The sequence below is a fragment of the Thamnophis sirtalis genome, unplaced genomic scaffold, assembly GCF_051295495.1.
Source record: "Thamnophis sirtalis isolate CommonGarterSnake01/CBP01778 unplaced genomic scaffold, rThaSir2_p1.2 scaffold_3, whole genome shotgun sequence".
NCBI classification, from domain to species: domain Eukaryota; kingdom Metazoa; phylum Chordata; class Lepidosauria; order Squamata; family Natricidae; genus Thamnophis; species Thamnophis sirtalis.
In genome coordinates this window covers 145312007-145372954 of record NW_028261383.1, presented here as the reverse complement: position 1 = coordinate 145372954, position 60948 = coordinate 145312007, and the positions used below count along the sequence as shown (strand labels likewise).

At 38.2% G+C, this 60948-nt stretch overlaps 1 protein-coding gene across 5 annotated transcripts; it reads right to left on the bottom strand.

Moving 5' to 3' along the window:
- Positions 1–2849: 2849 nt before the first annotated feature.
- MMD (monocyte to macrophage differentiation associated) lies at positions 2850–45784 on the bottom strand. Of its 5 annotated transcripts, none has more exons than XR_015696037.1 (8): positions 45620–45784; positions 14233–14314; positions 12232–12392; positions 9702–9776; positions 8483–8584; positions 6847–6916; positions 6081–6697; positions 5394–5521 (listed from the first exon to the last, which is right to left on the bottom strand). XR_015696037.1 is itself a non-coding variant. In XM_014061498.2 (7 exons), the coding sequence occupies exons 1-7, from the start codon at positions 45697–45699 to the stop codon at positions 5321–5323; spliced, it is 771 nt and encodes a 256-aa protein (XP_013916973.2). In that variant the 5' UTR covers positions 45700–45756; the 3' UTR covers positions 2850–5320. The 5 variants fall into 5 exon arrangements, 3 of the variants coding, with proteins under 3 accessions (XP_013916973.2, XP_013916972.1, XP_087566458.1); XR_015696038.1 differs by having other exon boundaries at positions 5397–5521; positions 6501–6697; XM_014061498.2 differs by lacking the exon at positions 6081–6697 and having other exon boundaries at positions 2850–5521; positions 45620–45756.
- Positions 45785–60948: the final 15164 nt, after the last annotated feature.

Below are 60948 nucleotides of genomic sequence, written 5' to 3'. Positions count from 1 at the left end.
TCTTATTCCATGCTAAAACTGATATTTGGGGTATTGATTGGATTCATCACAAGATAGATTCTCGAAAAGTTATCTTCTCTTTTGAGTAATTGAAAGACGATGATAGTGAACGACTGATTTATAGGAGTTCTCTATTATTAATATGATCCCTCTAATGGGAGTGGGAGATGAACTGGAACCTGTTGAAATACTGGAGTGTGTTATGGTGAAACACTCTTACCCTGAACCAACTCAAGAGCAACTGGAACTCGGAAAGCTATTTTAAGAATATGTGATTGTAACTTCACTGTTTTGTTATGACTTTGCATTTCCTCTGTATTCCGTACTTCCTTCTCTTTCAGACTGCAGAAAACCTTATTTATGTCTTACTGTACATTTTGTTCGGGTTTAAAAGATTTGATGACTAAAATTCCTAAGAGACACCGTGCTACTGTATACATCCACCTCTTTCAAGGGCAACTTCAGAAATCACAGTGGTGTTCAGAGCACAAACACAACAGAGCTTTCAAAATAGAACCAACTTAACAATGAGCTTCATCTAATGTAAAACCTGCTAATAATGACTTTAACAGAGCAAATGGAAGATTTAGCCTGTAGTCACTCTTCCAGGTAGGCTCTCTGTGAAGAACAGTCCTCTGCTTAGGATATAAAAAGGGCTTATCGTAGAAATGGTGAGGTTTGGGCGATGTCACAAATAGGGATTCCTCCTACTTTTACACAAATCAGCCCAATGTGCTTTTATTTATATAAGTTTTGTAAGACCCATTAAAGCAGAATGGAAACATTAAATAAACCATTACTTATAGGGGTAGGCACTATATTGAGAATATGGCTTGTTTCAAGCTCAGAATGAGAGCTCAATTCAAAGCATTTCAGGTTGCTTGTGTAGTGATGAAACAACATTCAAAATGTTTCAGTGTTACAGCTACAGAAAACATTGGGAACTTGGACCAAATTCTTTGCTTTCTTGTTTTCCAATCTATTCAACAATACTGAATTATTATTATTTCCATAAGATATTCCAGTTTTTGTCTGAGAATTCAAGGAAGCGAATTGCGGATGTCTCCTTATTTTCATTCCCAAAAGAATTTTGTAAACTAGGTCAGGCTGAGATTATATGCCCCAAAGACATTTGACCATGATCAAGTGAAGTATTGCACTGCACCGCACTAAACTCCATTGCTAATTGCCTTCCAAACTGCAGTAAAATTGAAAAAAGATTTTGGAAAGATTAAAAAAATCAACTGGTTTAAATTATGTAAGTGAAGAGGCTTGTTAGTCTATGCTGGCAAAAAGTAGGATTCTGCGAGCACCTTTTAGAATATGTAATTGGGGAAATCCGTTGGGGCTCCTCAACAGAGAAATCTTTTTTAAGTTTTAAAAATCCTGAAGCTCCCAGTCAACCCATTTATATAATGAAAATACTACTCAGAAACATTTCTTACAAGGCTCCCTTTTTCTTTTGCAGTCTACCAACTCTGGCATTTTCTGATGCTTTTGAATATATGTAACTGGGGGAGGGAGGGAATTGTTCATGCCAATACATGAGTATTAAAATTACAAAAAGATATAAAAGGGAAAAGCCATGCATCTTGGGGCTAGGAAACGATCTTCTGGGATTAAGCCTCTCCCCCCCCTTTAGCAGCTTTTTAAAACCATAGACTTTCCCAAATGGCATGGGAATAATGAAATAATTATTCGCCCAATACGCTGATATATAAACACTTCTAAATAAGCCAAATTACACTAAAATATAGATTCAGAGTATCGAAGTTTGTAAAGTGGACACATGATCCTCCCGAGGTAAACTGCCAAACTAATTCCAATATAGTAAACCTTCACAAATACTAATTTTTAAGAGGCTTCACAAAAAAGATTTGACTGCAGATATCCAGGCTCCGTTTCTAATTTCTGCTATTATTTTACACTTCTGTTGGAGGTTTCTCAAGACTGTTGGAGATTATAGTTGAGAGTTTCCTTTGAAAAGTCAGCCCTCAAATTAATATCTGCATGTTCCAAGATTCAGAATGTTTTCTACTCTGGTGATGAAATCAATTATCAGGACAATACAATTCTAAGTAATGTTGAGAATGACATTGTTGTCATTGAGAATGACTGTGGCTGCCCACATCCTTCAAAACCTGTCACTCAAGCCGAACAAAGCAGCAAGTCAATGGTCATGTTTTCTTCTCTAGTTTTTCACTCCTTTATGTCTCATTGGGAAGGAAAATATGGATGTAAACTTGGCGAGGGCCTACTCTTAACACTTTTTGAGAAAGAAAAGGTCTTAAAATTAGCTGGTCTAAACTAATCTTCCATTTGGGCTTGCAATATTTCACTTGGGGGTCCAGCACCAATGAGATCTCCCTATGTAGACAAACTACTCAACTAGTAGAGTGATTCTTTGCTTCATTCTAGCCCCTTCCAGTCACCAGACCTGGGGGTTAGAATTGTTGCTTTTTTCAATGATTTCACAGAGTAGCCCTTTCTTCATTACTACAATAAAAACAGGGAGATATTAAAACACTGCACATCCTTTAAAAGGCCACAGCAAAATGTCCTCTTAAAGACAACCCTCACCAATAGAGTCAATCTCTATTCTTCCACAGTAATTTCTCTCAAGTAAAAGAAACATGTGGAAAGAAGCGGAATCTCCTTTCAAACATACACTGGGCCAGATATCGGTATTGTCTTGTGCTGCAGACTATAAAAGATGCATGGTAGTTAGTGTCCACTCTGGTACCTTTGCGTGCTTATGGCCACAATCTGGATTATAGAAAACAATCCATAACAACTTTTATAGTCTTGCATGACCCAGGCCATGATAAATGCAACATCTGCCAACAGAATTCCAAATTGCACAAAATATTTATTTGTATTAATCCAGTACATTTAGCCTTCAGGAACTAAATTAAATTAGGGGTAGGAAATGTTCAGTTGTTTTCAACCTTAAAACTTTTCATCCTTAGAATATGCAATATTATAAAGACCACACAAAGTTACCATAAAGGTAGCAGTATTATTTAGAACTAGTTTTGACAAAAACAGAGCTTTAAACACATTTTAGTGGTTTTAACAGCACTACACTCAATTAAGAGAACTCACGTAAAGTGAAAATATTTAGAGTCAGATACATCAGTTAAGAAAATAAAAAAACAGAGCTGTGTCATTCAGATATTCCGGAATGGACGCAGTATATGTTTTGTACTCTGGTATATTTTTTTCCTGACATTCTAAATCAGAAAGTTAAACAAGTTCTCCAATTCTTAGATTCCAATAGCTAAATGGCAATTTCTTGTAAGGCTCTTCCGTTCTTTTGCAACACTGTCTATAAATGTGGACATGTTAAGAAAGAGTGAAATTACTGCTTAGTCAGAAATTTACAGACATCTTCACACACTGAACAGCTTTGGAAGAGAGTCTGATAAGATACAATTTTATAGTCATTAGCTAATACTGCACTGAAACCAGGTTTATTTCTGAGCAGCCTCTCTGTCTAAAACGAAGGCATCAAACTCTAGAAGCCAGATTACAACCAACTGGCAAATGTTGAAGAGGTTTACATACTCCTGGGCTGTGGAAGGGGGGCACACTCCCCCAACATTTTAATAGTTTCATTCTGTTGTTTCACAGGTAAAATCTCCAGAGTAAAATCTGAAAAAGGCAACATGTTTCATTTTAGGTTTTTTTTAAAACACTTACATGAAAAAGAGCAAGTTACAAAAAGCATAAATTCAATCTTAATATAAGACATTCATAGTACAGTGAGACATATACAGTAACTTGACAATGACCATCACAACGAAGATTCAAACATCTTGTCATTTAATAAGCACATCAGACAACCAAACTGCTACCGTTATTATCCCAACTACTATGGTAAGAACCACATACGCTTGCAGTTTTGTGACTTTAAGTCCCAGATGGAGGAGACATCACAAGTCTTTTAAGTTTCCCTTCCATAAAGGCCATTTGGGTGTTATAGTGAACCACTCACTATTAATATTCAAAAATTTTATCAGCAACTCTTTAGTTTTCAGAAATGGCAAAAGTACCCTAGTGAGGTTACACCCAATGGGAGTAATTGGCCCAACTAGTAATCTTGAATACTGTAAGGACGCAGTCCTAATATCACTAGGGAGTAAACCTCATTAATACCATGAGATTTACTTCTGAGTAAACAGGCATAAAGTTGCACTAGGACCTCTGCTTGAGCACCAAATGTCTTACGAATCTACAAAATTACTGATGCTTCAGTCATTCAAATGTTACAGCTGTTGACTGCTGGTCACAATTTCTAACTAAAATGTTCAGAATGCTTTCACACAGATACCTACAAATTCTTCTAGAAATGGCACTGTATTAGGTAGCATTAGTTGTATTCTGAAATACATTCCACAGGCAATGCAGTTTACCACAGAGGGTGGAAGCTTTTCAGGCTTTTAGTTTGGCAAAGCCAGTTTTAGAAATCATTATCAATCATGTTTTCTTTTAAATGAAAAAACCTGGTAGATATATTATGTACCAATACATGGAATGTAGCCAGGCTTGTTTTTGGTTTTTGCAAAAAAAAAAAAAAAGCCATTTCTTTAATTTATTAAAAAAACATTTTATAAAAGTCACATTGGTTTATCAGGTTTGGGAGGGAAGAGCTAAACCCTATCGGTCCATGATTTGTATTTTATGAAATTATTTGTGAAAAGTGATAGAAGCAATTTTAAAAATGTGGTTTTGCTGTCACATAAACTTCTACAATTCATAAGTTTACATTGTTTAAAGATGAGAAAGTTAAACTTATGACAGACATTAAAAAAGAATTTGTAAACATACCACCACCCATTTTTTCACATCGTTGTAGCTTGTTAACGTGGAATGGATATTTCATAACGCAGCATGTTGGTTTGAACCACAATCCCAACCTGGGCTTAAATGGATTTAAATGCCCCACCTAAAATTCAGTGATTAGATGTAGCCTCCAGATCTTCACGGTGGATGCCACATGAAAAGGATAGGCTTCTGTGCAAGCCGCCCTGAAATGAACAGGAGTGCCATGTTGTTGCCCAAGTCCTATTTATTTCAGCTGGGGCTCTCCTAGGAGAGTGCTTAGAGAACGAGGGGCTCCAGCACTTGCTATGCAAACTGTAATTCTACAAAAGATTTTTGTCACATAAGTTCACAGTAAAAGTGAAAACAATCGAAGTCAGTGCATTTTCCCCTCTACAACCCCCCTCCCCACATTTCCCAAGAACTTCTTTTCCCCAAGTAATACTGAGTCAAAGGCATATTGTTGTTGCAAATGTCTCTGTCTTCATGTTTCATATCATAGCTGAAGGATGATATCTGCAGGACTTTTGTAAAGATACTTCCAAATAGCATAATAATGAACAGCAGCTGCGGTGGCAACAAACAGATGCCAGATGGCATGGGCAAATGGAATTATTCCATCACTCTTGAAGAAGATCACTCCCATGCAATAAATTACACCTCCCCAGGCAAGTTCTTGAAGTCCGTCTGTGTTGTTCTGTAGAGGAACAGAAAAGGGAACAAGTTTCTTTTTAACCTGGGTCCATGTAAAAGAACAGTCATTAACACTGAAGGAATACAATACAATTTCTGTTCAGGCTATACACTGGCAAGGTAAAGGTAAAAAACTATTAACGGGTAAAAGCCTCTTGTCTTAAAACCAAGAGGCTCTGTAGTACAGCATCCTGGTTTCTACAGGGACCAGCTATGTATTTATTGCTTTAGTGAAGGGAGAAGATTATTGTGACCTAGGCAGGTGTTTACATTCCTCTACAGTAGCTATTGGTGTTGCTATCCAAGTATAATAAGGATAAAAGGAAGAAGAGGAGAAGGAGGGGAAACAGATCCATGTGGAGAGGTAAAACTATTTAGACATGATTCTTTTTTGTGCCTCTGCTTGTGGAAGTGACCTGGACAGTCAGGTGGAGCAGCCACAGACCTTAATACTACTTCCAATGAACACCAGGTTGGTTTCTAATAAAAATGTTAATGTACAGGGCATTAGAAAAAAATCAAGGAGTTAACTAAATGGGGAACAGCAATTTGTATGGGTTCACCTTCTGCCAACCAAGTACTTCATGCAGAAGCAGACCCAGTCCTTTGGGCTAGGGATGAGATGTTGTTATACTCAACAAGGATTTCATCTTCCACTTCCACCACTCTTCTCTCTGGGATTTGGCTACTTTTAAGGATATGTGCTGGTGGCTTCACCATCTAATGTAGGGGTGTCAAACTCATGGCGTTACAGTGGCATCACATGACATATCAGGACACCCCCCTTTCGCTAAACCAGGTGGAGCGGGGCCAGTACATGACACATCTGGTAATTAAGGCCAAGTGCTCCCATTCCTTAAGGAAAGCAATGTCAAGTTTCTTGCTTAAGAAAATATCTTTGAACCCAACCAATTCCTACTGTCCTTCTGTGTATCCAAATTAACGACGAAGGCAGTAGCACTGCAACCCCAAACGATTCTTACAAGTAATTATCTACATCCCTTTCATCTGGGTTCAGACACGAACTGGCACAAAAACAGCCCTAGTCCCTCTTGTGGATAATCTGTACTGGGGAAATGCTTGCTGTCTTTCTCTCTCTCCACAGGCTTTTATACTATTGACCACTGTTTCCTTTTAGAGCATTGGGAAGTGCTCTGTTGTCTGTCCATGTTGCTGCTTTCTTAAAGTTGTGTTGTTCCAATAACAAAAAAAGAAAAAGGGAGGAAAAAAATAAAGTCAGCTTGTTAGTGCTCTTTTAAAGTTGAAGTCTATCAGTGATTGCACAAGGGTTTTCTTTTAAATGCAACTATTTAAATATGAGTTCCTTACCATGGAAGTTACAACTAGAGCAGGAGAAAATCCCATTGCTAAATAGAAGAACAGCTCCACAATTTTATACCTATGTACAAAAACAAAAGGTACATTAGCCTGAAATTGTGAAAACTGCACTTTCCTCCTTTAGAAACACAACATATTTTTGCTTCAACCAGATTCCTGTTGTTTGTGGACAGAAGATAGACATAAACTACAGCAAATCTTTAATGATAGATTTGTTAATATAATGTGAAGCAGCCAGAAAATGGGAAGAGTTTCTGGTTGGTTCAATTTCCATTGTTAGCAGAGAAATAAAACAGCATCTGTAAGCATGTGAGTGTGTATCACTCTCTTGCCACCTCTCACAAAGATTCAGAAGGAAGACTTTCCCTTACACGGAGGAATTCATTCCTAAGTAAGGGACAGAAAACGATGCACCCCAAGCACTTGTGGAAACAGTATCGTGTGCAGCCCAGCATAACAAACTTTAGCGAGAGCATAGAGCTAGTGGCTCAAGATCTGCACAAGACTTCATGAAGTATGCTGAAGGTCAAGCAGTGTTGGGCCAGGGCTAAAATAGTTCTGATTTGTGGTGGGTTTACTTTCTAAAAAATGAAATGTGCCTTCAAACTTTGTAAGAATAAAGACATCCCCAATGGAAGATGCTTACTGTATTTTCGGTCTGCCATGCTCAAAAGAAACACTGTAGCCCACAGACTGTAAGTCTGGCACCTATGCTCTACAGCAATCTTTTAAAGCAGGGGTCTCCAAACTTGGCAATTTTAAGGCTTGTGTACTTAAATTCCCAGAATTGCTCATCCAGCCATGCCCGCAAAAAGTTGCCAAATTTGGAAATCCCTGTTTTAAGCCAAATGTCATAGACGACTTGTATTGGGTAACAATTTTCATATCTTCACAAAACATTCAAATGACACATTTGGAGGCCACACATTGCGCTAAGCTCCTGTAAAGTATCAGTCACTCTTACTAGCTAGCATAACAATAGGCATACTTAAAACTTTCAGAGCAATTTACTTCGACTCTTCAAGCCAGAAACAAAATATGTGAATTTAGAATTAAGAGAGCTTCTCTGAGAATATTCAAAATCTTATGAACTCAGTTAGCAATAAATCCTGATCTACCTTCTGTTCCCCTAGAATTTTAATATTAGGAGTACTGTCTGGGTGTATACAGTGGAATAAAAAATGAACTGCAGCCACATACTCTTATTTTTTTCATATAAATCCAAGCTGTTCTCATCAAGCAGAATATTAAGTGCTGCTTTAATTATTTATAAAAAAGAAATCTTAAAAGCAAGACAAGTGATTTTTTTGCAGGCTGATAATGTTCTCATACTAGCACTGTGACAGAGAAAAAAATTAATATAAATGCATTTTTCTTAAGAGAAATTAGAGTGTGATTAAATAAAAATGATTTTTTATTTGAAAAAGCAATTCCAATTTTTTATGTACCACATGCAAACATTTATCAAACGATATATCCCTAAATTTATAGACACACACACACACACACACACAGAGAGAGAGAGAGAGAGAGAGAGAGAGAGAGAGAGAGAGAGAGAGAGAGAGAGAGAGAGAGAGAGAGAGAGAGAGAGAGGTATCACTTCAAGAATAATCGTGATAATCCTTACTTTTCGTGGTAGAGAAATACATAAAAAGCTCCTCCAGCAGCCATTAGCCAGATAAACCAACGCATATGAGATGCCAGAGGCCCAAGTTCACGAAGGTTTAACCTGAAAAAAAATATTTAAATGACTTTCTGAACTAATAAAAGAATGACATATTAAAGACATCTTAAATTCCTTTTCCAAATGTTAAAAAAAAAATCCAGTCAGGAGTTCTCAAAGGCAAGAAGGAGAAAAACAAATCCTTTTTATTATTAATATGATTTTAGTTTTAAAAAATCAAGAAAAAAGTTATTAAAATATAGCAGTATGAATGCATAATATTCAAGCTTATTTAGAACATCCATATCACAGACATTAAACAATGAATTGAAAAAGTTAGTTTTGATAGCAAAGTACAACAGTTCATTTGGTGGCTGTTCAAAGTTAGAACCACATGGAAAAATGGTCAGGACTTTTTTTTCACACTTACGACTGCTGCAGCATCCCCTTGGTCATGTGATCAAAATTTGGATGCTTGGCAACTGGTTCATATTTATGATAATTGCAGTGTCCTGGGGTGATAAGGTCAGCTTTTGCAATCTTCTGATGAGCAAAGTCAATGCGAAAGCCAGATTTACTTCACAACCATATTACTAATTTAACAATCGCAATGATTCCTTTAACAACTGTGGCAAGAAAGGTTGTAAAATGGGGCAAAACTCACTTAACAAATGTCTCACTTAGCAACATAAATTTTCAGCTGAAGTGTGGTCATAAATTGAGGACTACCTGTACATTTTAATTTATTAATCCCTATTACACTGGAAACTAAAATTTAAAAATGTGTACCTTAGCTTCTTATAACAATAAAATTCTATTAAAATTATTACAGTTCCCTGAGAAGAGTAGTGTAAGTGCAGCATCACAGAATATTATTGCCTCACATTCAGAGCTACAGCTGTGGAACATGATTTGGGGTATGGTCCACCAAAAAGCAGAAATATGATTCTGTATTATTCTTGTGGGATCAGGTCAACTTGAAAAGGCAAAGGCAAAAACAAACCAGCAATTCCCCCTTCCCCCCAAACCACCAGACTTAATCTATCAGATGGAAAACAAATTTTACTTTTATTTTTTTCTCAGATTAGGAGCAATTATTTAACTAATCCTTCAGATGGAGGCTACAATGGTAATATGGGATTACATTTGTTTTCTACCGAAGAGCATGCATTTTCCTCCTTACCAAGGTGCATATGATGCTGCAATGAAGATATAGATCATCATTCGGTCACACATATGGAAACAGTGCTCCATTGTCCTAAAATACAAAGAGGGAAACAATTCAGAAAAAAAAATGCCATTAAAATAATTATTCTGGAATTCCACTCAAGAAGTACTAAGAAGACAGAGAAGACTAAATTAGACAAATAGAAAGATCATTACAAGACGCTTGTTTTCTGCAGCCTCTCAGGAAAAAAAAGACCTAGCAAAGCATCTAAATCAAACAACTGGTATCCAAATGTGCTTTTCTGCGCTTTCTTCCCAAAATTGTATTTTTATTGTATTTTTGAAATGTAACATTGAGCAATATTAGAATCTTCAGTTCAAATATTTTATTCAACTGTCCTATGGGGCTTTTTTTGTTTGTTTTGTTTTTTAAAAAAATATTTTAGCAAAAAATATTATACAATAGGAAGTATGCCAAGTCATTTTGTTGCCTAAATTCTGGAGAAAAGAATTCTTGAATTTACTTTGCAATACAGCTTAGGAATTTGGTACTTGGAGGAGGAAAAAAGCTTTGTTTTTCATATATATACTTGGGGCAGTATATATCACTGAAGTATACTTATATGATCATGTATTAACATTGTTTAAACGGATTCTATTAAGAGACTTTATCCATCATACTTGTTTGACAATTAAAGCTCAGTGCCAAAATTGTTCTTGTGTGTAATGAAATCTCCAGTCACTTGCAAATTGGCTTATAGTGGCAGCAAGAATGCCTTTAATTTTAGGAGTTTTTCTTCCCCTCTACTCCCTCTCCCACCCCACTTACTAAAATTGCTGGAAGGAAGCAACAAGGCTTCCTCCTTCCTCGCTGTGACCTTTCAGCAATGTTTGGCACCAGGAAGCCATTTATATTTTCTCTATGCTTCCTGACAGCTTGCTGATCTGCTGACGAGGAGGCTGCTGGACAGAGAGTGTAATATCCCATTTGGGGAGCTTCCATTACACATCAAGGCTTCCCAGGAGTTGACGGATAAGCACGCTCCCCAGAGTACATGCAGCTGATTCTCATTCTAGTATATTTTAGGCTAAACATTCACATTTTATTTGTTCCATGACGTTCCCATCTTTCTATTGCATGTATACACTAGAGGATCATTTGATTAAAAATAGATGCCTGTTCATCAAAGCATTTTTTAAAATATAACCTGAAATTTGAAATGGACACCTAACATTAGAACCATTATTACAAAGGCACAACAAAGAATGTTCTTCCTGCATCAACTCAGAAAGTGCAGACTCCCCAGAGGAATTAAGTCAGCAACCAAACAGGGCAGGTATAGACTCCAATGATAGAACTGCAGAAAGAACAACTGCAACCAGCCTACCTTCCATAGAGGACCTGTATATTGGATAGATCAGAAGGAGAACTGAACAAAATAACTACTGACCTCTCAAATCCTGGATATAAACTATTTCAACTCCTCCCCTTGGGACACCACTTACAGGGCACTGTATGCCAAAACAACTAGATACAGAGACAGTTTTTTCCCTTGTGCCATCACTCTGCTGAACACCTAATTCCCACAATACTTTCTTATATTTAAGTATATTTACCCATGTGTTATGGCTGTAGTATTATTATCTTTCTCATCTACTCTACTACTCCCTCTTATTGGTATCATTATCATTATTTTGTTGCTTTGAGGGATTCTGCACCAGAGACAAATTCCTAGTGTATCTAATCACACTTGGCCAATAAAATATTCTATTCTGAATGTTTGGGTGTTTCAAAAATAAATTAATTGAAGTGAGTTTTTTGACCAGGGTGATGATTTGTTATTTTACTCCCCTAACTATATTATGCTGGCATATTTATGCTTTAAGGTGCCTTTAGATTTTCTGTCTTTTTTTTAAGTGTTTGATCGTACCCCCATATGTGTCCAAATGAACAAATCCTAGAATTATTATGTAGAAAAAGCTAGAAGTAGCTAAAGATAGGACAACACTTTAGTATTTTAGAGATCAGTAAACATTCAATAAAAAGAGAGGAAGATGACTTGTATAGGACTCGAGAAAGTTTTCTTCCCAAAATTAGAAGAGGGGATGCAAATGTTGAGGGTTAAGATATGGTTTTCTTACATAAGCAACTGTTGCAAGAGAGTATAATTCTAGGGAAGTTAAGTTAGTTTCTTCATCCTGAAGTTCCATGTTTGCTAATGAGTAACTAAAAATATCTCTGGGTATTTGATTGCAGAAATGTAACAAGTGAATATTTTAAAGAGTGAATATTCCTTGCAAAGAGTGGGAATAAGGCCCTATGATCAGTGGTAATGAAGTCAACATTTGTTCCTGGTAGCTTAATTTTCAGGATATTTTGTAGTCTAGATATCAGGGAATACTTAAAATTACAAAGGATAAATTGTACTAAGAAGAACCATTGCAACAAATCTATTTTACGCTGAAACGTAACAACATAAAAGACTTAACTTAAAAAAACATTCTTAGATCACAGTGTGTCAGAAGAAAGTGCAAGAAATCTCTACCTTAGATGACTCTTCTTCCAAGAAATGATATGAAACACTGTTGAAATGATGAAAAGTGCACACAGACCAACTCCATATATCCATGCTGTTATCTTTTCCCACTGATCCTCAGAGAGTCGATGAAGGAGGGCACTACCAACAATGGCTGGGAAAATAAGAAACTAGACCAAAAAACAAAACAAAACAATAGCAATGCATTACTTCCTGTTCCTCCTCTGAATTTTATGCCATTTATAAATTCGCCCTGCATATTACTGTGCAAATACTTCAATAAGGCATTTGGTTCATGAATGAAGTACCCCTACTTAAAATAATGAATGGTCTGAAACCTTCTCAAGGTTTCCTGGGCACATAGGAGGTTGGCCCAGAAGGCATTTTATCTCAGATAAATTTTATATCTCAGATAAATTTTATCTCAGATAAAACACTTTTTTTCCTCTGCCCTTTGATTCAAATGAAGTGAAAATAAGTGAAGTTTTAAAACAAAATTCAATTATCCTAGTATAACAAACATATTTTTAATTTCCATTTTTATCATGGAAAGAAGGAACAATGTTTCTAATTTCCTCAAGCATTTAATCTCAAGATCTCTCAATTATCTTTAATAGTAAATTCTGTTGGTACAGAATTGCTGTATCACAAAGACACACCACATGCCAAGGCACAAAGCAGCACCCAACTGTCAGGCAACATTGTGTTTGAGATCACAATAAGCTGAAATTAAATTCACTGTGCAAGTGAGAAAAAAATAACAAGATATTTAACATGTATGCTTTAGATACAGTGATTCGTAATTACTGTCTTTAAAATTGCTGGATGCTGGTTTACTACAACCTGTAAAATACCCATTATAAACCATAGTTTTGAACCAAGCTACTATACCTGGCTCAAAAACACAGGGCTAAACCAACCAAATTTTGCGTTGAAATATTTATGTGTTATAACTACCTCATTGCCTTTAAAATATAAAGTAAGAGGTCTAAAATATTTTCATATTCAAGCCTGCTAAAAATGCACTTGTTTCTAAATAACATGACAAGCTTAGACATTTCATTCACATGTGCATTATATATAAAAATTATATGACATTTTTTGTGTAGTCCAAGATGCATGACATAACTAAATACGTTCTATACAGTATTGTGGTACTAGTCATTCGTACAGTATATAGTCATCAATTTATTTTCAGATGCCTGCTTAGTTCCAGTTAACAAGCACAATTGCTATATGAAACCACTGTCCTTGTAGCCAAAAATTAAAAATCTTACCAGACAATTCTCTTAACATTTAAAATCCCCATATACCTATCATGTTATTTGAGAGATTTCTCAACTACATCATTGCAACTACATTAAATATCACACTAACTATATAATTTATGACTTCTGGTCAATGTAATACAAAAGGAAAACTTGAAATAAAAGGAAGATATATAGAAATAACAGAAGAATGATTTAGCTGACAGAGACCAAATAAGAAGCAGGCTACTTGTTGATCAGCATTTTAATAATTGTGACACATTTTGCAAAAGGGGAAGGGAGAAAAATATTATTTCAAGTTAGGTTCCTCAAAATCTTAGGATTCAGTTTACTGTCATGATAATTTGGGGAGAAAAGGTGAGGGACTCAAAACCTGATATAATACTGAATTAGTTTACTATATTTAATAAATATATTTAATGAATTGCATGTCCTATAAAAGGAAAACAATGGAAAAGAATCTACAAGGTTTTGGTTGAGCCCTCCCTTTAGCATAAAGTGCCAAAACTGTACACAAACCAAAGTAACATAAGTAGCCTGTACTGTACCAGAAAAATGAATTAAAGCACTGCATAACAATAAAAAATCTTATCTGCAGATGGTGTTTTTTTCACTGTATCTTGGTTAAAAATTTGAGGGCCTACTTAATCCATGGACGGAATTATGCACTAATATATATGGCAGACAGTAATCAGAATTATCTGGACTATCATAAGAACTGATTTCCAGGAAATCTACTTACTGCATGAGTGTAACAGTTAGCAGCATGCTCATAGCAAGTAGGTTTATAACGACTGTTTGCTGGAGCTGGATGATTCATGAACCTGTTGAGATAATCAAGATATTAGGCTAATGCAGATTAATATTTTAAGAATGTAAAAGAATGCATTTATTTATTGAGTTAAACTAATTCATATTTTAATGTTTTTGATACTGAACATTAAATAAATACATTTACAATGAAAAATTAGAATTTCATTAAAAGTTCTTTTTCCCACACTTGGCACAATAAAACATTTAGAATTTAAAAGTAACATTTAGCAACTATAAATGCATCAATGCATAGTACAACCATTTTACTGCAACATTATTTGGGGGGAAAGAAACTCATGGCAATAGGCATCTACACCCTGAAACAAAGATATTAAAAGGTTGGGTAATAGAGGCATGATTTGGAAATTTTATTCCACCCTATTTCTCTTCCATAGTAGAAAAGGCAGCAATTTTTTTTGAAATTATGACAAATAAACCTAAGCAATTTTTTTGATAATTCCATTTCCTAGATTTCCTAACCCTAACCCTAAATACCATATTTTTCAGAGTATAAGATGCACCAGAGTATAAGACGCACCAAGGTTTTGAAGAGGCCAATTAAAAAAAAATGTTTTTGCACTCTGCAAACCTCCCCAAAACAACCCATTTTTTGCGAATACGGGCCCATTAAAAAAAAAGGCCTGTTTTTTGCTCATTTCTGCCTTTCCCTACCCCCAAGAGCTCTCTGGAAGCCTTGTAAAAGCTATGCACGGCCATTTTGGTGAAGGGTGTGGGTTTTCAGGAGGCAAAAAATGCTGTATTCAGTGTATAAGATGCACCCAGATTTTCAACCTCTTTTTTGAGGGAAAAGGGTGCGTCTTATATTCTGAAAAATACGGTACATGCTTTTTTTAAAAAAATCAACAAATCTCCATAATTTAAAAACTCATCTCTAAATCTTATAATTAAGAAATCTACATCAGGGTTTTATATGTTTCGGAGCTTTAATTATTATTGGAATGAAAGTCAGTGTGCACATTAAGGGTTAGTGATAACAAGAACTTCATCAAAATGCTCTATTTTTATTCATATATTAATCAGTTAATTATAAGAAAGCACTGGTTAGCAGTTTATTCCAATTGATAACACTATAAAATGTTTCCTGACTCCTTTTCAAAATGGCATGGGATTATGCTTTGCTTTGTATTTAGAGAAACAAATCACAACTTTCATTTCTATCTCAATCTTCATAAAATTTCAATAATACAGTAGTCAAATCTGTTTGGAACTTGAAATAAAAAAATACAGATTCAGAATATATAGATCAGTCTTTCAAATTTCAGCTGAATTATTATCTGAGTATCAAGTGGACTAGTTCACTTGCAAAACACTCATTTTATTTCCAGCGGTTCTCCTTACCTATATAAAGTTGCTATCTTCCCCAAACATATCACTGAAATGTGGCCATTTAGTACCAAATCAGCAATACACTTTCAGGGTGCTAGTTGATAGTGATACTTTGGGTCTGTCTGTGTTCTGCAGACTCTCCGATACAGAGATATTTGTAAACCCATTCAACTCTTAAATTACTAAACATTTAATTTTAATAAGTTAGACAATTCACAAATCTGTTTTAAGTACTGCATAATAGTTCTGCCTTCAATTTGGAAATAGTTTCTCTTTTCAAAATGTAAAAAAAATAGTAGATACATATTTTCTTTTTATTCCATACATACATACATTCTATACCCATAAACTTTTAATCTAGGAGCACAGCCACCCTTTAAAATTTATACTGATTTGATATTTAGTCTTTATTGATTAGCCCTTGGGCCATATCAAAGTGCAAATTCCAGAAACAAATTACTAAAATTTGATAAAAGCAATATAAAATGGAATTTGATAAAATACAATTTAAAATGGAATTGAAATAGACTACAATAATTTAAGATATAAATTTACGATAAAATTATATTTCGGTGTCACCCCTGCAATCTACCCCAATCACTCCCACATATGCAGATCTCAACCGAACCATTTTGTTTAAGTACTGTGCTATCTTCACTGTTATATTCCGGTTCTGGCCACCCATAAGGTAAGTTGTTTTGATATGGGGATCCCAATGGATCATTCGTTTGGTATATAGACCAAGGTACCTGTGCCCTCACCTCCTTATAGAAGTGACAATCAAATAGGATGTGAGCCAAGTCTTCTACCTCTGCCACTCCGCAAATGCAGAGACGCTCATTGTAGGGTATAAAATGGAATCTCCCATATCTGACCCTCGTGTCAAACTGTACGAATCTCGCTCGCGTAAATATCTCCCTAAGATGTTTTGGCAGTTGTAACTTCAAATAGCTGACTACTTGAAAAATAGTTTGTATTTACTCAGCCATTTCAAGTTACCCAACTTACTAAGGGTAGCTATATCATTTTGTGCTTCTATATCTTTATTCTTTGGGCATCTCTCTCTTTTTTTTTGAGTTGTTCTCCTGTTACGCAAGAGACAGGAAGGCCACAACTTCTTACAAAATTTGTTAGTTTGGTGATCCAGGAGATTTGTGATTGTAATTTTATTTGCTCTAATAGACATAACTTGGGGACTCTATCAATCTCCATTTCATTGACTTTGCACCATTAGTTATATATTCCAATTTGGATAGTGGATGAATTGTATGAATTCCCAATTCAGCTCTTGACGCTGCAGATGTTCTTGGATCTATACCCAAAATACATCTCAAGTGCTGGAACTGTGTTTGTTCTAGGACTGTGGTTGAGTATAGACCCCAAACCTCTGCTTCATACAAGAAATTTAAATTTTATATTGATTGCTTTTAAAGTAATAACAGAAAAAGGAACAAAAATACAAAGATAATCATGACAGAAATATATATATATATATATATATATATATATATATATATATATATATATATATATATATATATATATAATCAACATAAAAAGCACAATTTGTTTAAAAAGGTGATAAAAAGAAAAAATATAGTTATGACAGCAAAGTTTCAATTCTGTATATACTTACTTTGCAAGTATATACAGTGGATACAAAAAGTCTACACTCAAAATACCAAATTTTTGAGATGTAAAAAAATCAGACCAAGATATTTCACTTCTATCAGATGGGGGGGGGGGAGGCCCTCTTCAAGTCATCCCAATTAGATTCATTCCAAAATTTTGACCTTCTTTTGGTGAAGCCATTTTATTGTTGATTTGAAGGTATGCTTTAGGTTGTTTCATGTTGAAAGGTGAAATTTCTTTTCATCTTCAGCATTTTAGCAGAGGCCTGAAGGTTTTGTGCCAAAATAGACTGATATTTGGAACTGTTCATAATTCCTTCCATCTTGACCAAGCTCAGCTGCAGCTGAAGAAAAGCAGCCTCAAAGCATAATGCTGCACCACGTTTCACTGTGGATATGGTGTATTTTTGGTGATGCAGTGTTGTTTTGGCGCCAGACGTACTTTTTGGAATTATGGCCAAAATGTTCAGCCTTTGGTCTCATCAGACCAGGTTAACATATGCTTTTGTAATACTTGATGTAGGTTTTTGCGAAATGTATATGGGCTTGAATGTTTTTCTTTGTAATAAAAGTTTCCCATTTTGCCACCCTATTCCACAGTCCAGATATATGAAGAATATGAGACACTGTTGTCACATGTAGTACACAACTAGTACTTGCCAGAAATTCCTGCAGGTCCTTTAATGTCGCTGTAAGCCTCTTGGCTCAGACGAGTTTTCTTCTTGTTTTTTCATCAATTTTGGAGGGATATCCAGGTCTTGCCAATGTCACTATTGTACTATATTTTCTCCACTTGTGGATGACTGTCTTCATTGTGTTCCATGGCATATTTAATGCTTTGGAAATTGTTATGCACCCTTCTCCTGATTGACACCTTCCAACAATGAGATCCCTTTGATGCTTTGTAAGTTCTTTGCAGACCATGGCTTTTGCTGTAAGAGGCAACTGAGTAAATGTCAAAAAAATCCCACTAAACAGCTGACCATTACATGAGCTCAATCAGAGTCACTTTAATTAAGGGCAGATGTGTACTAATTACTTTTTAATATTCGTTTGGATGATAGAAACGTAAGAATAAAAATGTACAATAACATGGTTGCATAAATGTGCACAACCCCTTATAAGTAGGGATGTGGCTTTGTTCAGAATTTAACCAAAGTCTGAACAAAGCCACATCCCTATTTGTAAGAGGTTGTGCACACTTACGCAACCACATTATTGTACTTTTTTATTCTTACTTTTGTTTCAAAATATTTCATTTTATTTTTTAATTAAATTGTACAGCTTCTATGTCATATTAAAAGTGGGGGAAAAAATTCTGCTATGATTTTATGTTGGTCTAATTTTTTTAAATCTCAAAAACCTGGCATTTTAACTGGAGTCTATAGATTTTAACATCAACTGTATATGTTTATTTCTAATACATTTAGGTAACCATGATGTTTTTTTAAATTTACTGTATTTTGTATAAATTAGTATATTTCATTATAGTTATCCACACAAAGTCTACGTTCATAGGCAATCTATGCATAACAAGCACAGCCGCCTTAAAATACAGTCATCTTAAGCCATCATAGAAGTTTGGTGACCAAAAATCTGTGGCACCAATTGTCAATCTACAGTATATACTGTCATAGTACAGGTCTCTTAATAACTGGCCGCTTAGCAACTATTTGATGGTATGGTGGACCTGAAGTTACAGCCACTGCAGTATTTCCCCGGTCTCTTGACTGACCACAGGGATGTTACAGTGCTCCCCTATCTATCCTCCCACCATCCCCCAGTTCCTCCAGGCAGCAACAAGGGACGCACTATGCCACAGTAATCCTAAATGGTGAACTAGATAGATCCCACCCATGACTGTACCAGCAACCACATTGTTAATGACATTGTAACCATGGCACAAATTGTGTTGGAAAAAGAGGGAAAACACTGTTTAAAAGTAAAGCAGCTAAAAATGAATTGTGTCTCATTGTGGGCTCAGCATCAGGAGGACATGGCACAAAAAGCAGTTATTTTAGTGGGACATTTGTTCTGCAGTCAGGGAGACGTGTGGATGAATCATAAAAAAGGTTAAGAACAATGAGGAACATACAGAAGAACAGCGGAAATGGTGTTCACAGAAAATCTATTATATTGAATTGATAAAGCTATTTAAGAGCATACACAATTTATTGTTCATGTGTGCTAAGCTTTTGAAAACAAGTGCAAGATTTAGCTTTGCTGAATAGTTTCTGTTCTGTTTTATATCTTTAATTTTCCTTATACATGTGGATTCTTGATCTCAATTTGCAATTTTCATACTCACTTTGCACAGCTTACAGCTTTGATATATAACAGGCTGAAATTCAGACTGTTCCTTGCAAGAATGAATTTCTTCTGCACATAGAAAATACATTAAATTCCAAAGATGGTTTCTTATTAGAGGCAGAGAACCAGAGGCTGATCATTCCTAGTTCTTTGTTTCCTATGTATCTTTTAAAATGCCTTACATATTATTTTGAAAGAGTTGTCATTCCTGCAGAGCATAAGACTGTAACCCATAATAAGAATCTCCTCCTTCCTTCCTCCACTGTAAAATTGAAGCAATAGTTCCCAACTAGTATGCTGCTCTCCTTCCTGGCAATTTCCCAGGGTAAAGTCAGAAAGAGATATGTAAATAAATCTTGGGCACTGTTGTGTGGAGGGATTTAGCACTCTTAGGGAAAAAGTGCACCCAGAGCTTGCCAATAAAATTTGGCTGTATAGATTCCTACACACACTCCAGTGATTTTATAATTATCCCAAGGTTTTTTTAGCAATACGTTTCAGCACCAAGCTATATCAACTTCCTTAAGCCAAGTGTTTTACTGCTATTTTCGGTTGTGAATCTTCTCCATATGGTATCTTTAGGCTTGTTTTTTAAAAGAATACCTAGCTTGATGTCATAAATCCTGCTGTATCAGGACTCAGCGAGTTACATTGAATTAAGCTTTTTCTATATCATTTACTTTATGACCTTTTCCATAAAATGGTTTTATTTTTTTCTCCTAAAAGACAAAAAATATAGGTAATCCTCATTTAGCAACTACTTCAGACAGCAACTGTTCATAATTACAATGGTGATGAAAAAGTTTATTTACAGCCAATTCTCACATTTACAATCTTTGCATGTCTGTAAAGCAAAGCAAAGTCGAAATTAGCAGTTATGGTTTCACTTAGCAATCAACTTTGCTTAACAACCAAGCCGCTGATCCCAACTGAGGTCACTAAATGAGGGTTACCTGTAATATCACATACACTTTGTATATATTCTAATAAATAAACAATAAAACATATTAATTAAAAGATTAAGTTAAAAATAACCAAAACCAAACAAAAGACTCAAAGGGCAGTCTGGATGAACTATTGGGTCTTTTGCTGCTGTTAGTTTTCTATGTTTCCATGTTTCTATCAAGCAAAGGTTTACAGCATTATGGGTGAAATAAACTGAATCCTGCTATTAAAAATATTTTTTATGCTGTTATCAACTTTAAGGTGTATCTGTAATTCTTCTCCTTTAATTCTACATTCTCTCCTAGAATACAGATGATAAATGTTGGAATAGCTCATTTCTAGCTTAAAATACTTCAAAAATGTTTTGCAGAGCCCTATTTCTAGCCTTTAAGGGTTATATTATATATTATTAAATAAATGTATTTGACCAATATAGTGTATTATATGATGCAGAGGGGCAAGATTCTGCTTCGTTATACAGGCAGTACAAGTGCAATTACTATTTCCTTGTATACTTGCAATTAAAAATTCCTTGTAAGGGATACATATCTCTACCAATTTTATGTAAAATTTAGAAATAATTTTAAATGCAAATTGCTAGTATTCTAACAGATTAAATTCTGAGAGTGCCTCAATTTTATTGTACTTTTCCAAATTAGTTTTAAAGTTTAGTAATATAGTAATCCTCTATTTTTTGTATTTCAAGAATTCAAATACACAGATATTAATATAGTGTTTTCCAAATATTGTATTGAAACTTGTTTTCCCTCATGAGCTGCCTCTAGTTTCTGTAGGCAGAAAATCTTGTTTGCCTTTCTTTTTTTCTTTTTCTTTTGGAATGAGGGTGCTTTCAGACTTTTGGCTCCTGGCAAATGCCCAGACAATACCTCACAGTTTAAGGCATAATGCTAGAAATGAGGCACAAAACCATCTGAACAACCTTCAGCCCATTCTTTTTTCACAGCCCTAGGCAGAAGGCAATGGCAAACGACTTCTAAAAACATGGGAGTAATTTGCATTAGAGTCATTATATAGTATTAAACAGTAATTTACAGTATTAAACAACATTCATGTTGTTTAAAAATAGAAATCCTGTAAGGAGACAAGCTGTCAGCTTACAGGTATAATAGGAATGTGGAACTTTTTCCTATTTTAGATAAGGTATTCACACCCTCCCTTTTTTCTGTCTCACCAAACATGTCTTGAATACTTCCTTTATAAGCCACAAAAGTTTAGCTATGCTGAGTTATTACAAAACAGAAACAAAGTGTTCCATCACTTCTCCTCATTAATTTACATGCATGAAAATACAAGAATGGAACCCCATGTATTTGCTTGCAAGTAACTCTTGGTTATTTATACCATGTTTCCTCCAAAATAAGACCTAACTGGAAAATGAGCCCTAATGCCTCTTTTGGAGCAAAAGTTAATTTAAGACCTGGTCTTATTCTCGGGAAACACAGTAGTAAACACTTAATATAAAACAGCTTTTACATTATAATAGCCTCTAAAGGGCAATCTTATACAAACTTAGATTGAAACAATGTTTTTAATACAGGCTGCTTGATCCATAGCTATCAGTAGTCATAGTGCAGTTTTATTCCCCAAAATTAGTTTATTAGCCTTCCGTTTGTTAATCTAAGATTGTTTTGCATCTATCTACAGTTGTGAACAATTGCATACCCCAATAATTATTACGCTGGGGAGGGAGAGGAAGAGAGGGGGGGAGGGAGGAAAAGAGAGACACTACTAAAAGTGAGTTTAATAAAAGCTTTTTAAAAAAATAAGGTTATCTTTAGACCAGGGGTAGTCAACCTTTTTATACCTACCGCCCACTTTTGTATCTCTGTTAGTAGTACAATTTTCTAACCGCCCACTGGTCCCATAGTAATGGTGATTTATAAGTAGGGAAGTCAATTAAATTAAAAAAAGGAAAGTGCTTCAGTATCGGATAAAACAATGCAAATCCTCAAAAGAATTCAAAACAAGAGAGATTGCTTATCATTTGTTTTGGTTTCACAATAGAAGAATTTTACTCCCTTAGTAACCTTGCTTATTTGGAAGTTAAATGGTGATGAATCTGCTGAATGGTCTTGTTACAATGTTTACTCACTGAAAGTTTTGCCAAGCCTTAAACTTCAAAATAAAAGCCTCCTTTTTTAAAGCTGCATATTTAGGCAATAGAGTTTTATTAACTGCAGGCAGATAAATTTTGAAATGGCCTCAAAACCAAATATTAACTTGAAGTCGTCACCCTCTACTTCCAGGGGCACATCCTCAGTGCCTGGCACAAAGCTGCAGCCTCCGCTTCCTACGCCCCCTGCTGGGGATGTGTTAACGAAAGAATTTTTTCTGAGTAATCTAAGCGAGGCTCTTAATGCACAGACAATTAAAATGGAAGATAAATTTAGAGATAATAGAGAGGAGAGAAAAGAGGAAATAAAAGAAATGAAAGAAGAAATTAAAAGTGAAATTAAAAGTGAAATAAAAGGACTCAAACAGGAGCTGTATGAGAAATTTGAGGCTAAGGTTGATAAAATTAGAGACGACATGCTGAGTCTTGTAACTGTATTAACAGAACATATTTCTGGAGTGGAAGATACTCTAGAGGCTCTTAATGATGTCAATGCTAACTTGACATTGAAAACAGAGGTGGTGGAACAAAAAGTGGAAAATGCTGAAAAAGAAATTATTATGATACAGTACCGACAAATGGAGTTCGCATTAAGAGTAAGGGGGCTGCGTGAGGAGAAACAGGAGAACCTGAAACAGATCCTATCGGAAGCTTTTGACCGCCTGATGGGAAGACCAGGGACCAATCAAGGCTGGCAAATTGACAAAGCTTACCGCGTCAACTCCTGGCTGGCAAAGCAGAAGCAGCTTCCTCGAGACATCGTTATATATTTTACTACAAGAGAGTTTAGAAATATGGTACTGCAAGCATCTTACAACACTAAGCTTCAAATTGGCGGTCAAGACCTGGTTGTTTTGAAAGAGATACCACCTCCAATGTTAAGAGCCAGGAGAGACTACGCTTTTTTGGTCGAAGAACTCAGAAATCGTCAGATACAGTATAGATGGGATGCACCATTTGGCATCATATTTACATTTGATAAGCAAAGGTACCGCCTCAACTCTGTATGGAAAGCCCGAGATTTTTATTATAATATATTGAAGGCCGGACACCCTGCACCATCTGGACCCAGAGAAAGACCACAAGAAAGACAGGATAGACAGCAAACTACACAACCATCAGACAAGATGGAGCATCTTTCTTCTCTAGAAGTGCAAGGTGCTATGGAACCAAGACCTAGCCGCATGACTACTAGACGTATGGAGAAACAAGCTAAAAAGCAACAGCATCAACAATCATCGGCCATCGATCAAGGATCTACAACAACAAATCTGGAAGCAATGGGAGGAGCTAGACCTAAGGTTAAACAGGCCGTGCAGGAAGCTCTAAAAATGCTTCAACCAACCAAAAATGACAACTAAGATCTTAACATGGAATGTCAATGGACTGAATTCTCCACAGAAGAGGAAGAAAATATTTCATTATCTCAAACAGTTTAAGAACGATGTAATTTGTTTGCAAGAAACTCATATCAAGTCAACTGATCAAAAATATTTGATCAACTCAAAACTTGGTCAACATTTTGCAGCTTCTGCTATGGAAAAGAAGAATGGTATAGTTGTATACTTAAGAAAAGATATGAAAGCTGAATTAATAGAAGCAGATCCCTTCGGAAGATATATTGCTTTAGACTTAATCTTAGAAGGGAAAAAGACATTACTTTTGGGAATTTATGCTCCCAATCAACAGCAAGATAGATTCTATAGAAATCTTCATGCTAAATTAGTACAGTGGGACTATAGTTCCTGTATACTATTGGGTGACTGGAATGGAGTGATAGACACTAAGAGAGATAAGAAGATTTCCCGCCTAAATACCAAGATGCGAGCAAAGTTACCCAAATCTTTCTTTGACATTATGGATGATTTTGAATTGAGAGATATTTGGCGAGAAAGAAATGCAGAGGAATATGACTTCACTTTCTTCTCGGACAGGCATCAATCCCTTTCAAGGATTGATTTTATCCTAACCACTAACGATTTGCTTTCTAGGGTCAAGAAAACAAAGATTGCAGTTAGGGTCCTTTCTGACCATAATCCAGTTTGGATGGAGTTGGGAAGGGTAGTGCAGGCAAGAAGGTCTTGGAGATTGAATGAAAACTTATTTAGATATGAAAAGTATATTAATGATTGTAAAAAATTACTATCTGAATATTTTGTTTTGAATATGAATAAGGGTACATCTATGGAATTTGTATGGGACGCAAGCAAAGCGTATATGAGAGGAGTTTTGATGAATATAAATAAAACACATAGAAATAAGCAAGGGTTAAAACGAACAGAACTGGAAGAGGAAATTAAGAGAAAAGAGCTGGAGTTAACAAGGAACCCAGACGATACAAAGGTTAAGGAAGCTATTAACATATTAAAATCTCAATTTGACATGTTGATCTCTGACCAGGTGGCTACTAATCTATTATATGCAAAACACAATACTTTTTGTAATGCAAACAAACCTGGCAGATGGTTAGCTTATCAGATTAGGAAAAAAAGGAAAACTCGAAATATATCTAAACTGTTTTACAGAGGGAAGGAGGTGTTTCAACAGGAAGAGATTCAAAAGGCTTTCTGGGAATTTTTTACAGAACTGTATAAAGGGGATAAAATTAATGGTTTAGACATAGACAAATATTTAGACAAAGAGAAAATACCTTCAGTTAGAGAAGAACACAGGCAAAAATTGAATCAACCAATAACCTCGGGGGAAATCCTGCAGGTAATTAAGCAATAAAGTTAGGGAAAGCACCAGGTACAGATGGCTTGACAGCGGTTTACTATAAAAACTTACAGTTAGAAATGGTAGAACCTCTTAGAGAATTATTTAATATGATTCAAACGGAAGGTAAAGTCCCTCCATCTTGGAAGACAGCGTTTATATCTTTGATACCCAAAGAAGAACAAGATACTACTCAACCCAAAAATTATAGACCTATTTCATTACTGAATGTAGATTATAAAATTTTTACTAAAATATTAGCAAATAGGTTAATGTTGGTCACTCAACAATTGATACATACGGACCAAACAGGTTTTATACAAGGGAGACAGATGAAAAGTAATGTTAGATTAATTATTAATGCATTAGAATATTTGGGAAAGAACAACCAGATCCCTGCTGCGTTTATATTTTTGGATGCTGAGAAGGCCTTTGATCGAGTTAACTGGCAATTTCTGTTGAAGATACTGCAAAAAATGCAGATAGGAGATAATTTTCTACAGTCAATTAAAGCAATATACCAACAGCAAACAGCACAAATTATAGTCAATGGAAGTCTAACAGACTCTTTTCAAATTGGAAAAGGTACAAGACAGGGCTGTCCTTTGTCCCCATTATTGTTTATTATAACTTTGGAAGTATTGTTGAATAAAATACGGGGCTTGGATGGTTTAAAAGGGATCAAGATTAGGCAGCAAGAATATAGAGTCCGCGCTTTTGCGGATGATTTGGTCATAATATTGGAACAACCGCAGGAATCTAGTATGGTTTTAATGAATATGATTAATCAATATGGTCAAGTGTCGGGCTTTAAAATAAACTTAGGAAAAACCAAAATATTAGCTATAAATATGAATATTAAAAGGAAGAATTAGGAGTGATGCTAGGATGTGAGGTAGTTAAAAAAGTTAAATATCTTGGAGTTAACATTTTAACTTCAAATGGGAAATTATATAAGCATAATTATGAACCACTTTGGCATAGCATACAGACAGAGATGAAAAAATGGGAGAAACTGCACTTATCTTTGCTGGGTAGGATAGCGGCAGTGAAAATGAACATTTTACCAAAATTTTTATTTCTCTTCCAAATGTTACCTATACTTAAAAAAGATGCGAACCTTTTAGAATGGCAGAAGGGTATCAACAAATTTGTGTGGGCAGGAAAGAAGCCGAGGGTAAAGATGAAAATAATGCAAGATGTACGTGAGAGAGGAGGATTGAAACTACCTAATTTAAAAATATATTATGATGCAGTGGTATTATCTGTAATTAGTGACTGGATTCACTTAACCAATGATAGAATATTGAACATTGAGGGACACGATCTGGTATTTGGTTGGCATGCTTACCTGTTATTCAACAAAAAATTGGATAAGAACTTTAAAAGTCATATTTTAAGAAATGCTTTATTGCGGGTCTGGAAGAAATATCAATATAAATTAAATGACAAGATACCCATGTGGGCAATTCCTAGACACGCAATTGAAAATATGAATACAGCACAAAAACAGGACAGAATTACCTACAGACAGCTTCTTACCTCGGAAAGGGGGGTATTACAATTAAAATCTTTAAGGTATTAAAAGAGGAGAAGGTAGTTCAAACATGGTTCCAGTATGGGCAATTACAGGCTAGGTGGAAAATAGATCAAAAAATTGGTTTTATTCAAGTTGAGGATAACTTGTTTAAACAAATAAGAGATCAAAGCTTAATGCATATAAAGAGGATATATAATGTATTAATACAGATGGATTCGGAAACAGAATTAGTTAAAGATTGTATGATAAAATGGGCTCAAAATATTGAGGAACCAATAATGTTGGATACATGGGAAAGAATCTGGGTAAGAAATGTGAAATTTACACAAGCTCAAAATCTGAGAGAAAATTTTTACAAGATGTTCTATAGATGGCATTTAGATCCTAAAAAGTTGGCTTCTATGTATCCGAATGTACAGCCTAAATGTTGGAGATGTGGTTCTCTCAATGCTACATATTATCATATATGGTGGACCTGCCAAAAGGTTAAAGCATTTTGGATAAAAATATGGTGGGTCATGCAAAATGTTTTTAAAAGAAGGATAAAGTTTAGTCCTCAGCTATTTTTACTAGGTATATGTACTGACTTTACAGTGGTAGAGACCAACTTGACTCTTCACCTGATAACTGCAGCAAGACTGTTGGTGGCGCAATATTGGAAGAAGGAAGACTTGCCTACAATTCAAGAATGGACATTGAAAGTAACAAACTTAGCTGAAATGGCTAAAATATCGGCATATCTCAAAGATCATTCAAATGAGAGATATAAACGAGACTGGAAAAAATGGATTGACTATATACAAAATAAATACGGGACTAAGAAATTCCAGTTAGCCTATGCTTAAGATCAGGAATGATTTAAATTGTTTAAAGTTAGTTCAGTAAGAAGAAGCTAAGGTCAATCTAGAATGTCATTAATTTCTTTATTTCTCAATAGATTTTAGACTGTGTTAGTTAAAATTCTATACCGTGTACGGGTTCTGGGAAGTCGGGGGGGGGAAGGAGGAGGGGGGGTGGGGGGGTGGAGGGAGGGAGGGGTACACACACACACAAAAAAAATTGTACTTCAATGTTTTAATGATTGACAAATGATGACATATTTGTGTTTTTTTTAAAGAAAAAAAATAATAAAAAAGTTCTGTTAAAGTATCGGATAAAACCCCTACCGCCCACCATGAAAGCTGGAACGCCCACAAGTGGGCGGTAGGAACCAGGTTGACTACCACTGCTTTAGACTATGTCTAAAAGGCAATCTTATTAGCATGTGGTTATCTTCAATTTATTAGATTTCTGTATTTTAATTAATCCTTTTATGGGCACTTCTACAATGTTGTGCTAAAGATGTCCAATTGGGTCAAACTTGTGTATGATTATTTAAATGACTAAAAACTCATTCTACAGTCTTGAATTATCTTATCAGAAGAAATGAGATTTTTTTAAAAAAATGATTCAAATGAATCTTAAACTGATAAACATGTAGATTAATGCTGCCAAGATTTTAAAGGATAAATCTGAGAGGAATAAAAAATAATATACATCATATTCTAGTCTTGTTTTCTTAATATTTTAATTTGAGAGACAATCCACACAATTTTCTTGGCCTAACAATGTTGGAAGTGGTTTGCCATTGTCTTCTTCCTAGAGTTGAGTTACAGTGACTGATTACTGCTGAAGTCATTCAGCTGGCTTCGGTGCCTAAACCCAAACTAAAACTCAAAGCTTTTTGGCTTCTAGCCCACAACTTTTAATGTGGCCCCCAAGAGGCAAGTTTGATTCGAAAGCAAAACAAATGCACACCTTGGGATAATTAAGATACCAGTTTTTGCAATACAAGTTATAATTCACCTCACTGTCTTGCTGGTATGAAACAATCCAGACAATTAACTGAGCTGCAAGTCTCTTCAGTGCTAAGAGACAGGGACTGGAAAACTGGTAATTGCTCTTTGATATTCAAGCCATATATCTAAAAAAAGGACTTTGGTAATCAGGCCTGTTCATATTTATTTTCAAAAATAAGATTTAAAAAAATCAATGGTTACAATCACGGTTGGTGTGTATTAAATTATAAGTTTGATGAAACTTCATATCACGATTAAAAACATTGTTCCAACATTTTTATTTTGGTTTGAAAATATGGAGCTGAATTACCTGGAAATGTATTGGTCATTTTGATGTAAAAAAGCTAAAGGTAAAAACCTTCAAGACTTGACTCTCACAGATTTCATAACACTCCTATATTGTTTTCTTGGTAATACTGTAATAAAAAAGCTGTTTGTCACTACTTTTTTTGGGGGGGGGATTTTTGGGGGTCTTATTCAAATATTAAATTAGACTATATCTGCTGAGCTTTCTAGATCAGTCAAGATTGGCAAGTACTGCTACCTACTACAATTTGACCTAAGGTGTTTCCCTTAATTAAAGGATGGATGTAAAATTTACAACAGTTCTACTCTCATTATCTGTCTCCCTTAGCTGTCTATTTTTAAGTGTATAAAATCTTGCTCCCAAATAACTGTTCTTGACTTATATGTGGGGAAAAATGATTTAGATCTTTTTCAAAGTAAAATGATTATAAAAGAGGAAGAAGAAAGTCAATGCTTCAACATATCCAATGTGAATAAAACAAGGCATGTGTTGCCATGTAGAGTTCGACCATATGTAAAGGCAGGTCTAGTCATGCTTCAAATTAAACCATTCTGGTCTCTCTCACATCATGGTCCAATTATTCTTTAGATTTTTAAAGAGGAAATATGATACATTTTCCAAGCATCTAGACAATAACTGTAGCAAAGAATACAACAGATGTCACTTTGAGCCCTGTATCACATATTGTTTAAAATAAGACCAAACATTTGTATTTTTTTAGCACTATTGTTTCTGACTTAACACATACTTGACTCATTTTTGCAGATTCTATTAACGCACAATATTTTCCATATAATTTTAGTGCACAGGTGTCAAATTTGCGGCATTATATTGCCATCACATTTTTTCCCTTTGCAGAGCTGGGGTGGGTGTGGCCTGCAAGTGACGCATCCGGCATGCGGATTTGACACCGCAACTTTAGTATATTATTCCCAAACTGATTTTAATCCTTTCTTTGCCCCCCAAACTGATGAATCTGCCCCATAACTAGATGGATGATTCTGAAAAATAAAAAAAGGGGAAATGGAAAAACTTTCTAATATGCTACACACGAAAGAGAAATATAGTTCAACTAAGCTGAACAAGACAAACACCGGATATATGAACTTTCACCTACTACTAGAAAACGAAAAACTTCATCTCACTATGATCTATTTGCTTTCTGAAAGAAAAGTACTATAATCATGTCTATTGCTCATCCATAAGCAGATGCCTATCCAATTTTTCTCAAGCAGCATAGATAAGAGCCACTTTTTCATATATGTATAAATTTAAGAAACTGTTAACAGAAAGTATTTGCAATACTGAATGCTCACATTCCCTGTAACCTCAGCTGCCTCAATTGCCAGTTTCAAAGAATGTACAGATTCAGTTTTTTATTTACTAAGGAAATGTATATGCCTGCTCACAGTAACTCTAGTTCTTATAGAACATTCCCCCTTCTCTCACTTGGAATTATAGTGGAAGAAAGGAAATCATAAAATGCATTGATGCATCAAAAGAAAACACTAAGGAAGGGAAGGGAATCCAAGAATTTGAATTTCAGATGCCCTTCTGAGAAAACTCAGGCAGGAAATATTTACATGCCTCAGATAAATAGCTGTATTTACAGGAAGAATATCAGAGAATATAAATAGGTAATTCAAGATGGTGCAGGGAACAGAAATGAGGTAAATTAAATATGATGTAGAAAAAAAGTGATGGGAGATGTGCCTATAAACTACCAGCTTGGATTAAATTAATGTCTTGTTAAGTGTATTAAAACAAAAGTAATTTGCATATACACTTTCAATTTTTTCTCTTTATTTCACAAAATCACTTCCAAAATGAGATGCACAGACGACCATTCACATTTGTGCATTTATTTCTGACAGCAGTAATTTCTTTATGAACTTACCTTCAAAAACAACATTAATTTTATCATACACAAACTGTCATGATGCCCCTTTTTGTAAACTCTAAGCAAAAAGCCTGTATCCAACCCACTGAAATAAAATAAAGGACTAGTATTAGAAGCAAAAATTAGCTTACTGATAAAAACCCATGCTTGTAAGCCAAAATAAATCTCACCTGGGAGGGGAAAAAAAATCAGTTGAAAAAGTTCATGATCCCCAAATGTGGCTTTAAAATTAATACACATGCATTTTTCTACATCACTTGGTGGAACTCATCCTCCAGTAATATATCTCTCTTCCCAGCTTCCTGCTATACATCCGTCAGTATCTCCCAAATTCCACTTGTACTGATATTATATGTATATATTATCAAAAATTTTATATATGTTTGTGTGTGTGTGTGTGTGTGTGTATGTGTGTGTCTATTTCAAGCTATTTAGCTCTCATCAGCTAGCCATACCCTTACTGGGATTTGAACCTGGGCTATATTACATACTAGGCAGACATCTTAGCCATTAGGCCACAGGCTCTTATCCGTTATCAGCGAAGCCAGGGTGAAAGGTATCTATTAGATTTTTACAACCCCTGGTAAGCCCCAATTATGGGAGGAAGCTAACTGCTTCCAACATCTGTCAATCGGCTCGTCACAAGAGTCCATCACAACAGAAACCCAATATTTTTACTGTTGCCTTTGTTATATTTGTGTTTTTTTTATTTGTGACGAGCCGATTCTTGTGACGAGCCGATTGACAGATGATGGAAGCAGTTAGCTTCCTCCCATAATTGGGGCTTACCAGGGGTTGTAAAAATCTAATATATATATATATATATATATATATATATATATATATATATATATATATATATATATATATATATATATATATATATATATATATATATATATATATATTAGATTTTTACTATATATATATATAGCAAATCAAGACTACAGCCCTTTTATAGGCTTCCAGTCTTTAGAAAAGAGGCAACGGTTTACACCTTTGCCTGAATGAGATACACAGCACCACATCTACATCATCTGTGTTCTGCTTTAATTAATCTCGATTAATGACTCTCGCCCCGAATCTATTTTCACTTGACCCCTCGACTACGACTACCTCGCAAGCAGGTTATTGTGCCAACTCAAATTAAGATATCTGGATATGCTCTCTCACCTCCCCTACCACCACCCCCGGCAACCTCTCTAACCCAAAAATAGCAAATTAAAACCCCTCAAAGCCATGCCAGGAAACGGGAGCAGGGAAAAGGAGAGCGAAGCCCACGTTTCGGTCCTTAACTCCACGGAATGCGGCCAACTGGAGAAGGGAGGACGAAAGACACGTGTGTGGTTTTTGGTGTTTTTTAAAAAAGGACCGTTTTATTTTAAGAGATCTCCATTCACGGGGTGAACGGTACAAAATGAGGTCCGGCCAGGAGAACGATGCAGAATCTTTCCCCGATTAAAAAGCATCCGAAGGCGAACACGCCCATTAAGGTGGGGAATCTGCCTTCCCCCTCCGGTAGAAGACAGAGGAGGGAATCGCCACCAACCCTTCAGCCTTGTTACAACAGAGTCCCCCTCCGACCCCGCGAGAAGCCTCCGCTGCGCCTCACCTCCTGAACTTCTCCTGGAGCCGCCGCATGGGGGGGGCAATCGACCCGCCCTTATTCGGGCCGGAGGTCGGCACGGGGGGCTCCCGGCAGCTCCTGAGGCAGCGAGGGCCGGAGTCCGGGCCCTCATTGGCTTGCCAGCCCGCGCCGAGGCAGCCCAAGCGCCGCACAGCAGGCCCCAAAGCTGCCTCCAACAACAGCAGCGATGCCGCCGCCGATGATTCTGAGCCGCCGGGCAAGCCGGCTCCAGTCTCTCGTTTTCTAGCGGCTCCGGCCCGCCCCCGAAGTGTCAGTCGGACGCAGCCGGGGGAAAAACCCCGCCCACTTCCGAGGGGGGTGGGGGAGAAAAACGAGAGGGGAAAGAAAGGAAGCGCCGGCGGCGGAACAATAGGCTGGAGCGCGCGAGGGGCGGCCGGGCGGGGAGGGGGCGCGCGAGGTAAAGAGCCGCCAGGCAGGCGCTTGCGCGCAGCCTCCCCCCCCCTCCCCGCTCCCGATGGCGCGCGCGGCTCACTTTTCCCTCGGCGTCGAGGGGGAAGGAGGCGAGGCGCGGGTTGCGGGAGCGACTCATCTTTCCCGCTCCGCCGCCTCTTGGAAAGGAGAGTCGCTTCCAGAAATGGGGAGGGCGCCGTGGCCTAGCGAATGGCTGCGTGGCGTTGCTCGGGTCCAGAGACCATATGGCAGCTGGGATAACGAGCCGCCTCCGCCTGATCGTCGAAAAAAGGCGCACGATTTAAAGCGTGCTCGCTGGAGGCGCGTCTGCGGTGGGCCGTCCTTTCTTTTCATAGAAAAACGATTTGCTAGGGCTTCAAAATGCCCCCCAGCACCCTTCGCCGGTGCAGGCATTCCGCTGGTCATTCCCAGAGGGGAAACTGCTTGCTTAAAAAAAACCAAAAAACTAAGGGATGTTTCGCTGATAGTTAAATGATCCACCCGTGAAGGAGAGGGCCTGCTGCATCTCTGCACCATCTGTTGCTCTGGTCTTGTCTGATTAGGGAAATTTTGCTTTTGTTTCATTTATGACTGGCCTGTCCTCCAAACATTGTGCTTAGTAATTCCTCTTCCAAAATTCCCCTCCTCAACTCTAATCCCCTGAAGTAAATTGGGCTGAGAGACTGACTAGCCCAACATCATCCAGTGGATATTAAGGAGGGCTCTAGGCTATATGCATGGCTTATGAGCTTTCCACACCTATTAGCTTGTTCCTGTAGGGAAATTGGTCTTAAGAGGCAAGTCTGATCCAGCAAGGTTGTTGCTTTTGGAAAGCTTGCTTCCAGAAGTAGTAGGAGCTTCATCACTGGAAGCTTTCGAAAGAGACTGGATTGCCATCTGTCAAAAATGGTGTAGGGTGTGCTTGGGGGTGGGTGGGTGGGTATTGGACTAGATGACCAACAAGATCCTTTCAAACTCTGTTAATCTGTAAAAATAGCCTTGCATCTGTATTTTCACAGTTCCAGTTCAACTCTTCAATATACTGTGTTTCCCCGAAAATAAGACAGGGTCTTATTTTCTTTTGACCACCAAAATAAGTGCTTAGCCTTATTTTCGGGGAGGTCTTATTATTTTTGAGGTACAGGAGGTGGCAAGTGTGGTCACCTCGTGGCTGGGTTGCAGTATTTTCGGGGAGGGCTTATTTTAGCGCATGTGCTCAAAAGCCTGATGGGGCTTATTATCTGGGGAGGTTTTATTTTCAGGGAAACATGGTAACACTTTTGAGTCTTTAAGAGTTTGGCTCAGTGTTTCTATTTGAAATTGACCAAGTCAGAAATGGGTAGAACCATTCACTCATATCTGTCCTAGGTCCTTGGTGTCCTGTATATGAGCATTTTGTCCGAACCTGCTTCTTGCTATTAAAAGAAAGGGCTACTGCTTTAACTGCTGCAGAACTATGTTCTGCGATATTCTGATTTTTGAAATGTGTGTGTTGTAAATTTAATTTACCATACCTGTTGGTTTTAAAATAGGAATAACGATCTTTTAAAATATAAATCACAAAAGAACAGCAGTGGATGAAAAACAGTGGACTCATCCTCCCATGCTTTTATGAATACTAAAAATTTAAAAAATTCACAAGCCCGACAATTTCTTCATCCACTCCACGTCCCATTACCAGGAACCTCAACATACCACATAGCTAGAGAACCCACAAAAAATAAGGAAAAAAAGTGTGGACATCTCACAATAGGGAGCAAATATTCTACCAGGGTCTATTGAAGAGCCGAGGTGGCACAGCAGTTAGGGTGCAGTACTGCAGGCCACTTCAGCTGATTTATCTGCAGTTCAGAGGTTCTAATCTCACCGGCTCAAGGTTGACTCAGCCTTCCATCCTTCCGAGGTGGGTGAAATGAGGACCCAGACTGTGGGGGCGATATGCTGACTCTGTAAACCGCTTAGAGAGGGCTGAAAGCCCTATGAAGCGGTATATAAGTCTAACTGCTATTGCTACCAACTGCTCACTACAGTGCCTCCAGAAAATTAAAATTAAACTGCTTATATCCTTACGATTTATACTGATATTGTTTCCTGATTGCTTATTTGTACCCTATGACTATCATTAAATGTTGTACCTTATGATTCTTGATGAATGTATCTTGTCTTTTTATGTACACTGAGAGCATATGCACCAAAGACAAATTCCTTGTGTGTCCAATCACACTTGGCCAATAAAGAATTCTATTCTAAAGACCTAAAAGTAGAAGATAAAATTATGGTTTCATTCAATGTCACAGCACTCTTTACATCCATAGATCTAGAACTAGCAAAAAAAAAATGATGGTAGCCATATTCACAACATGCCCAACTTAGCCAAATACACTAATGTCAAAATACTTAGAATCAACCTCTGTCTCCTTAAATATTTTCAGTTTGAAGAGCAAATATACCAACAAATCAGAGGAATGCCCAAGGGATCAGCACTCTTGGGACTCATTGCAGCGTCTAGAAATTGGCATTTCTCCACATAGAAAAATATGGATCTGTTATGTAGACACCATCGTAATAAAAAAGGAATAACTAGAGAAGATACATGAAACTACAATATCTTCAAATGAATGAAATTCATGAGGCAAGAAAAAAATGTACATTACTCTTCCTAGATAGCCTCATCTGAACAGAAAATTTTGGCATATTACAAACTCGATTCTATTGAAAATCCATACTAACCGAGTGCTCCATTACCAAAGTAACAACTCAGCCTTCCACCAGAGGAGCTATGTAGCAACATTATTCAGATGAATAGATGAATAGATGAATACAAACAGTGCAGCAACTAGGAACACCAGAAAAAAGAGACAGCCAACATTTTACATACCAGAATGCTAATATATAACATCTTCCAACACAATGATATGCCTGCAACTTTATAAGTACCTGATCTTAATACTATAACACACCAAAACAAGCTATGAAAAGGATAACAGTACTATATACCAAAAATATCTCAGAAACAACCAACAGATTATTACATTTTGCCCAGTGGTGGGTTTCAGATCCCGTTGCAAGCAGCACACTGCAACGGGGCCGGGCATCCACCACGTGCACACATGCAGTGCACACACACGTACCCACCGCCCGCAATGCTGCAGCTACTTAGCAGAGCGTCACAACGGCACTGTACGCTCCGTGCGCATGTGTAAATGCCCCGGTCGGCTCAAATAGTGGTAATGAGAGTGGGCAGGCAGGTGGGCCCTCCAGAGCACTGTACTGGAACGGTACCTTGTGCTCCCAGCAGGCACCAGTACGCCTGTACCGGGGTGTACTGGTCGTATCCCACCACTGATTTTACTCCACAACATCACTATAGTACAAAAACCAACTAAAGCCTCCAAAGCTTCTTAAGTAAACCAAAAGACTCTGTAGCCCAGGAGTGTCAAACTCAATTTCATTGAGGGCTGCATCAGGGTTGTGTTTGACCTTGGAGAGGGTGGGAGTGGCTGTGGTGTGTGTGGCCAGCTTGACATCACTCCTGTCAGTGGCACCTTTGGTGGCCTGGTGCAGCACTGGGGGGATCCATTGTCTCCAGCAGAGGAAGGTGAGACCAGGGAAAGCGCTAAACCCTTGTCCTCCAGCGGAGTCTTGCCGTCTGCTGATGGCAAAGTGTTAAGGCAGGACTTCCTCCCTCCTTGCTTTCTTCCCATCTTTCCTTTTTCTTTGTCTTTCCTCTTTCCTTTTCTCCTTTCCTGTATCTTCTTGGAGGCTCAATGCAAAAGGGGAAACATTTCTCCTTTTGTTTTGCTTTTAGTTTGTTTTGCTAGCCTCTGCCAGTGAAAACGGAGCCTGAGAGGGGTGCTCCATTTTTGCTGGCAGAGCCACCCCTGGCCAATCCTTCATTATTTCTAGGGCGGCCCTACAGGCCAGATCTAAGCACCCCATGGGCCGAATCCAGCCTGTGGGCCTTCAGTTTGACACCCCTTCTGTAGCCCAAGAAGAAGAAGAAAAGTGACATCTATAACACACAATATGAGGACTGTAAAAGCCACTATGTAGGACAAACAGGCAGAAGACTAGCAAAGTGCATCCATAAACACCTAGCTAACACTAGCAATCAAATACACAATGAAAATTCCTTACTCTCACAACTTGTGGACAGACTCAATCATAGTTTCAGTTGGGAAACTGTGCATTTTAGACCAAGCTAAATGCAAAAATGCTAGAGCTGTGATGGCGAACCTATAGCACATGTGCTGGAAGTGGCATGCAGAGCCATCTCTCCAGGCACGCCAGCCATTGCCTGTTGCTCTTCCGGGTTCCGGCACACACATGCACGCCGGCCAGCTGGTCTTAGTGCACATATACACGCCATCAACCGGAAAACCAAGTGACCAGTGCACATGTACACATCAAAAACCAGAAACTCAGGGTCCCAGCGCATGCATGAGCACCAGGGATCTGCTCTTCTGATTTCTGAGCCCCCCCGCCCCGGCGTTTCCATTTCAGTACTCAGTGCCAAAAAAGTTGACCAACACTGTGCTGGATTATTTCTGGAAGTTTGGCATTTAGATAAATCAAGCATCAATAGAGACAGAGTAATGAACCAAATTTATACATCATTCAAAAGGGACAAAAGCTAAGAAGGAAACAAAAATACCAGAACACATCCTCTCCAGCAGCCTACATCCATATAAGCAGGATGTAGGGCAGTGATACAATCAAGCAGAAAACAATATCTACTAAGGAACTACCAAGGAGGAAACTACACTCCCAATCAACACTGGCAGGGCAAGCAACTAACTATATATAAACAGGGAGCAAACCCCACACTTGCTAGCACTGCTGATGTTATCTAGTCAGGTAGTGAAACATCTGCAGGCAAACAGCCAACTTACACAGCAGCAAGGACTCCACAATTCAGCCCTGAGCTACATACAGTATTTCTCATCTATTGAAAATATGAATATAATTAAAAATAGGTTTGAACAGAATTTTGCAAACATACAGTCAAAAGATTGTCTTCTAAAAAAAGAAGAAAAGTAGGAAAAGCATCTAGGAGGAGCTAGAAAATAAAATTTAAAAATCTGCAGTACCTGTTTGCAGGATGCCTGGCCTCCTGAGTTGAAAATAATCATTTGATTTCACTTTTTAACCTTCCTTCTCAACAGAATGAAGATGTCTTACTTTTTTTTGTTGAAGGTGAACCATTTTGGGAAATGATTTAGAAAGTGCAATAAATTATAGTGCTTAAAATAAATGTTGACTTAGATCCAAAGGTTTTTTTCCCTTAAATGGAAGGAATTTTTGTAAGTGTTCTATATATTTTTTCTATCCATTGGTTCTATCAGCCTATCTGCTGTTGTATGATTCTGATAAGCCTAGAATGCTCTTATACATTTAGCAATCTTCCTTTTTTTGTGTATGTCATTCTTACAGAAGGACTGAAATATACTTGATTTGCTGCTATGTCAATTTCAGACACTGTTTTTTTTTGGAACAAGTTCTCCAACTTTTCTTTCTCCAGATATTTTCGAATATTTCATCAAGAGTAAAAACTAATACTAACATCATTTCAGATAACCATAACCGCAAGATTATCAGTTCTCACATAGATTATCAGCACTAGGAATACATCTACCTCGAAGCTATTTATCAGTTGATAGGTTTATTGTATTTTTAAATTTGCTGTGTACCTTTCATACTAAGTTTAAAATTTGATGCCCAGTAGAATAAAATGAATAACCCTAAATGCAAACAACCAACATTGGTCTTTATAGTGATCTTTATACAGGTAACTATGACAGTACAGGTAGTTCTCGACTTACATCATTTCATTTATGACCATTAGAAATTACAACAGCACTGAAAAAAGTGATCTATGGCTGTTTTTCACACTTATGATCGTTGCAGCATCCCCATGGTCATGTGATCAAAATTCAGACATTCAGCAAATGACTCATATTTAGGACCTTTGCAGGGTCTTGGGGTCATGTGATAATCTTTTATCTGACAAGCAGTCAACGGGGAAATCCGATTTGCTTAACAGCCATGTTACTATCTTATAGTAACTGTATAATAACTGTAGTAACTTATGTGGCAAGAAACCCCATAAAATGGAACACAACACATCAACTGTCTCACTTAGCAACAGTAATTTTGAGCGCAATTGTAGTTGTAAGTCAAGGATTACCTGTATCTACCTAAAAATTGGACCTTATGTTAAGGTCAAGTAGATTTTAGAAAATCAGTTTTCCTCAAGATTTCCTGGAGTCTGGGTGACAGCCATTTGCTTAATAATTAAGAAAATATTAACATCTGGCAGATTGTTTTCTTTCACTTTGGGATCCAGATTGGGCTTTATCAGCACATTGAATAGTATGATTTCTGCTTCTTTTTAAAAGGCTGGAATACAGTACCTCTCTCTTTCAAGGAGGAATTTAGAATCCAGATTAAACTATTCCATCCTCTACTTTTTAACATAACAAATCACAATGGGCAAGGTTGAAATATACAGGTGACCAATTGCATATACTTGGTCATAATGCAATGCACCTAGATGAATGCATTTCCCAGAACTATATTTAAGATATGTGGATGCATGCCTAGAAAACTTGAAGGGGGCTTTTGAGCAGCATATTAAACTTTCAATGCTTGATTTGGGACTTTGAGGAACAGATTCAGAAGCTTATTTAATTTACAAGGGAACGTATGACTGAGAAATCATACTATTCAATATCCTGATGAAACCCAACCTGGATCTCAAAGTGAAAGAAAACAATCTGCCAGATGTTCTGTTAAATTATTTAATCTACAGGGGAATGGATGCCTGAGAACAATTATGCAAAGTGCCTATCTATGAGTAATAAGAGTTTCAACAGGAATGTTAGTCATACTTACCTGATAATTCCATACAACTTTCTGGGAACCATTAGAATTCCTCTTGATGAAAGAGGAATTGGGATATTCTTGAAAGTCTACATTTCAAGAAGAAACACAGATCCAGAATATCATTGCTATATTTATTGGACTGATGAAATATTGGGACAACCCCATCATTGGGCATATTTTCATATTTTCTTAGTCCCCTAAATTCAGTTCTGTAGTCTTCACAAATGGTTCTACTGATAAATTTCAAATTGTCCTGAGGGTTATATGTAGTAATACACAATTGTTGTTTCCCATTACTGCCATAATATGGAGTCTACAAACCCAAGTCTACAAATGGTTAGTCCATCAAATCATATGAAACTCACTAAACTCATACCAACCCTTGGAAAGCTGGGATTTTTTTTCAATCACTCAGTAATGTGAGCAAAACATGGTAGTATGATTTCCCCTCCATCAAACCTATAGGGTATCCGTTGTGTTTGGAATCGAATCTTATGAACATGACATTCAAGTCATTTTTAGCTTTAAGAGAATAATTTAGGAGTATACTGCTTTCAATAAATTACCATCTAAAAGGCATTTTAAAAAATGTAATGTTATTTCAGTTTTTTAAATTTTTGAAAACAATTGACAGAGTATGGGAAAGTAGCAGGTTTAAAGATAAATATGACAAAGACTAAAATGCTGGTTAAAAATATGACACCAAAATCAAAAGAGGAGTTAACGAAGAAATTGGGTATCCAAACTGTCAAAAAAGTCAAATATCTAGGTATACATTTATCTGTGAGGTGTTTGTCCATCAAAGAAGATAACTGTACTAATTTGATCAATAAAACTAAGAAAGACTTAGAAAGGTGGAAAAACCTATAATTGTCCCTGATGGGTAGGATCACAGTCATAAAAATGAATGTATTACCAAAGGAGGATTTGGCATACCAGATTGGGAACTTTATTATACTGCGGCCATTCTATCATGGTTAAAAGAATGGATAATGTTGAGAAATAAAAGATTACTCAAATTGGAAGGACATGATCTCCAAGTAGGATGGCATGCCTTCGTTTGGTATGAAAAAGGATCTGCACACAAATATTTCAATAGACACTACATCAGACAGTCCCTGTTATTAATATGGAACAAAATTAAACATGATCACTATACCAAAACACCCATTTGGCTATCTACGATGGAAGCATACATACACCCAAATTGAATTAATATGGAAAATATAGTTACATATAAAGAGTTATTGAACAGACAGGGGGAGTTCAAAATTAAATTAGAATTGGCATCACAAGGGGTACAAGTAGAATGGTAGTCCTACTTACAGATACAATCAAGGTTTGCACAGGATAGGAAGAAGGAAGGTATTGCCAAAGATTACACAATATTAGATAAACTTTTGATACAGACAGAAAACAGGCTGATCAAAGTGTTGTATAGATTTTTGTTGGAATATAAGCTAGAGGAGGAACATGTCAAAGAAACTATGGTCGCCTGGGCGAAAAATTTCGGGTATAATGTGGAATTGGCTAAGTGGGAAAAACTTTGGATACTTAATCAGAAACTAACAATAGCTATGGCGTATGACGAGAATCTTTATAAGATTAAAAAGATTAATCTTTTAATAAGATTAAAAATCTGGCCCCAAATTGTTGGAAGTGTAAAAAAACACCAGGCACTTTTTATCATATGTGGTGGACGTGCAATGAGGCAAAAAATATTGGAAAATGATTAAATCATGGTTAGAACAAATGGTGGGAGACCAAATCTTGTTTAAACCAGAAATTTTCCTCCTACGTATAATACCAGAGGGGTTTAAGAAAGATACACTTTATCTAATTATATATGTACTAACTTATGCACAATATTGGAAAAAAGAAAATACACCACCAGAGCTAGATATAATCAGAAAAGTGTTGGTCTGTGCGGAAGCAGATAGGCTCACTCTTGAAGTTAAAAATAAAGGGGAATCAGAATATTTTGAAGTCTGGAACAGATTTTATGATTGGTATAAGACAAGGTGACAAGACTGGAACAAACTGTATATATTGTGATTGGACAGAAGGATAGACAATGTATTAAGTAGGCTAATAGTTAATAGTTGAGACCAGCTGTATATAATGTGAAAGTATGGTCACTTCGACTTCGCGGTACTGCATTGTTTTAAATGTAAAAATAATAAAAATATATTTTTAAAAAAGACAATACTGTAAGGAATGTACTTTGTGTATGTCAGACAAAGTCCTTTGGATTGGTTCCAAGTTGGACTCCAGACTTGGGGAGAACCAGAGGTGGGTTGCTCCCGATTTGGCTCAGATCGGGCAAACCAGTAGTAGTAGCGGCGGAAGGTTCCGCCCAGCTGCCCGGATGCTTCTGAACATGCACGTTCCAGTAGTAAAAAATTTGGAAACCCACCACTGGGGAGAACCTCTGGAGGTGACTCTTAGAGGCAGTGATTCACCCCCTTCTTAAGAAGTCATTGTTGCTAGACAATTATTATCCAGTTTCCAACCTTAATTTTTTTAGGACAGGTTGTAGAGAAGGTGGTCATACAATAGCCACAGAGAATTCTGGAAGAAGCAGGCTATCCAGATACATTACAGTCAGGTTTCAGGCTTGGATATGGGACCCAAACAGCATTGCTTGTGCTTGTGGATAACATTTGGTTAGTGGAGGAGGGGTGGTGCATTCCTCCTACCTCTTCTTCACCTTTCTGTGGCCTTCAATAACTTCAGACATGATATTTTTCTGTAATGGCTCTGAAGAGTGTATGGCACTGTGTTGGGTAGTTGTCTTTATTTTTCCTGGGCTGGTTGTAGTTGGTATTGATGGTGGGGAAGCCCAGCCCTCTGCCCCTCCTTTGCAGGGTTCCTTGGAGCTTGGTTCTCTGTCTTTCCCTGTTTAAGGTCTACATGGAGCCCACGTGTGCGTGTGGTCACCTGATGGCACCATACCATCAGCATGCCAATGATTCCCAGTTTTTATATCTCTATCCCTGACCATCCAAATGAAGATGTGGAGGTTCTGTCTCAGTGACTGGAGGCTGTATGAGGAACAACAGGCTTCAGCTCAATCTTAGCAAGACTCAGTGGCTTTAATTATTAGGGCCCCCTGATTTTGGAAAGTTTCCACCACTAATTTTGAATGGAACGGAATTATCCCAAACAGAACCTGTGTACAATTTGGGAGTCATTCTGGACTCACAGCTCCTGTTTAAGGAATGTGTGCACCAGTAGTGCCTATTATTGAACCACAAGCGCCTGTTCTTGGACCATGATCTGGCTCATGGTCATTCATTCCTAGTCATCTCCTGAATGGACTACTGGAATGTGATTTACATAAGATTGCCCTTGAAGACCATCTGGAGGCTACAGCTGGTACAGACTGCAATAGCACAAGCCCGTATGTGTGCATTCCTTGATCACTGTATGTTATACCTCTGCTCCACCTGGACCCACAGCTGACTTTCGACCATCATTTGACGGCTGTGACCAGGGGGGCATTTGCCCAGGTTCGCCTGGTGCGCCAGTTGCGACCCTACCTGAATCGGGAGGCTCTCACAACAGTCACTCGGGCCCTTGTGACCTCTAGGCTGGAATACTGCAATGTGCTCTACATGGGGCTGCCCTTGAAGAGCATCCGGCGACTTCAGCTAGTCAAGAACGTAGCCGCGCGAGTGATCGTGGGTGCACCTCGGTTCACCCACATAACACCTATCCTCCGCGAGCTGCGCTGGCTACCTGTCGATCTCCGGGTGCGCTTCAAGGTGCTACTTGTCACCCATAAAGCCCTCCATGGTAGTGGGTCTGCGTACTTGAGAGACCGCCTCCTGCCAATTACCTCCCTGCGACCAATTAGATCTCATAGACTAGGCCTCCTCCGAGTTCTAACTGCCAGCCAGTGCCGGCTGGCAACTACAAGGAGGAGAGCCTTCTCAGTAGTAGCTCCGACCCTTTGGAACGATCTCCCCGTGGAGATTCGTACCCTCACCACCGTCCAGGCCTTCCGCATAGCCCTTAAGACCTGGCTAGCCCGTCAGGCCTGGGGACAAAGATAATTGCCCCCACCCGAATGATGAATGAATGTTGCTCATTATTTTATTCTATGTTTTGTCTGTGCTATTGTTTGTATATCCCTCCCTTGATTTTATGTAAGCCGCCCTGAGTCCCCTCAGGGAAAAGGGCGGCCTATAAATGTTAATAAAACCAAAACCTAAAACCAATCCATGAGCTGCACTAGTTATCTGTATGCTTCCAGGTTCAATGGGTGCAATTATTTGAGGGACCGTCTTCCCTGATAATGTCCACCTGTCTCATTAGGTCTGGCAAGACAAGCATGCTCTGGATCCTGTCATGATGTAACCTTGGAACACAGCCTTTTCTGTGGTGGCTCCTGGCCCTTGGAACATTATCCCTCAAGAGAATAGATTGGTTCTGACCCTGATGGCTTTATGTAAGGTCCTAAAGTCACTGGGTTTTATCACTGGGTTTGGGGATCCAGATATGGCAGAGCCCATGCAGGGGTTGAGCTAACTTAGGTAGGGTTTTTAATATTGGCTGCTTGTTGTATTTATGCACTTTTTAAAATGTGGCTTTGTGTTTTTATATAGTTTTTAATTGTGGTTAGTTCCCCAGAGTCATGAATTAGAGATAAGCAGACATATAAATTAAATAAATAGAATTATCTCATTTCCCCCTCGCAACAACTCTTAAATTTTGTGCCCAAGGACAGGAAAGCAACCAGTGAAATCCCAACTTTAAAAAGGGATGGGGGGGGGAGGGAAGTGAATAGAGAAGATTAAAAATCAGCTTCATAAAGAATTACATCATGCTGATTTCCCCTCATGATTTCCCCTGAAATATCTAATCATGTGGGAAATCCTGACATAGAAAAAATGCAAATATATCTCTATCTATCTATCTATCTATCTATCTATCTATCTATCTATCTATCTATCTATCTATCTATCTATCTATCTATATGTTGCATTTGTGCTGATAAATAAATATTTGGGCATACCAGGGGTTGTGACACGCGCACACACACACACACACACAGACACACAGAGACATTCAATTATTCAGCAGTATAACACATCAAAGGTTTACCTGCCAGGATTTTTTATTTTCAAACATACATATCTCAGACACTCTGAATTATGTATGTATTGTATTCTTTAAAAAATATGGATATCTATGGAGGGACAGGTTTATATAAAAATAGGATCAGAGGCAAGGATGTAGAAGTTCCTTCAATAGCTAACTTTTCAGCCTTCACTTTGTGTAGTCAGTGCAAAGTCTTCCCAATGTATCACTCGAGTCCGAGGAAAGGAAGATCAAGGAGGAAAGACAAGAAGAAAAGAGATATTCCTACATGATAAGTCAATGCTGAATAGCAATTCTAAATGAGTTTGTACCAACAGTAACCATAGGAAGCCTGGTGACAGCAGTAGACATTTACACATTTCACACAGAAACTTCAGTGAGGTGGTACATTCACAGCTCCCACAATCATTTCATCAGGGCAGGTCTGTGTGCCATCACCCACACGCAGGCATTCCTCAAATGAAAACAAAAACTGGGCAAAACATTTTCAAGTCTGGCACTGAACAAGAAGAGAGGAGAACAGATAACAACTTTTCTTAACAGCAATCAGCTTGAGTGCTTATTTAAATGCTGGTCCAGATGTTACATACAAAGGCTACCGTGCTCCCAAGAATACTCACTTTTCCACTTTTTCTGTGTTTTCACATAGATCCTTGGTAGCCCAGATTTTCCTTCTTCTGTGAAAGGAGCAGTCAGCCATCTCACGGGAGAAAAGAGCAAAGTAGGGCAGGGTCCTTCCCAAGCAATAGCAACACAATCAAGTAGGAATCCTTGCCTCCTCCTGCCTGTAGGACGTCGATTGACCTTGTTTAGTCCTCTTGAAAAAGAAGAGTGAAAAAGAAAACATGAACACTGGCAGGCTTAAGAACTAGTTCACCCACCGTAAGAGTGTGAAGCAAGAGATGAGTAACACCCACGTGACTCTTCTGGTTGGTAATTATCTGGGAAAAGAAAGCTTGGAGCATTTAAGAAAGAACCTTTCTTTACCAAGTTGTGTTAGAAGTGTCCTGGGGAGCAAAGGTGATTACTGATTGACCCTTTCTTCCCTCTATATAACAGTAAGCCTTTAAAATCAACAACAAATTCATGAGTTCATTAGCTTAGTGTCTTTTTAATAATTGCTCCATCTCTGTATTGGTTCAGTGTTTCTTAGGGTGTGGGTCCCAGCTAAAAAACTCCTGGGTGTTCTCAAGACCCCCTCAAAAGTCCTTGAAATGAAGATGATTTGCCAGCCTATATTGAAAAAATAAATATATTAAAATTCTATCAAACAATTGAGGGAAGCGGTAGCAGCAACAAAGCATTAATTTATTTTTGAATATGATAAATTTCAATAAACATAACCCACAGGAACAAAAGCTCTTTCTGTGATCCTTCATAATTTTTAAAAGTAGGAAGGGCTCCTGAGAAGAAAAAGAAATGTTTAAATCATATATATATATATTCATATATATATATACTTAAAGTCACAACCCCTGGTATGCCCAAGTATGGGAGGAAGGTCACACTTCCACTCTCTGTCATTAGGCTCGTCACAAGAGACCATCCAGACAGAAACCCAATATTTTTTACTGTTGCCTTTTTGTTACATTTGTTATGTTTATGCTGATAAATAAATAAAGGGAGACTAGTATAGATCTATTTCAAGCTATTTAGCTCTCATCAGCTAGCCATACCCATGTTTGGGAATCGAACCTGTGCTCCATTGCCTCCCAGGCAGGGAGTTAACCATTTGAGCTACAGAGAACGATTCCTTATCAGCCAGCCAGGGTGGGAGGTATATACTTAAAGTCACAACCCCTGGTATGCCCAAGTATGGGAGGAAGGTCACACTTCCACTCTCTCTATATATTCATATATATATATATATATATATATATATATATATATATATATATATATATATATATATATATATATATATATATATATATATATATATATATATATATATATATATATATATATATATATATATATATATATATATATATATATTTAAAGTGATGGAACTTGGAACTGAACCCAAAAGGACATTTCTTCCAACAAGATCAAATACGTATGACCTCCTTGGGCCTTTATCATTGAGACAAACATAATTACATGTGCTTGTCATAGATTTGCAACACGTTTGACCTGAGGTAAAACCTTAGGTGACTTTCCAGAGTAGCAAAAGTGATAAAGATCCCCATTGGGCACAGAAGTTGTTTTTCCTACATGTTTTACTTTCTGTTCTCTTATTCGTAAATAGTCTTGAATTTCAAATAGCATTGTGATGCCCCAGGGGGAGGGAGAGGGGACTGTAAGTTTATATATAAAGATTTGTTGCTGGGAAAGGCAATTCTTTGGAAATGTTGAGTCAAATAATAAAGCTTTAAATTATGCTCATTTAAAAAACAACTGCTATTTGAAGGCATATTTTCAGTATCCCGATTAAGTCATCAGTTTTGTAACAACACAGGACAACTTTCCTAGGGCTTGACGCCAAAATAAGTCATTTGTATTTTCATTTCTCTTCAGAATGCCTTCAAGTTTTTACCCAATAGATCCTGGTCTCTTTCCGCTTCCTCTTATGTTTAGCCCTGAGAAGTGCAGGAAATTCTCTGGAACCCGCCCCCACCCACTTTTACATGCTTCTTTGCAATGCAAATTTTCCCAACCCAGATGTTGATATGCAAATACCTGCAAAGCTATTGCCTTGCAGCTCTCCCTCCTGCCACCTCTGCTGTCTCTTCTTGTAAGACAGATACTAGCCATTTATTTCATAAGTTATAGTCTCAGAAGATAACAACCCTTAGAACAGGATTCTCCAACCCGCTGCTCTAGACAGCTAGTAATGCGCCACACAAGATCGTAAACGTTTAACATTATGTGATTTATATACAATAATACAATAGCAGAGTTGGAAGGGATTTTGGAGGTCTTCTAGTCCAACCCCCTAGGGCAGGATACCCTATACCATTTCAGACAAATGGCTATCCAACATCTTCTTAAAGACTTCCAGTGTTGGGGCATTCACAACTTCTGGAGTCAAGCCTTTCCACTGATTAATTGTTCTAACTGTCAGGAAATGTCTCCTCCATTCTAAGTTGCTTCTCTCCTTGATTAGTTTCTACCCATTGCTTCTTGTTCATTGCATCCTCAGGTGCCTTGGAAAATAGTTTGACTCCCTCTTCTTTGTGGCAACCCCTGAGATATTGGAACACTGCTATCATGTCTCCCATAGTCCTTCTTTCTATTAAACTAGACATACCCAATTCCTGCAACCGTTCTTCATATGTATTAGTCTCCAGTCCCCTAATCATCTTTGTTGCTCTTCTCTGCACTCTTTCCAGAGTCTCCACATCTTTTCTACATCGTGGTGACCAAAACAATGCAATATTCCAAGTGTGGCCTTACCAAGGCATTATAAAGTGGTATTAACACTTCACGTGATCTTGATTCTATCCCTCTTTTTATGCAGCCTAGAACTGTGTTGGCTTTTTTGGCAGCTGCTGCACACTGCTGGCTCATATTTAAATGGTTGTCCACTAGGACTCCAAGATCCCTTTTACAGTTACTACTGCTGAGCAAGGTATCACTTATACTCTACCTGTGCATTTCGTTTTTGTTGCCTAAATGTAGAACCTTACTCTTTTCACCATTGAATTTCATTTTATTAGATAGTGCCCAATGTTCAAGTTTGTTAAGATCCTTCTGTATCTTTAGCCTATCTTCTGGAGTATTGGGTATTCCTGCCAGCTTGGTGTCATCTGCAAATTTGATGAGTTCCCCATTTATTCCCTCATCCAAATCATTGATGAAGATGTTGAAGAGTATTGGGCCCAAAACAGAGCCTTGCGGTACTCCAGTGCATACTTCCCTCCATGAAGATGCAGTTCCATTGAGGACTACATGTTGAGTGCAGTTAGTCAGCCAGTTACACCTTAACTCAGGGGTGAAATCCAGCAGGTTCTGACGGAGAACCAGTAGTGGAAACTTTGAGTATTTCAGAGAAATGGCAAATACCATCTCTGGCAGTCGGGTGGGAATGGAGATTTTGCAGTATCCTTCTCCTGCCACGCCCATCAAGCCACACCCACCAAGCCACACCAAGCCACACCCATAGAACCGATAGTAAAAAAAATGGAATTTCACCACTGCCTTAACCACATTATGTATTTTATATGCGGCCCAAGACATTCCTCTTTGCTCATGGTGGGCCAGGTAAGCCTGACACACCTCACACAGACAGTCTTATGGAGGCCTGGTAACCCAACCTGGGAAAACCCCAAAAAATTACCAGGTTGCAGCTTACTCCATAAAGTTGAAAATACAGTACAAATAGTCTTTGCTTAGCACTTATTCAAAATTATGACAGACCCCCCTAAAGCTCCTTACGACCCCATTTGAAAGTTACAGCCATTGCAGCAACCCCCATGGCCATTCACCCTTCTCACTGTTTGCAGAGGTGCTGCAGCACCCTTCCCACCTCTCTCCCCCAATCCACACTGCTATCACTGTCTCAGTGGGTGGACCAAGGATGTGGGAGGTCTTTGAGAGACCTGGAGCAGGCAGGCCTGTGCCTGTGCTAGGCCTTAATAGGCCTCTGCAGAGGTGGGTTCCTACCGGTTTGGACCGGTTCACCCGAACCGGTAGTGGTTTTCTGGCCTGAGTTGCCAGAACCGTCAGTGACGCAGGCCTGCCACGCCTCTGAACCGGTTCTATGGTTGGGGGGGGTGTTTTTTCCCCTTTTTAAGGTTCTGTGCATGCGCAGATCTATTTTTGTTCAACTCCACATGCACGTGCACTAAGCAGGCAGTAATATCGGCAGCAACCCACTCCTTGGCCTCTCCCACCCTTGAGGCACCCCATGCTCCACCTAGCAACCTGCAATGAGCTGTGGTGGCATAGTGGTTAGAATGCAGTATTGCAGGCTAACTCTGCTTACTGCCAGCAGTTCGATCTTGACCAAGGTCGATTCAGCCTTCCATCTTTCTGAGATCGGTAAAATGAGGACCCAGATTGTTGGGGGCAATACGCTGACTATGTAAACCGCTTAGAGAGGGCTGTAAAGCACTGTGAAGTGGGATATAAGTATGTCTAAGTGCTAGTGCTAATGACTGCATCAGGGAGAGCAAAAAGTGGGAGTCATTAAGCAAGGCTATCTTGCTAAAGGGCCATAACCACTTGTGGCTGTAATGGGCAGACTCCATTTGAGGATTGCCTGTATATGTCCTGGAAGAAGGCATTACCAAGACATGTCTGTACTGTTATGAAGAAAAACTAAGAGAAGAACATGTGTAGTCACGATGACCCGAGGGCTTTTTAAAACAGTAGTAAATATACATAGCATGACTTTCTTAATACTCACAGCTATTACTTTAATTTTATTATTTGAAACCAACATGTTTTACTTTAAGGAATGACCGGTTTAAAGAGATCTGAAAGCAATTACTCAGTAACAGAGTCAGGCCTATCCATGTGGGCAACAACAACAATACCTATGAAACCTAGGAAAGGAGGAGCAGGTTTTCCAAAACCAAGAGAATTTGGATTGGATTGTTACAATTGCAGAACTGAGGAGGAGGAGGCAGCAGCCATGCGCAAGCAGGAAGCAGCAGAAGTGAGGATCTAGCAATGGAAGAGGAGATCAAGTGTTAAAAATTGGTAGGTGCTGAGGGAGGAGGAGCCAACGTAGTGACGATATGGATGTGCGGTCTCGATGCTCTGAGATCGCAGCCAATACTTTTGCCGCCGGCTGGTCCAATCGGACCTAACCCGTCCCGCAGAGACGGTGAACAGGAAGAATACATCTTGCTGACCTCAGGGACATCGCAAAGTCCCTGATAGAAGCAAGAGAGGTTCTTCAAGCCAGTGACAAAAAATCCAGCCAAGGCTGACGAAGTCGGGATGGCTCCAAACATAAGGATACGGAAAGAGAAAGTGTTTCCAGCTGGTGAGGAACTTTTACTGTTTTAAAAAGAGACTGCCTATAAAAAACTTAAAATTAATTCAAATTGGAGAACAGAAGAATTAAGTGGCGGAATTAAATTTGGAATGGTTTTGGGCAGTGGTTATCTTACTTTTTAAATGCTATCTTCATGGATGGAATTTATGCAAGCCTTTTGAAACAGATGGATTAAACCTTCTTCTATTTTTTCTTTTATTGTTCTCTGTAACATATGGACTAAAGTTTTTTTATTTCATTGCTGTGAATGTTTTTCTAACTCATTTAAAGATTTCTAAAGCAAACAGAAACTTTGAGCTTGCAAAAGATATTTTCAGAAATACAGAAATTATCAAATACATATGAGAGGATAGATAAGAAGTTGGAAGACTTAGAGCACATAACAGCAAAATATGATGAAGAAGTTGAAGATGTTTATCAAATGCAAAATGTGGTTAAAACTCAAAAAAATCAAAGTGGAAAATGAATATAAAGAGATTAAATTTGCTGATATTTATGGTAATTGGCCGGTCTCTGAAAATGGAAAGAGTGGAATACTGAAAGAGGAATTAAAGGGAGGGGAAATTTATCCCATTGGGCAAGACACAGAAAAAGAAGAAAACAAAGAATCTATGGATTTAAAGAGATAAATCTCATTAGCAATAGCATGGATAGCACTACTGACAATCAAAGAAAAGCTGATTAAGGAAACAGAAGAAGGGCATTACACGAGAGATCTTATAAGCAAGGAGTTGCTAAGAGAAGTCCATACAAAGTTGATCAAGGAGATGATTAGAAGACTGGCATCACAAATGACAAAAAATATGAGACTGTTTTGCTATTGGAAAGATACAGGTTGATAGATGGAAGAATATAATTTAAAACTAGTTAAACTTAGTGAAATTTATTGACAATAGATATAGTTTAAATAAATAATTGATAATGTTATTAAGGTAGTCAATGTGTAGTGTTATGATGAGTATAATTGGATATGAATATGGAATGATACCCATGTAAGGAAGATTAGAAATCCCTCTGGATTATACATAAAGGTTAATAAAAAAAGGGAACCAATTTAGATGCAGCTAAAGTTTCAATTATTAGGGGGGAAATGTTATGATACAGGATATAGTCAAATAAAGGAGGGATAAGAATAACAACGTATATATATAGAAATGGGTATAATATAGAAACTGGATGTAAATTTTAAATAGTGATTTGGAAAGGAGGATTAGAAAACTTAGTTATTAAATATTATGTATGTTTAGAATAGGACATAAGGATTTAGTGGAGGATCTTAGAAATATAATTTAAAGGCCAATATATGGTTATGTATTAAACTTTGGTATATTTTATGATGAAGGACACTTAAACAATTATAGTCAAATGAAAATGGAGATATGATGATGGTGACATGTTTAAATATTTGAGTTAAAATTCTTGAGTTAATATGAAGTACGTTTGTCGACTGTGGAAGAGATGCACGAAAGTTTTTTTGTAACCAACTGATACACTTTCTACAGCATGTAAAGAAGGATTGTGTTTGTTTTAAATTAAAAATAATTTTTTTAAAAAAATGGTAGGTGCTGGGACTGACAGTAATCCATCTATTCAGCTAGTTGTCATATTTCCAGACCTTGTCTGCAACCCTCATGAGTCTATTATGAATAAGACATATTAACATTCAAGTCACTGCTAGAGGCAAATAAAAACCAATGCAAATGGTGAGTCATTTCCTAAATGTTTATACGCCTCTTTTTTGGCATATATTTTGTTCTTTGGTGTACGTAGATGGCCATCTTAAATCACACCGCAGGCCTCTTCAGTTCCTTTTTATATCCTTGATGCACTTTCATGAATTACAGCCTTGCTCAAAGATAGAGATAATGAAAGGTTTAGAGGACACAGCAAATAAGAAGCTACCTCATTTGTACCTAGCCATGGAATAAACATTCCTTCTTTTTGCCTTGTTCCCATGGTATCACCTTCATTCTGATCCCATAAGTCCATATTAAGCTATCCTAAGTTCTAATGGTACTGAAGTCCAACAATATCTACAATCACTTTTAAGTTATACAAAAGATTTTATGCTTTGGATGCATCTGTCTACATCGAGGTGACCACCAGGGTAAAAAGATATTTATTGGCTATTTCAAGATGATATGGACAGCCCCCCGTCCAGTTCGTAGGCAGCTTCTCCTTCTATCTTTCTGCTATTGTCTAATGCAGGGGTTAAGGCTCATGGCCCAGATCCGGCCCGCTGAGTACTTAGATCTGACCCATGAGGTCAGCCTGGAAATAGCAAAGGACCTGCGATGCCTTTGCTAGCAGAAATGGAGGTTGTGGAGAGGGTGCACGCCAGGCTTCATCTTTGCTGGCAGGGGGCTGCAGGAGGCTGTCCATGCTGAAAATCCAGAAGGAAGGGTGGGAAGGAAGGAAGAAGGAAATATAGGAAGAGAGCAAGGAAGGAAAAATAAGAAAAGAGGAGAAGGAAGAAGAAGGGAGAAAGAAGAGGGAAGGAAAACTAAGAAAAGGAAGGAAGGAAGGTTATAATGCGAGTGAGAGAGGGGCCTTGGGAAGTTCTACCTTAGCACTTAGCAACCACAGGTGCCCCCGACATATGTCCTGTGTCAAAGCCACCATGGTCATGCCCCTGGAAATGCCCCAGCCCCCCACTCCCTCCTGGCCTTCTGAGGTCAAACACAACCCTGATGCGGCCCTCAATGAAATCAGGTTTGACATATCTGGTCTAATGAAAAAACTTTTCCAGCTCAGGTATCATGTGTAAGGAACCAGAACAATTCTGGGAACAAGCTAAAGCAGTTTTTTTTTTTAAAAAAAAAAATGATGATCATCTATTTAGAAGAATCTCATCAGACTGGCTGCATTACCTTGATAACCAGTAGATAAGAGCTTTACTAGTCTGGTCTATGTCGCTTCCTCCCATAGAGCAACTCTATGCTGGCTCAACTCTATTACTGCTCCCTTTCCCTTAGCCAGTAATTCCACCACATCAGGCTCTGCTGGCTTCATCAAACTTGCGTAAGGTCACTCAAGCTGGCAGTGGCTGAAGATTGAAATATGTTTACAGGGAAGTGATGGGGCTAATCCTGGTGTTTTAAGCCCAAACAGAGAAATGTACAAGTCAGGATTGGCAGACTGTCTATGAAAAAGAAGTCAACTGGGGAGCAATCTTAAATAAAAAATGTTTTTCTTTAAGATCTGCTGCTGGAGACTGCATTCCCTCCTCAATCCCTTCCTCCCCTTACTTTGTCCAACTTGTCTGGAGGCAGAATGGGATGGAGGAGGAAGAGCACACAATGCAAGTTAGAAGGACCCAACAGAGTCCTGGTGTTCATCATGGCATCCTATTCCTGCTGAAATGACATGGTCATTTAATGTTTTCCCTACTGGTCAACGTCTATCAAAAAAGGGAGGGTGATAAGACCAGATAATTAAAGCAATACGTTGCCCGTTGTATAATCAGCATAATGGGGACGTACCATTCAGCAGCAGATGCAACAAGGATAACTGGGTGTGGATGGCAATGGAGTAGCAAATTTCTGCCTCCTTGTTCTTAGAGCCTCCTGCATCTGCTGAGGCTCCCCTTTGTTGCTACTTCCTATTCACCTGCTTCTTCTTATGAGAGCACCAGTAGCAAAATCCACACAAGTTATTTTGGTGCCCTATTTAAGCCTGAGTTGATTTGAAATTAAACCTGAAGAGAGTCCAGAGTGTATCTAACACAGAATGTATCTAGCAAAGGAGATCTCAGCATATCATGTAGCAGCCTGTTCCACTGGTTGACATCTGACACAGTTAGGAAGTTCCTCCTGATGTCTAGCCTGAATCTACTTCCTTGTAGTTTTAAACCAGCATCCCTGTATTCTCTGAGGCAATAGAAAATAAGATGACTCGTCCTTCTGAGTGACAAGCCTTCATCTCTTCCAACAGCACTGAGATCTTCAAGGCCAGGTTTAAACAACCCAGAGTATCAGCTCTGTCAATATTTTGAAGCTGTAGGAGGCACCATCAAGTCTTTTGATGTGTCTGATGAAGGCCTATACATGTTTTGAGCCAGCTCTGTATTGACAAAATACTTCACTTGAAAAGATTTTCATGGCAAGGGTCATTAATAATAATATTAAAGTAGCAAGGAAACTGACCTCTGAACTAAGACAATTCCATTTGGATCTCATTGTTGCTATTATGCAGAATCTACTAGGAAAACCACTGTCTCTGAATCCCGGTCTCTCCATTAGGAATATACAGTTTATAAAGCAGTCCTATTACAGTAGTATAATGAAATGCTGGTTCAGTCAAGTGGTACTTCACAATTGGCAGGCCCCATTTCAAAACTAACAGATTATGGAAGCCCCATTGTTGTTTTGGTATTCTTTGATTTTTTCAATCAATAACAATAATCTAGGGAAGCCCTATAAACTCATCTGCTATTTACATTTCCCAAACTGTCCCTTCAAAATAACGCAACACACAGCCATTAATGTCTAAACTGCTGGAAACAAAATGTGAGGGGGTGTACTCACTTCTATGATATACTGTATGACCAATTTACTTTTACCTCACTTCATTAATCCTGTGGCAGACCCAATTGTAAAAAAATTGGGTGGTATATTTACATCTGCAAATCTATCATTTAATCTAAACCTGTTTTGGAGCCCTCATTTTTCAGTCATGAATTCCTCTCCATGATTGTCTTCTGCCACATTGTTCTCTTAGGGCCACAATATCATAACAGCTTTTTAAAAAATGACAAATAAGACATTTTCATGCATTGACTGTTTTAATTCTTTTTACTATTGTATTACTTTAAAATAATTATTAAAATTTAATTGTAATATATGTTTTGAATTGTTAGCCACCCAGAGTCATTTGTTGAAGCGGGTAGCTATAGAAATCAAATAATTAAGTAGTATCTTCAAAGCATTGGTACCACAACTGTTGATCATCCCAGAGTTTCCCATAGCATCAGAGGTCAAAAATGTAGATTCTCCCCACCTCTTTCTTTGTTGAAGAGTTTTAAAAGACAAAATGAGTGCCTTCAGCTACATGAGTGGAGGATAAGGCACCTACTATATTCTCTTCTTAAAACTCTAAATTCTTTGCTCAAATGCCAGTCAGAATCTGGTCTTGTCCTTAAGCAGCCCTGTTTCCAATTGTATGCCTCCATGTTCAACAATTAATGCATATTTCCTCAAGGATGAAAACCTGGCAGGCAAAAAAAAAAAGGAAAGACTGCTGCGACATTTTTGGATGTTATTCTTTTGAGTTCCAAGCTCTACAGATCCTACCCTTGCCAATTATCCACTGTTCTGCAGGAAAGGAAAAGGAGTCAAACAATGGAAGCCAGGTATTTCCAGTATATACAGAAACTCCACTTATGACTGTCAGGCAATGATATAGTATACCCTGAGATAGCAGTGGTAGTTATATTAGAGCACTGATCAGTGGTAGGTTCTGGATCCCGTTGCAACAGGTATGGTGCAATGGGACCAGGTGCCCACCACGTGCATGTGCTCAGCATGCGCGCAGCGTGCACATGTGTACTTACCACCCACGACACTCTAGCTGCTCGGTGGAGCATTGAGCAGGTGCCGTACGCTCCATGCCCATGCGCAAATGCCCCAATTGGCTCAAATAGTGGTAAGGACAGCAGGTGGACGGGTGAGCCCTCTGGAGCACTGTACCGGTACGCCCGTACATGGGTGTACCGGTTGTATCCCACCACTGGCACCGATCCTCAAACTATGGCCCCCAGGTCAAATATGGCCCGCCAATGCAAAGTATCCTACCTGTGCAGTGGTGTGATTCGCCCCACCTCTCACCATCTGCCTTATCTTCCAGAGAGCATCCACTCCTGCTGCACTTCTGGTTAGTTATTTCACTGGTTGAGCTGCACTTCTGATCACACTGCTGCTGCCGAAGGTAAGGCCGAAGGGTGCTGGGGAGGACCAGCTGATTGAGGGGTGATCTCGCCAGTGCAGCGACGTGATTCAGCGCCGGTGGGTGAGTAGAGGAGGGGCTGCTGCTGGCTTGAAAAGCAGCTCTGCTATCAGCTTGTAAAGTAGTGCTTTAAAAACGCTTTAAAAACAGCCTTTCGGGATGTTATTCACAGACATATGATCCAGGGCCGGTGGATGAATAGGGGAGGGGCAAGTATAGCAAGGACAAAGCCAAAATGACCATGCCCACCCAGTCACATGACCACCTAGCCATGCTCACCCAGTCACATGACCACCTAGCCACGACCACCCAGCCAGTCTGCCCCCCCCCCCAACAGTCTGAGGGACCGTGAATCAGCCTCCTATTTAAAAAGTTTGAAGATCCCTGTATTAGAGGAACACAGGACCCCAAGGCATATTATATCTATTTCAAGGCATATTACTGTCCCTTGTAGGTAGTTTAAGAAAATCATCCAGGCAGCGGCTTCCCTGAGGTTAGATAGATGTTTTCCTCAGCCTTTGTCTGAAAATTTGTGGAAGTGACTTGGGACCAATTGCACAAATAGGCAATCATTTCCATGGAGGAATTTATCCTGGCAACCAAGATATCAAATAGACAGCTGTGGAAAGCTGATCAGTAATGAATTCTGTTTAATAGCTCTTTATAACAGCTCCTAAAATGGAAAAAAAAACAAAAACCAAATGCATTATTAATAGACCTTGCATAAGGAAGCAGATGCTCGGACACTCATCAAGAACTTCACAACCATCTGTAAGAAACTATTACTTAAGCAGGAACTAGCTTGTGAGAATACAGTCTTAAATACTGAGTAACTTACCTCTGAGCCAATGTAAACACTTCATCTAAAGAATGAACAGAAAAAGTCATATGGGGAAAGTGAAGCTGATTTACAAATGCTCTTGAGTTTGCGGAGGGCCATTTTGTTTGAATTTAAAGGTAAAGGTAAACGTTCCCCTCACACATATGTGCTAGTTGTTCCTGACTCTAGGGGGCAGTGCTCATCTCTGTTTCAAAGTCAAAGAGCCAGCGCTGTCTGAAGACGTCTCTGTAGTCATGTGGCTGGCATGAGTCAATGTCGAAGGCACGCAGAATGCTGTTACCTTCCCACCAAAGTGGTCCATATTTTACTACTTGCATTACATGATTTCAAACTGCTAGGTTGGCAGAAGTTGGGGCAAGTAATGAGAGCTCACTCTGTTACACAGCTCTAGGGATTAGAACTGCTGAACTGCCAACCTTTCTGATTGACAAGCTCCAAAAAAAAAAAAGTGCCATCAAGCTAGTGTTAATTCCTAGCAATCACCTAGATCCCAGGTGTCAAACCTGTGGCATCACATTGCTGTCACATGACATTTTGTGACCTTTTACCAATTCACAGAGCTGGGGTGGGCGTGGCCTGCTCATGACACATCCAGCCCACAGGTTGCCAGTTTGACACCCCTGAGTCCTAGATAGCCCTTTTCCAGGATGATCTGTCCCCTAATTGTTCCTTCAGGTCTATGGAGATTCTCAGTCATTCAATCTCATAGTTGGGGCTGTCCCATGATTGTCTCAAAAGGCAATTGTACTTTGTTTCTACTTGAAGACATTTTACTTCTCATCCAAGAAGCTTCTTTAGTTCTGACTGAATGGTGGAGGATAGAAATTCCTTGCAGTCATTTGGTCAATATCCCTCTTTCTGATAGTCTGAGGCTACTTGGTGGTTCTGTGCCCTCAGGATTGCCTAAATAGATGTGGAACCTTCTTGGAACTGCTGAAAGGACTGCATTATAAACAAAGATAGGTGGTGTCATGTTCCTTCGAGTCTTGCAATAGGACACCCACCATTGCTATAATTGACTTCATCCACCAAGCTGTTGGATGTGCTGCTTTCATCTTTTCTTTTAATTTTAATGTATTTATTATTTTTCTGTTTTAATATTTTATACTGTAGTTTTATTGGATTGTAAGCTGAGTTGCATGACAGCGAGATGGACAGTAAATAAATTCAATAAGCAAATAAATAATACTTCCCCAAAGAGCAAGATCTTCACACAATGTGCCCAAAATATGATAATTTGAATTTGGTAATTTGTAGCTGTGGATTGATTTGTTCTATGTCCGTGTATTTGTTTTCTTAGCTATTCAAAGTTCAAAAACATCAATATTCTTAAATTCTAAATTTCACTACCATATAGTGTCACAAGAAAAGCCATTTCCGGTGTGATTTTTGTTAATGTAAACACATTATGACATTTCAATATATTTTCCACGGCCTTCATTGCCATTTACCAAGTTCTAATCTATGATACAGTTCTTGATTGCTGGTTCTTTTATGTTGCTGGTGATCACAAAAGGCATTTTAGCTACTGTAATAGTGCTATCTATGACCTCAATATCTTAATTGTTAATTCTATGGCTGGATGCTGTATCTGTTATTATTTGCTTAGTTTTCTTTATATTTAATTATAGTCCCATTTCTCCACAGTAGTCCTTGACTTTCATTACTAGAGCTTGCAGATCATTTGCATTTTAGCTACTGTAATAGTATCACCAACTTAGTGCAGGTTATTGATGTTTATCCCTCCAGACACATACTGAGTATCATTTGCATAATGATTACAGAATCAGTTGCTTCATGCAGATGTTAAATAGGAGTGGAGAGAACCCTAGGGACCCCGTCCTACAAAAACTACCTTGAATCATGGGAACCCTCACTAGAACTATCACTGGGAACTATCACACCACCATTCCAGAGGTGGGTTGCAAATCCTGGTGCTACCGGTTTGCTCGTGCTCGCGTATGTATGCGACACGTCCAGGTGGGTGGGCAGAGTCTCCCGCCACTGCCACTACTGGTTAGCCCAAACTGGGAGCAACCTACCTCTGCACCATTCCCTCTACCAATCCCAATGTTTAGCCAGAAATCTACCATGATTTGTGGTTTTGACGATTACTAAGAGATCAAGGAGAGGAAAAATTGATGCACCATACCTATCCTGATCCCTTCAAAGATTATCCACAAGCTCATTGAGATCTCAGTTTTGTATCCTAGTCTGAGACCAACTGAAAATAGCCCAGGTGATTTATTTCCTTTGAAGTTGCAAACTGACTACCTTCTCAACAAACCTGCCCCAAAGGGGGGAAAAAATGGAGACAGGACAAAAATTGTCCAATGTTGTTGGATTTAGCAACATTTTTTTGGAGACAGGATGGAACACTGCCATTGGAGCCATCCCCTCTCTGAAAGAACTTTTCCCCATTTTCTGGATCCAACTACATAAACTCTCCCACGGGGCCTTAATTAGCCATGAGGGATGAGGATCTAATAAACAAGTGGTTGTGCTTACAGCTTTGAAGGCTCAGTGCCTTTCTTTGGGACTAACACGTTCAAACTGTTCCCAGATTGTGGCAGATTGTGCTTTAGTCAAGGCAGATTGTGCTTTAGTCAATCTGAATGAACCTGAATGGTGAGAGTTCAACACAGAGTAGATATGAGTGCTTTTATCTAATAGATGCCTTCAGTAGTGTTCACAACAGTCCTGTTGATGTTCCTCTACCACAGTCAAGAAAAACTAGATTGCCTTGAACAGTGCTACTATATGTGGGTGTGTGATGAATGTAGAACAATAATTATGTTTTGCCATGCTTCTTGTTGTGAGGTAATCCTTAATAAAGCCATTTAGCTTGATCAGGTTTATTCTTCATTCTCCACCAGTGTCACTTTAAGCTTCTCTTCTGCTGTTTCATCTCCTGGAACACCAGCCAGTGACTAAGGCCTCAGTTTTTTCTGCAGCAAAATTACCTCAGGTTCCCTCCAAAATCCAGCAGGGCCCATCAGGTGCCTGGGGCGGATCAACAAGTAGGACTTTTTCCCTGAGGCAGGGAGTTGCTGCAGAGAACGCCAAGGTTTAATAAAGAGTGTTCCCTGGTTCTAATCATGGCAAAGGATTAACCATAACCTCTCCCGGGTCTAGTTATGTTGCCAGTGCATGAGACAAAAAACAGATCTAATGTGGGACCTCTGCTGTGAGTAGAGCTTTTGATAAATTCTGGT

Bases quoted from the DNA above. Each gene is read 5' to 3' on its own strand.
- MMD (XM_014061498.2), bottom strand. From the start codon at position 45,699: ATGGCTGACTGCTCCTTTCACAGAAGAAGGAAAATCTGGGCTACCAAG. The intron at 9,777-12,231 runs GTAGAGATTTCT...TTTGTATTTTAG, and splicing joins TGGAAGAAGAGTCATCTAAG to GACAATGGAGCACTGTTTCC. The intron at 5,522-6,846 runs GTAAGGAACTCA...GTTCCTCTACAG, and splicing joins CTCTAGTTGTAACTTCCATG to AACAACACAGACGGACTTCA.